The following is a 63,645-nucleotide window of genomic DNA, read 5'->3' as shown; positions in this document are numbered from 1 at the left end:
GCCTCCTCAGTGCGCCTGTGTAAATCACACAGCGGTCCCAGCACTGACACAGTGGGTGGGCGTGGTGGTGGCGGGGCATAGTGTACCTCGCGCCACGCCTATCCGACTGTCTGTTGCTGTGATCAAAAGCATTTTTTGGAGTGATGAAAGCCGGCAGAAATAAGGTAAAAACAATGCTGTACACCCCATCTGCACACAGTACCCAGAGTTCATGACAGTTGTGCTAAGGAATACTGTAGTGGAATATAACTCCAAAGGATAGGGGATAAGTTATAGATCACAGGGGGTCTGACTGCTGGGACCCCACTCGATCCCCTGTACAGGGCTACGGCAGTCTGCTGGAAGGAGGCGTTCCGTCCCTGTATCTCATAGAGATACATGGAGGGTGTCTCTGCCACGGCTTCCTGCTTGGGACAGCACGGCGCTTCCTGCGGCCCCATACAGGAGATCGCGGGGGGGGGGGGGGGGGGGTTGGGGGTCCCGATCTATAACTGAATATCTATACTTCGGATAGGGGATGTTATATTTCACTACAGTACTCCTTTAATAGAACTTACCGTCAACTAATAGGGAAACCAGAGGTGTCATGTCAGCGCGGCCCTCTACAAGATCAGCCGTGGTGAGGCCGATCACATTCAGCCTCATGTCACAGGATTACACCCACAGGACAACAGGTGTAGAAAAAAAACCTGTTCATTTTCTTGAACCATCGGGTTTTTTCAAAAACCTAGACCACCAGGGATGTTTTCATTGACACACTAGCTGACCAGAGATTTGAAAGCCTTCACCCTACATTACCAGTGATGTAACCATTAGCCGATTCACAGTCATACACCATCAGGGATGTTATTATTAAAGCCATCACCGCCTGGATATAACTATTAAAGGGGTACTCCAGAGGGGGGGAAAATTTTCAAATTAACTGGTGCCAGAAAGTTAAACAGATTTGTAAATTACTTCTATTTACAAATCTTAATCCGGTATTCCAGTACTTATCAGCTGCTGTATGCTGCAGGAAGTTGTGTAGTTCTTTTCTGTCTGTCCACAGTGCTCTCTGCTGCTACCTCTGTCTGTGTAAGGAACTGTCCAGAGCAGGAACAAATCCCCAAAACAAACCTCTCCTGCTCTGGACAGTTCCCAACATGGACAGAGGTGGCAACAGAGAGCACAGTGACCAGACTGGAAAGAACTACATAACTTCCTGTGGAGCATACAGCAACTGATAAGTACTGTATATAAGTCATTTAGAAATCTGTATAACTTTCTGGCCCCCTAGGATTTGAAAACCCAGGTCAGACCCCCTTTTGCCTGTAACCATGACAAGGAGGCATACTCTACGTCTAGAGGAAAGAAAGTTTCACCATAATCACTGACAGAGATTCTTTACTGTAAGAGCTGTGAGACTATGGAACTCTCTGCCACATGATGTTGTGATGTCTGACAATAACAAGTTCAAGGTTATGGATACTAAATTTATGGGGATAGAACGTTGACACACAGATTTATTCTGATGGCCATATTGGAAACAGAAAGGAATTTTTCCTCTCTTGGGCCAAGTGGCATCAGCCTCACAGGGTTTTTTTTTGCCTTCCTCTGGATCAACACAGTAGGGTTCTAGGTTGAACTTGATGGCAGTGGCGTTGCGACCCGGGTGCGGGGGGTGCGGCCCGCATCGAGTGACACCAACCTAATGGGGTGACACCAAGATGCTCCGCAGCACCCCCCCCCCTCCCCAGCTACACCGACACCCCCCACCTGCGCTGTGTGCCCGTCCGTCAGCAAACCCCCCCCCGCCCAGGCTTCCTGCACTGTGCGCCCGTCCGTCAGCAACACCCACCCCCCCCCCCCCCCCGGCCTTCACCAGCACTGCGTCCAGTCTCCGCTCCCACGTCTTCGGTTGCGCCGGCCTGACGTCACACCGCATGGCCGCACAGAAGGACGTCAGTGACATCACTCGCAGGGCGCCCGGAGAGAAGGATCGCTGCGCTGGATGGGTGAGTGTGTGTTTCTGTCTCTCTGTCTGTCTCTATCTCTGTCTGTGTGTGACTCTGTGTGTGTGTGTGTGTGTGTGTGTGTTTGTGTGTGTGTGTATGTGACTGTGTGTGTGACTGTGTGACTCTGTGTGTGACTGTGTGTGTTTGTGTGACTATCTGTGTGTGTGTGACTGAGTGTGTGTGTTTGTGTGACTCTGTGTGTGTGTCTCTGTGTGTGTCTGTCTGTGAGTGTGTGTCTCTCTGACTGTGTGTGTGTTTGTGTGTGTGTCTCTCTGTGTTGTATGTGTTTTTTTTTGTGGTGGTGGGGGGGAGGGGGGGGTTGAACCAGCGATCTAATGGGGGGGGAGACTTTGACCCATTTTGGGGAACCTGCAAGGGAACCTGCGGCCTAATGTGGGGAAACTACTGCCAAATGTGCGGAGTCTATGCTACCTAATGTGGGGAGTCTATGCTACCTAATGTGGGGAATCTGCTAACTAATGTGGGGAATCTGTGCTACCAAATGTGGGGAGTCTATGCTACCTAATGTGGGGAATCTATGCTACCTTATGTGGGGAAACTGCTACCTAATGTGGGAAATCTTTGCTACCTAATGGGGGGAGTCTATGCTACCTAATGTGGGGAATCTATGCTACCTAATGTGGGGAAACTGCTACCTAATGTGGGATATCTGTGCTACCTAATGGGGGGAGTCTATGCTACCTAATGTGGGGAATCTGTGCTACCTAATGTGAGGAAATTTCTACCTAATGTGGGGTAACTGGTACCTACCTAATGTGGGGAAAATGGTACCAAATGGGGGGGAATCTATGCTGCCTAATGTGGGGAAAATATGCTACCTAATGTGGGGAAATTGCTACCTACCTAATGTGGGGGAACTTCTGCCTACCTAATGCTCCCCCCCCCCCCTGGCAGTAGCACCCTCATCATCCACCAGCAACCCCCCCCCCCCCAGCAGTAGCACCTCCATCAGCAGATCCTGATGGTGGATGATGGCGGTCCTCCTATCAGGAGGATGATCCTGCCAATGGATGATGGGGGTGATACTGCCAGGGGGGATGGCCAGTAGCACCCTCATCATCCTTCAGCAACACCCCCCCCCAGTAGTAGCACCCCCATCATCCACTAGCAACACCACCAATACCCCCCTCCCGTGGTGATAGCATCAGCTAACGGATGTTGAGGGGTGTTACTGCGGTTGTGTTATTATATTCAGAGGGTGCACTATATGGCAACGTTATATTCAGAGGGCGCAGTTTGTGGTAGTATTATATTCAGAGGGCGCAGTGGGTGGTAGTATTATATTCAGAGAGTGCAGTGTGTGGCGGTATTATATTCAGGGGTACAGTATGTGGCAGATTTATATTCAGAGGGTACAGTATGTGGCAGATTTATATTCAGAGGGTACAGTATGTGTTGGTATTATATTCAGAATGTACAGTGTGTGGTAGTATTATATTCAGTGGGTATGGTGCATGGAAGGATTATAATCAAATAATATAGTGTATAGTAGTATTATATTTAGAGGATACAGTGTCTGGCAGGTTTATAATAATACTTGTTTTCATATAGAGGATGAGAATGCACTGACATAGTGAGGAGTAATCTGGGCGTCACATTCTGCAGAGAGAAGTTTTAGCTGGAACAAGTCCTGGCGGTATGTACCATCTGAATTAGATAAGGGAAGACTATAGAGAAGACGTCACCTGTAGTCACTGATATCATTGTAAATTCTCCTCACTATAGAGAAGACGTCACCTGTAGTCACTGATATCATTGTGTATTCTCATCACTATAGAGAAGACATCACCTGTAGTCACTGATATCATTGTGTATTCTCCTCACTATAGAGAAGACGTCACCTGTAGTCACTGATATCATTGTGTAATCTCCTCACTATAGAGAAGACGTCACCTGTAGTCACTGATATCATTGTAAATTCTCCTCACTATAGAGAAGACGTCACCTGTAGTCACTGATATCATTGTGTATTCTCATCACTATAGAGAAGACATCACCTGTAGTCACTGATATCATTGTGTATTCTCCTCACTATAGAGAAGACGTCACCTGTAGTCACTGATATCATTGTGTAATCTCCTCACTATAGAGAAGACGTCACCTGTAGTCACTGATATCATTGTGTATTCTCATCACTATAGAGAAGACATCACCTGTAGTCACTGATATCATTGTGTATTCTCCTCACTATAGAGAAGACGTCACCTGTAGTCACTGATATCATTGTGTAATCTCCTCACTATAGAGAAGACGTCACCTGTAGTCACTGATATCATTGTAAATTCTCCTCACTATAGAGAAGACGTCACCTGTAGTCACTGATATCATTGTGTATTCTCATCACTATAGAGAAGACATCACCTGTAGTCACTGATATCATTGTGTATTCTCCTCACTATAGAGAAGACGTCACCTGTAGTCACTGATATCATTGTGTAATCTCCTCACTATAGAGAAGACGTCACCTGTAGTCACTGATGTCACTGTACATTCTCCTCTCTATGTCCTATCAGAGCTGTAGTCACTTGTCAGTTCTACAGTTATGATGAGTGAAACTACAACTCCCAGCATAACCTTACCACTGCATAAAGGGGTACTCTACTGGAAAACATTTTTTTAATCAACTGGTGCTACAAAGTTAAACAGATTTAAAAATCTTAATCCTTCCAGTACTTATTAGCTGCTGTATAAGCGATTCACAGGAAGTTCTTTTCTTTTTTAATTTATTTTCTGTCTGACCACAGTGCTCTATGCTGACACCTCTGTCCATGTCAAGAATTGTCCATAGTAGGAGCAAATCCCCATAGCGCACCTATCCTGCTCTGAACAGTTCCTGACATGGACAGAGGTGTCAGCAAATAGCACTGTGGGCAGCCTGGAAATAACTACACAACTTCCTGTGGAGCATTCACCAGCTTATAAGTACTGTAAGAATTAAGATTTTAAATAGAAGTAATTTAAAAATCTGTTGAACTTTCTGGCACCGGTTGATATAAAAGAAAATGTTTTCCAGTGGAGTACCCCTTTAAGTAATTCTGGGAGCTGTATATTTAAATGGGGAAAACTTCTTTAATACTTTCCTATTCTGTGGCAACTGGTATATCTGATTATTATACCGGAATTTCTCACAATGCGCTACAACAGTGGTGTCTGTCACAACAGGCTAAAAACTTACTGGGGGGAGGGGGTAGGTATGGGGGTGACACCATTTTCTACCGCACCGGGTGACACCAACCCTAGCAACGCCACTGCTTGATGGACTCTTTTTTTTTAATTTTATTTCAAACTATGTTACTATGTTACAAGCAGTGATGACACTTAACCCCCCTCTTTCTGCAAATCCAGAGGCATGGTGGGAAATGTAGGCAACCTTAAATGGGTACTCTGCCCCTGGGAATCTTATTCCATATTAAAAGTATAGAAGATAAGATGTCTGATCTTGGGGGTCCAGCCACCCGGACCCCCGCGATCTCTGTGCAGCACCCCGCCGTTTTGAAAATTTTTCTGAACATCCTATGAATAGGGGATAAGATGTCCAGGGGTAGAGTAGCCCTTTAAGAATCCATATCAGTGGGGAAATAGGTATCAAGGTGGCTGCAAACCCATGCATGCCACTTTAGTCGCTCTTGGCTATAATGCAGACTCAAAAATTCAGTGCAGAACCTCTTAGAACCTCCACATTTACTGTGATGGGAAACCACTACTTCAGCATTTGGCTAATAACAAGTAAGGCTGCTTTCACACTATAAAACTGTCCATTTTAAAGATCCGTTATAATGACCCGTCAACAAAACCATTAGAAACGGCAGTTAAACAGCTGTTACAAAAACCCATTATAGTCTGTGGGATTTTTCATTGCCCGTTTTAATCCGTCATAGCCCGTTTTTAATAACGGACGTTATTTTGTGACGGGAGAAAGTAACGGGAGAAATAGCGCATGCGCTATTTCTTCAGTTTTTTCTCCTGTCACAAAATAACATCCGTTATTAATAACGGGCTATGACGGATTAAAACGGGTAATGTAAAAATCCCCCAGACTATAATGGGATTTTGTAACAGCCGGTTTTAAGGGTTTTCATAACGGAACATTATAACGGGTTTTTAATCCCTTAAGGACCCATGACGTACGCGTACGTCATGGGGAATTCCGGTCCCCGCCGGAATTTGCAAATGCCCAGGGGGGTCATCACACTTGCGATTTGCGCGATTGCGGGTCATAGGGGTCTATGGTGAACCGGAGAATAAGGGGAATCTGGGTTGTCCAAGACACCCACGATCCCCCTGAAGGAATAGGAGCGAGGTGGCAGGGGTGCCACCCCTCCTATCCCTGCTAATGGTCGTCAAGAAGCGACGACCAATAGCAGATCTGGGGCGGGGGGGGGGGGTTAACTTTCGGTTTCCCTGTTCTGCCCACCCACAATAGGCAAGGCAGAATGGGGAAACCAGCAGAGGACCGACACCAAAGATCCACTTACCCATCCGACGGCAGCGGGTGACGGGGATAGGCGGGCGGCGATGTAGTGTGGCTGGCTCCCTACGGAAGCTGGTGAGTTGCGTAGCAACATCTGGAGGGCTACAGTTTGAGACCACTATACAGTGGTCTCTAAACTGTAGCCCTCCAGATGTTGCAAAACTACATCTCCCAGCATGCCCTGACAGCTATTTGCTGTCAGGGCTTGATGGGATTTGCAGTTTTGCAACAGCTGGAGGGCCACAGTTTGGAGATCACTGTGCAGTGATCTCTAAACTGTAGCCCTCCAGATGTTGCAAATCCCAGCATGCCCAAACAGCAAACAGCTGTCTCGGCATGCTGGGAGTTGTAGTTGCGTACCTCCAGCTGTTGCTTAACTACATCTCCCAGCATGCACTTCGGCGATCAGTACATGCTGTGAGTTGTAATTTTGAAACAGCTGGAGGTTTGCCCCCCCCCATGTGAATGTACAGGGTACATTCATACAGGCAGGTTTACAGTAAGTTTCCTGCTTGAAGTTTGAGCTGTGGCAAATTGTTCGCCACAGCGCAAACTCCTAGTGGAAACTCACTGTAAACCTCCACAAGTGCAAATGTACCCTAAAAACACTACACTACACTAACACATAATAAAGGGTAAAACACAACATATACACCCCCTTACACTGTCCCCCCCAATAAAAATGAAAACGTATCGTACTGCAGTGTTTCCAAAATTTAGCCTCCAGCTGTTGCAAAACAACAACTCCTAGCATTTCCGGACAGCCACTGACTGTCCAGGCATGTTGGGAGTTTAGCAACAGCTGGAGGCACCCTGTTTGGGAATCACTGGCATAGAATACCCCTATGTCCACCCCTATGCAATTCCTAATTTAGTCCTCAAATGTGCATGGCGCTCTTTCACTTCGGAGCCCTGTCGTATTTTAAGGAAACAGTTTAGGGTCACATATGGGGTATTCCCGTACTCGGGAGAAATTGCACTACAAATTTTGGGGGTCTTTTTCTCCTTTTACCCCTTAAGAAAAGAAAAAGTTGAAGGCTACACCAGCCTGTTAGTGTGAAAAAATAAAAACATTTACACTAACATGCTGGTGTTGCCCCATACTTTTTTATTTTCACAGGCGGAAAAAGGGAAAAAAGACCCCCAAAATTTGTAATGCAATTTCTCCTGAGTACGGAAATACCCCATATGTGGGGCGTAAAATGCTCTACGGGCGCACAACAAGGCTCAGGAGTAAGAGTGTGCCATGTACATTTGAGGCCTAAATTGGTGATTTGCACAGGGGTGGCTGATTTCACAGCAGTTCTGACATAAAGTCAAAAAAAAAAAACTACCCACATGTAACCCCATTTTGGAAACTACACCCCTCAAGGAATGTAACAAGGGGTACAGTGAGCTTTAACACCCCACAGGTGTTTGAAGAATTTTCATTAAAGTTGGATGGGAAAATTAAACACTTGATGCCCACACATGGGGTATTTCCATACTCAGAAGAGATGGGGTTACAGATTTTGGGGGGCATTTTCTCCTATTACCCCTTGTAAAAATGTAAAATTTGGGGAAAAACTAGCATTTTAGTGAAAAAAAAAAAAAATCATTTACACATCCAAGTGTAACGAAAAGTCGTCAAACGCCAGTGGGGTGTTAAGGCTCACTGTACCCCTTGCTACGTTCCTTGAGGGGTATAGTTTCCAAAATAGTATGCCATGTGTTTTTAGTTTTTTTTTTTTGCTGTTCTGGCACCATAGGGGCTTCTTAAATGTGACATACCCCCCAAAAACTTTCAGAAAAACTCACTCTCCAAAATCCCACTGTCGCTCCTTCCCTTCTGAGCCCGTTAGTGCACCCACAGAGCACTTGACATATACATGTGAGGTATTTCCTTACTCGAGAGAAATAGGGTTACACATTTTAGGAAGATTTCTCTACTTTTACCCCTTGTAAAAATTCAAAAACTGGTCTACAAGAACATGCCAGTATGAAAAATGAAGATTTTGAATTTTCTCCTTCAATTTGCTGCTATTTCTGTGAAACACCTAAAGGGTTAACAAACCTATTGAATGTCATTTTGAATACGCTGAGGGGTGTATTTTTTTTATAATGGGGTCATTTATAGGGTATTTCTAATAAGAAGGCCCTTCAAAGCCACTTCAAAACTGAACTGGTCCCTGAAAAATGTCGATTTAGAAAATTTTGTGAAAAAATGTAAAATTGCTGCTGAACTTTGAAGCCCTCTGGTGTCTTGCAAAAGCAAAAACACGTCAATTTTATGATGCAAACATAAAGTAGACATATTGTATATGTGAATCAATATATCATTTATTTGGAATATTCATTTTCCTTATAAGCAGAGAGCTTCAAAGTAAAAAAAAAAAAAAGCAAACTTTTCAATTTTTTCATCATATTTTGGAATTTTTCACCAAGAAATTATGCAAGTATCGACAAAATTTTTACCACTAATATAAATTAGAATATGTCAGGAAAAAACTATCTCAGAATCAGAATGAAAGGTAAAAGCATCCCAGAGTTATTAATGCTTAAAGTGACAGTGGTCAGATGTGCAAAAAATGGCCGGGTCCTACACTGAAAATTGGCTGGGTCCTTAAGGGGTTAAAATGGATGAATTTATAGTGTGAAAGGGACCTAAGGAGAACAGAGCAACAATGAGCAATACGGTCCTGTTATAGTTCAATTATAAGACCTGAAAAGGAGAATAATCTGTTTTTGAAATCCAATAAAGCCGTCTATCCATCCTCTTTTTAGTTTGGAAGTCAAGTAGTCCAGCCTGGTAGTGTATTATAAATCCAGCATCTTCAATTGTATCTCTGTCCAAATGCATCTGGCAGCATTCCACTGCTACAGACCTGGGAGACGGCAGCAGCCAATGGACCATTGAATTGAATCGATAAATCTTTGCTAGAGTTGTGCCTCTGGATGCACACATAGAAATGGGTACAAAATGGGGAAGAGTGAGTGAAAGGGACTTAAATCTTGGCATGAGACTATTGTCTCTTGTGAATAATTTGTCGCCTTAGTATTGTACCACATGGAGTACTAAGGAGTAGTGTTGAGCGGCATAGGCCACATTCGAATTCGCGATATTTTGCGAATATATTGACGAATATTCGTCATATATTCGCTAAATTTGCATATTCCTAATATTCGTGTTTTATTTTCGCATATACGAAATTAGCATAAACGAAAATTTGCATATGCGAAAATTCGTACGCCAGTCTCACACAGTAGTATTAGAGCCTTCTTTACACCACACAAGCTGGAAGCAGAGAGGGATGATGGTACTGTGAAAAAAAAAATATTCGTAATTGCGAATATATAGTGCTATATTCGTGAATATTCGCGAATTCGCGAATATGCGATATTCATGAATAAAATTCGCATTGCGAATATTCGCCAGCAACACTACTAAGGAGTATGGACTGATACATTTAGCACTATATTGTGTTATGTGAACACGACCTTAGCACCTCTTCATAGAGCAGTCGACATTACCCCCAAATATCATTCCTAAATGAATCTACGGACCCACAATATGCCTCTCTAAAGTATACAGCAGTGTTTTTCAAACAGTGGGGAAGAGTTATCAAAACCTGTCCAGAGGAAAAGTTGCTGAGTTGCCCATAGCAACCAATCAGATCACTTCTTTCATTTTCAAAGGCCTTTTTTAAAATGAAAGAAGCGATCTGATTGGTTACTATGGGCAACTCAGCAACTTTTTCTCTGGACAGGTTTTGATAAATCTTCCCCAGTGTGTCTCCCGCTGTTGCAAAACTACAACTCCTAGAATGCCCAGACAGCTGAAGGCTAGGAGTTGTAGTTTTGCAACAACTGGAGATACACTTGTTTGGGAAACACAGATATACAGGTCTTTGATGGCCAAAAATTAGGCTTATTGCCATGTGCATGAGCCTACAGGCTGAACATAAAGCAATATGGGTTACGTTATGCGCTCCGGTTGCACATGCTGGTTGTGAGCGCATGGTCCCGTTACTTGCTGCTGCCGGCAGGGCTGGGACTCGCATTGCGGGACGCGCCCGCATGCGAGCCCCAATCCGTCACTCACCTGGTGCTTCTCCTGCCCCTGCCTCTGCCTATCTGCTCCGGCGGGCATGTCCCCATCCCCTAGGGCGCGCGTGCGCCGGAGCTTTAAGATTTAAAGGGCCAGTGCGCTCATTAGTGTAATTCACCTGTGGCTCATTGATAAATTCCTCCACCCTCCTCACTCCCCTGCCCCGGATCTTTGTTGCCTTGTGCCTGAGAGAAAGCATTCCTGAGTATTGTCTTGCCGTGTATCTGATCCTTTGCTCTGTGACTTGACCTTGCTCCTCTGCCGCCTGCCTACTGACCTCCTGCTACGTCCTGACTATGCTACTGTGCCGCCTGCCTTAACCTTCTGCTATCCTAACTATGAGCTGCCTTACCCCTCCTGAGCTTCGCATCTCCTCAGCCGCCTGTGTGGTCAAGCCGTGCGAGGGGTAGTGACCTGGGTGCCGCTTTGCGGCAGGCACTGGTGAAAACCAGTGGCACCTTAGACCCTGCTCCCTGATATGGTCTAAGTCATCTGCCACACAGGTCCAGCGGATCCACATCCACCGGAGTTCCTGTCTTCTGAAATGTAAGTGTTATAATATTGGCATCAATGAGTCGCCGAAATGCACAACAATTAGACAATTACCCAAAGTGAATAAATACTGCCGCAAAGCTAAACATTTTAAACTTCCATTCATCTCAATATCTCAGTCATACATGTCACTTATTATTTCTCGTTTTTCAAAATATTTACTTTTACTTAGCAGGATTGTTGAAGAACGCTCTGCGTATCTCACCATCTATCTTACCGTTAAGCAGCGTGAAAAGGAATGACTCGTTTGTAGTTTTTTTCCTGTGCTAATACATATTCATTATAGCTATGTGAGGTGTCTTGACATAGTTTATATAACAGCTTGTTAGAGATGACAATGAAATGATCGAGTGTTTGAGATTTACATTGACAGTGACTATTTAATTCCAACAATTAAAGGGAATGTTTCACCAGAAAATGACAAATCATTTTAAAATGTTGGTGTTTTTTTATTATGTTGATTCCCTTTATGTATATAAAAGTTTCTATCATATCCCCTCTGTCGCCTCTTTCTTCTATACATGTCAATGTCCTTTAACATTTCCTGGTAAGTTATTTCTGCAATCCATGTTTTAGTTTAGTAGATCTTCTCTGAACTCTCTCCAATATATCTATATCTGTAATGTCTATTTGTTTTTGTGTTTTTATGTCTTGGGGTCTGTTCAGACATTAGTTTTTGTCTGAGCAGTTTGCCATTCTCCCTGTCTGGGGAATAGTTAATTCTCTGAGCCAATTGCAACTCAGGTGTGGCTATTTAAACCCAAGCTCAGCTTCTGCTATTTAAACCCAAGTTCTGCTTTACTGGTTGCTGGTGATTTGCGCAATGTTTTCCATGTCTGTTTGATCATACATCTTGTATTTATTCTGTGATATTATCTGAGTTTTTAACCATGGTTAATAGGGGTGTTTATTATAGATTTTAGTCTGTTTTACATTTGTCGGGTTTTTAGGATATTGTATGTCCGTTCTGCTTTAGCCTTGTTTCTTAGTCTGTGTTCACACTGTGAGAATCCTGACCTGTGTCCCTTCACGTTGTGGAGTTTGATTTTATGGAGTTTGTTCAAATTCATCCGTTTCTCAGGATAGTGCTCCATGTTTTTATATTTCTGTTTTCTTCTAGGCCAGTATTCTGATCACACGGTGGAGTGTGCCCGCTGGCTAGAAGTCTATCTGGAGTTAGTATTAATGTCCCTCCAAGTTTGGAGTGGGGAGTCTAGTTTGTTCTTTGTATTTGTCCAGAGTTCATTATTGCTGATCTTTAGAGTTTATTGTACATGCACTGATCATAGAGTACATGATCACTGATCTAGTGTTTCCTCTGTGCTTTACCATTGGTCTATAGTGTCCTCTGTGCTTGCTTACTGATTTGTGTCCTCTGAACTGTTACGCCGAGCGCTCCGGGTCCCCGCTCCTCCCCGGAGCGCTCGCAACATCCTCGCAATTGCAGCGCCCCGGTCAGACCTGCTGACCGGGTGCGCTGCGATACCTCTCCCAGCCGGGATGCGATTCGCGATGCGGGAGGCGCCCGCTCGTGATGCGCATCCCGGCTCCCGTACCTGACTCGCTCTCCGTCGGTCTTGTCCCGGCGCGCGCGGCCCCGCTCCTTAGGGCGCGCGCGCGCCGGGTCTCTGCAATTTAAAGGGCCACTGCGCCACTGATTGGCGCAGTTGGCTTAATTAGTGTGTTCACCTGTGCACTCCCTATTTATACCTCACTTCCCCTGCACTCCCTCGCCGGATCTTGTTGCCATTGTGCCAGTGAAAGCGTTTCCTTGTGTGTTCCTAGCCTGTGTTCCAGACCTCCTGCCGTTGCCCCTGACTACGATCCTTGCTGCCTGCCCCGACCTTCTGCTACGTCCGACCTTGCTCTTGTCTACTCCCTTGTACCGCGCCTATCTTCAGCAGTCAGAGAGGTTGAGCCGTTGCTGGTGGATACGACCTGGTTGCTACCGCCGCTGCAAGACCATCCCGCTTTGCGGCGGGCTCTGGTGAATACCAGTAGCACTTAGAACCGGTCCACCAGCACGGTCCACGCCAATCCCTCTCTGGCACAGAGGATCCACCACCTGCCAGCCGAATCGTGACAGTAGATCCGGCCATGGATCCCGCTGAAGTCCCACTGCCAGTTGTCGCCGACCTCACCACGGTGGTCGCCCAGCAGTCGCAACAGATAGCGCAACAAGGCCACCAGCTGTCTCAACTGACCGTGATGCTACAGCAGCTACTACCACAGCTTCAGCAATCATCTCCTCCGCCAGCTCCTGCACCTCCTCCGCAGCGAGTGGCCGCTTCCGGCCTACGATTATCCTTGCCGGATAAATTTGATGGGGACTCTAAGTTTTGCCGTGGCTTTCTTTCGCAATGTTCCCTGCACTTGGAGATGATGTCGGACCAGTTTCCTACTGAAAGGTCTAAGGTGGCTTTCGTAGTCAGCCTTCTGTCTGGGAAAGCTCTGTCATGGGCCACACCGCTCTGGGACCGCAATGACCCCGTCACTGCCTCTGTACACTCCTTCTTCACGGAGATTCGAAGTGTCTTTGAGGAACCTGCCCGAGCCTCTTCTGCTGAGACTGCCCTGCTGAACCTGGTCCAGGGTAATTCTTCTGTTGGCGAGTACGCCATCCAATTCCGTACTCTTGCCTCCAAATTATCCTGGAATAATGAGGCCCTCTGCGCGACCTTTAAAAAAGGCCTATCCAGCAACATTAAAGATGTTCTGGCCGCACGAGAAATTCCTGCTAACCTGCATGAACTTATTCATCTGGCCACCCGCATTGACATGCGTTTTTCCGAAAGGCGTCAGGAGCTCCGCCAGGATATGGACTTTGTTCGCACGAGGCGTTTTTTCTCCCCGTCTCCTCTCTCCTCTGGTCCTCTGCAATCCGTTCCTGTGCCTCCCGCCGTGGAGGCTATGCAAGTTGACCGGTCTCGCTTGACACCTCAAGAGAGGACACAACGCCGCATGGAGAATCTGTGCCTGTACTGTGCCGGTACCGAACACTTCCTGAAGGATTGTCCTATCCGTCCTCCCCGCCTGGAAAGACGTACGCTGACTCCGCACAAAGGTGAGACAGTTCTTGATGTCAACTCTGCTTCTCCACGCCTTACTGTGCCTGTGCGGATATCTTCCTCTACCTTCTCCTTCTCTACTATGGCCTTCTTGGATTCCGGATCTGCAGGAAATTTTATTTTGGCCTCTCTCATCAACAGGTTCAACATCCCGGTGACCAGTCTCGCCAGACCCCTCTACATCAATTGTGTTAACAATGAAAGATTGGACTGTACCGTGCGTTACCGCAAGGAACCTCTCCTAATGTGCATCGGACCACATCACGAAAAAATTGAGTTTTTGGTCCTCTCCAACTGCACTTCCGAAATTCTTCTTGGATTACCGTGGCTTCAACGCCATTCCCCAACCCTTGATTGGTCCACAGGAGAAATCAAGAGCTGGGGTACTTCTTGTTTCAAGGACTGTCTTAAACCGGTTCCCAGTACTCCCTGCCGTGACCCTGTGGTTCCCCCTGTAACCGGTCTTCCTAAGGCTTATATGGACTATGCTGACGTGTTTTGCAAAAAGCAAGCTGAGACTTTACCTCCTCACAGGCCTTATGACTGTCCTATTGACCTCCTCCCGGGTACTACTCCACCCCGGGGCAGAATTTATCCTCTGTCTGCTCCAGAGACTCTTGCTATGTCTGAATACATCCAGGAAAATTTAAAAAAGGGGTTTATCCGCAAATCCTCCTCTCCTGCCGGAGCTGGATTTTTTTTTGTGTCCAAAAAAGATGGCTCCCTACGTCCTTGCATTGATTACCGCGGACTTAATAAAATCACGGTAAAGAACCGCTACCCCCTACCTCTTATCTCAGAACTCTTTGATCGCCTTCAAGGTGCCCACATCTTTACCAAACTGGACTTAAGAGGTGCTTATAATCTCATCCGCATCAGGGAGGGGGACGAATGGAAGACTGCATTTAACACCAGAGATGGACACTTTGAGTATCTGGTCATGCCCTTTGGCCTGTGCAACGCCCCTGCCGTCTTCCAAGACTTTGTTAATGAAATTTTTCGTGATCTCTTATATTCCTGTGTTGTGGTTTATCTGGACGATATTCTGATTTTTTCTGCCAACTTAGAAGAACACCGCCAGCATGTCCGCATGGTTCTTCAGAGACTTCGAGACAATCAACTTTATGCCAAAATGGAGAAATGTCTGTTTGAATGTCAATCTCTTCCTTTCCTAGGATACTTGGTCTCTGGCCAGGGATTACAAATGGACCCAGATAAACTCTCTGCCGTCTTAGATTGGCCACGCCCCTCCGGACTCCGTGCTATCCAACGTTTTTTGGGGTTCGCCAATTATTACAGACAATTTATTCCACACTTTTCCACTATTGTGGCTCCTATCGTGGCTTTAACCAAGAAAAATGCCAATCCCAAGTCCTGGTCTCCCCAAGCGGAAGACGCATTTAAAAGTCTCAAGTCTGTCTTTTCTTCTGCTCCCGTGCTCTCCAGACCTGACCCATCTAAACCCTTCCTATTGGAGGTAGATGCCTCCTCAGTGGGAGCTGGAGCTGTCCTTCTACAAAAAAATTCTTCCGGGCATGCTGTTACTTGTGGTTTTTTTTCTAGGACCTTCTCTCCGGCGGAGAGAAACTACTCCATCGGGGATCGAGAGTTACTGGCCATTAAATTGGCGCTTGAGGAATGGAGGCATCTGCTGGAGGGATCAAAATTTCCAGTTATCATATACACCGATCACAAGAATCTCTCCTATCTCCAGTCTGCCCAACGGCTGAACCCTCGCCAGGCCAGGTGGTCGTTGTTCTTTGCCCGTTTTAACTTTGAAATCCATTTTCGCCCTGCCGACAAGAACATTAGGGCCGATGCCCTCTCTCGTTCCTCGGATGCCTCGGAAGTAGAGGTCTCTCCGCAACACATCATTCCTCCTGACTGTCTGATCTCCACTTCTCCAGCCTCCATCAGGCAAACTCCTCCAGGGAAGACCTTCGTTTCTCCACGCCAACGTCTCGGGATTCTCAAATGGGGACACTCCTCCCACCTCGCAGGCCATGCGGGCATCAAAAAATCCTTGCAACTCATCTCTCGTTTCTATTGGTGACCGACTCTGGAGACGGATGTTGTTGATTTTGTGCGGGCCTGTACTGTCTGTGCCCGGGATAAGACTCCTCGCCAGAAGCCTGCTGGTCTCCTTCATCCTCTGCCTGTCCCCGAACAGCCTTGGTCACTGATTGGTATGGACTTTATTACAGACTTACCCCCGTCCCGTGGCAACACTGTTGTTTGGGTGGTCGTTGATCGATTTTCCAAGATGGCACATTTTATTCCTCTTCCCGGTCTTCCTTCAGCGCCTCAGTTGGCAAAACAATTTTTTGTACACATTTTTCGTCTTCACGGTTTGCCCACGCAGATCGTCTCGAATAGAGGCGTCCAATTCGTGTCTAAATTCTGGAGGGCCCTCTGTAAACAGCTCAAGATTAAATTAAACTTCTCTTCTTCTTATCATCCCCAATCCAATGGGCAAGTAGAAAGAATTAACCAGGTCCTGGGTGACTATTTACGGCATTTTGTTTCCTCCCGCCAGGATGACTGGGCAGATCTTCTACCATGGGCCGAATTCTCATACAACTTCAGAGTCTCAGAATCTTCTGCTAAGTCCCCATTTTTCGTGGTGTACGGCCGTCACCCTCTTCCCCCCCTCCCTACTCCCTTGCCCTCTGGTTTGCCCGCTGTGGATGAAGTGACTCGTGATCTTTCCACCATATGGAAAGAGACCCAAAATTCTCTTTTACAGGCTTCATCCCGCATGAAAAGGTTTGCCGATAAGAAAAGAAGAACTCCCCACATTTTTGCTCCCGGAGACAAGGTATGGCTCTCCGCTAAATATGTCCGCTTTCGTGTCCCCAGTTACAAACTGGGACCACGCTATCTTGGTCCTTTCAAAGTCTTGTGCCAGATTAATCCTGTCTCTTACAAACTCCTTCTTCCTCCTTCTCTTCGTATTCCCAATGCCTTCCATGTCTCTCTCCTTAAACCACTCATCATTAACCGCTTCTCTCCCAAACTTGTTTCTCCCACTCCTGTTTCCGGTGGATTGGGAAGGCTGTGGTCCAGAAGAGAGATCCTGGGAACCTGAGGACAACATCCTAGACAAAAGTCTTGTCCTCAGGTTCTCAGGCTCCAAGAAGAGGGGGAGACCCAAGGGGGGGGTACTGTTACGCCGAGCGCTCCGGGTCCCCGCTCCTCCCCGGAGCGCTCGCAACATCCTCGCAATTGCAGCGCCCTGGTCAGACCTGCTGACCGGGTGCGCTGCGATACCTCTCCCAGCCGGGATGCGATTCGCGATGCGGGAGGCGCCCGCTCGCGATGCGCATCCCGGCTCCCGTACCTGACTCGCTCTCCGTCGGTCTTGTCCCGGCGCGCGCGGCCCCGCTCCTTAGGGCGCGCGCGCGCCGGGTCTCTGCAATTTAAAGGGCCACTGCGCCACTGATTGGCGCAGTTGACTTAATTAGTGTGTTCACCTGTGCACTCCCTATTTATACCTCACTTCCCCTGCACTCCCTCGCCGGATCTTGTTGCCATTGTGCCAGTGAAAGCGTTTCCTTGTGTGTTCCTAGCCTGTGTTCCAGACCTCCTGCCGTTGCCCCTGACTACGATCCTTGCTGCCTGCCCCGACCTTCTGCTACGTCCGACTTTGCTCTTGTCTACTCCCTTGTACCGCGCCTATCTTCAGCAGTCAGAGAGGTTGAGCCGTTGCTGGTGGATACGACCTGGTTGCTACCGCCGCTGCAAGACCATCCCGCTTTGCGGCGGGCTCTGGTGAATACCAGTAGCAACTTAGAACCGGTCCACCAGCACGGTCCACGCCAATCCCTCTCTGGCACAGAGGATCCACCACCTGCCAGCCGAATCGTGACATGAACTAGTATCCATTTAAGTTAGTATTCCGTGTAATATATTTCTGTTTCCTTCTAGGCTAACATCCTGATCACACAGTGGAGTGTGCCCGCTGGCTAGAAGTCTATTTGGAGTTATTATTGCTGTCTACTCCTTTTGTGGAGTGGGGTGTCCAGTTTGTTTCTTTGTCCCAGTGTAAACAGTGTCCTATGTTCCTGATCAGTTTAGTGTTTAGCATTCAGTTCTTCTGTTCATCCCCTGCATTTCCTGGTTTCTGCTGTTTACTCATTCTATGCTTTGTCTAGTTCATTAATTCATATCTGCCGTTCATCTTGGTTCCGGTTTCTGAACTGTATGTTAGTACACTACATTCTGCCCTGTTTGTGTATTTATATTTAATCTGGTTGTTTGGTAGTTTTCCTGTTTTGTTTCTGGTGTGTGATCGACTATGTATATATTTGTTTTTACGCCCACTGCACTTTAGCCCAGGAAGGGACCGGCACCGTAGTTGTCGATCCGCGTTTAGGGTGTTTGGGCAAATAGGCAGGGACAGAGCTTCTAGGGACAGCTTAGGGCTCCCTCTCCCAGTCCACCCTTGCTCATGACCAAATCCTTTTGGAGATGTGGTCTCCAGTACTGCGCACAATACTCCAAGTGAGGTCTCACCAGTGCTCTGTACAGCGGCACAAGCTCTTCCCTCTCTACTGCTAATACCTCTCCCTATACACCCATGAGCGCTTCCCTTTCTACTGCTAATACCTCTCCCTATACACCAATGAACACTTCCCTCTTTCTACTGCTAATATCTCTCTGTATACACCCATGAGCACTTCCCTCTACTTCCTATATCTCTTTATACACCCATGAGCACTTCCCTCTTTCTACTGCTAATACCTTTCCCTATACAACCATGAACATTTTCCTTTCTACTGCTAAGGCTCCTTTCACACTATGAGCATTCATCATTATTATTATCATTATTAAACGTCCGTTTTATGTGTAAAAATGGATGTATAAGTATGAAAAAACGGGTGCTAACGGCTGAATAGTGCTGCTAATAGAAATACTTTTCATTCATAGCTCTGCAGGGGTATATGTATATAGAAGCGCTGGGGGGGCAGACATATAGCGTTATCTGCCTCCCCCAGTGCATCTATATAAATATGCTGCGCAGTCCCTCAACACTGCAGGAGTCTGCTGATGTCACCTTTTCTGAGCATGCTCAGAAGTAATAACGGATATTATAAACCAGGTGCAAACGGATGACATAAAGGCTCATCCGTTTGCCATAGACTTCAATGTTAAAAATAACGGCCGTTAATTTATCCGTTTCTTGTGACGGAAGAAAAATTAGTGCATGTTCCGTTAGTTCTTCCGTCACAACTAACGTCCGTTAGTCATGACAGACTATAACGGCTCATAATGGATAATCAAAAAATCCCATAGACTTTAACGGGATTTTGTAACGGACGTTTAACATCATTTTTTAAAGCTTTTCTAACGGACGTTTCTAACGGATCTTTTAACGGATGAATTTTATAGTGTGAAAGCAGCCTCTCCTTACACACCCATGACCATTTTCCTCTCTTCTACTAATACCTCTCCCTATATACCCGTGACCACTTTCCTCTCTACTGCTAATACGTCTCCCTATACACCAAAGCATTTTGCTAGCATTTCCTGCTGCTTCTTTGACATTGTCTGCCTACCTTTAAGTCTAAAATAATGACCCCTAAATCCCTTTCCTCAGATGCTGAGGTTAGGACTGTATCACATTTTCTATACTCTGCCCTTGGGTTTTAACACCCCAGGTGCATTATCTTGCACTTATCCACAATAAATGTCAGTGTCAAGAGATTTGACCATTCCTCTAGTTCACCTCAATATTTTTCCTTTTGGCGTATCCCTTCAGGAACATCAACCCTGTTACAAATCTTTGTGTCATCAGCAAAAAAGACCAAACCCTTACCATTGAGATCTACTGCAATATCACTAATGAAGATATTAAACAAATGGGCCCCAGTACAGATCCCTGAGGTCCCCACTGGTAACAAGACCTTGCTCTGAATAATATACCCCGGATTGTATCTATAACAAGGGGGCATCCTCTATGTCTAGAGGAAAGAAGGTTTCTACATCAACACAGATGTTTTTTTTTACTGTAAGGCTAGGTTCAGACTACGGAATTTCCGACAGAAATTCAGTCGTAAAATTTCCGTTAGAAATTCTGCTTGCTAAAATGTCTAGTGTAGTGAATGGGTTTCCGCTCACAAATTCACACTTCGGAATTTGTGAAGCGGAAAATCCGCTTTGAAAATCCGCTTAGAAATTTCTGCCTGAAGAAAGGCCTCGAAATATTGTTACTTTTCCACAAGAACTCACAGAGATTTTGCGCAGAATTCCGCGCGGATATGCAGGTTTCATGCGGAGGAGGAGTATCAAGTATTTCTATTCATAAAATGTTATTTATTTTTTCATGCGGAAATTCCACGCGAATTCCGCACAAATTCAACGGCAATTCCGCGCCAATTCCGCATGGAAATGCTTCTGACTGAAAAAAAAAATAACATTGATCTCTATGGGAGAACGACGCTGATTCCGCCGGAGGGGCAGAAATTCTGTACAACTCTATGGGGATTTCACTGCAGAATGATTTGTAGAGGAAAAAGCGAGCAGATTACACGTGGAAATTCCTCTCCAATTCCTCAGTGTGAACATAACCTAAGAGTTTAATAATATTACAGGTTGTGGATATTAGGTTTATAGGGACAGAACATTGATCCAAGGATTTATTCTGATGCCATTTTGGAAGTTGGGAAATAATTTTCCCCTCTCTGGTATGGGGCAATTTGCATCAGCCTCATAAGGGTTTTTCTATTTTTTTTGCCTCCCTCTGGACACAGTAGGGACACAATAAAGATATATGTTGAACTTGATGGAATCTTTTAACCTTATGAACTATGAAAGATAGAAGCTTTGGAAGTTCCGTTGTCAAGATAGCAAAGGCATAGGGCATAAGTGTCCAAGGTAGATAAACCCTTTTATGCTAGAAGCCTCGAACTTTTCCTTCCATACTCCAGTGTCTCGTATTTTCCCTTAGTCTATGGCTGAAATGTGGGAGTGTTTAGCAAATTTATGCTGTCCTGGTCATGGCATAGCATTTAAGAGTTAATCATAGTTGTCAACAATGAGGGAGCCTGGTGAGATTTGATGTTGCCCATAGTTCGGGCAGCATACAGTCATGGCTGTAAATGTTGGCACCCCTGAAATCTTTCTAGAAAATGAAGTATTTCTCACATAAAAGGACTGCAGTAACACGTGTTTTGCTATACACATGTTTATTCCCTTTGTGTGTATTGGAACTAAACCAAAAAAGGGAGGGAAAAATAGCAAATTGGATATAATGTCACATCAACCTCCAAAAATGGGCTGGACAAAATTATTGGCACCCTTTCAAAATTGTGGAAAAATAAGATTGTTTCAAGCATGTGATGCACCTTTAAATTCCCCTGGGGCAAGTAACAGTTGTGGGCAATATAAAAATCACACTTGAAAGCAGATAAAAAGGAGAGAAGTTCACTTAGTCTTTGCATTGTGTGTCTGTATGCCACACTAAGCATGGACAACAGAAAGAGGAGAAGAGAACTGTCTGAGAACTTGAGAACCAAAATTGTGGAAAAATATCAACAATCTCAAGGTTACAAGTCCATCTCCAGAGATCTAGATTTGCCTTTGCCCACAGTGCACAACATTATCAAGAAGTTTGCAACCCATGGCACTGTAGCTGGTGTGGACAGAAGAGAAAAATTGATGAAAGGTGTCAACGCAGGATAGTCCGGATGGTGGATAAGCAGCCCCAAACAAGTTCCAAAGATATTCAAGCTGCCCTGCAGGCTCAGGGAGCATCAGTGTCAGCACCAAATATCTGTCAACATTTAAATGAAATGAAAACGCTATGGCAGGAGACCCAGGAGGACCCCACTGCTGACACAGAGACGTAAAAAAGCATTTTGCCAAAATGAACTTGAGGAAGCCAAAATCCTTCTGGGAAAACGTCTTGTGGACAGATGAGACCAAGATAGAGCTTTTTGGTAAAGCACATCATTCTACTGTTTACCGAAAACGGAATGAGGCCTACAAAGAAAAGAACACAGTATCTACAGTGAAATATGGTGGCGGTTCAATGATGTTTTGGGGTTGTTTTGCTGCCTCTGGCACTGGGTGCCTTGAATGTGTGCAAGGCATCATGAAATCTGAGGATTACCAACGGATTTTGGGTCGCACTGTACAGCCCAGTGTCAGAAAGCTGGGTTTGCGTCCGAGATCTTGGGTCTTCCAGCAGGACAATGACCCCAAACATACGTCAAAGAGCACCAAGAAATGGATGGCAACAAAGCGCTGGAGAGTTCTGAAGTGGCCAGCAAGGAGTCCAGATCTAAATCCCATTGAACACCTGTGGAGAGATCTTAACCCCTTAAGGACCCTTGACGTACGTCATGACACCCTGGTACTTAAAGACCCATGACGTACGCGTACGTCATGGAAAATTCCGGTCCCCGCCGGGCGGGGATCGGACCGGGATGCCTGCTGAAATCATTCAGCAGGCATCCCATGCAAACGCCCAGGGGGGTCATTAGACCCCCCCCCCCCCATGTCGGCGATCGTGGCAAATCGCAAGTGAATTCACACTTGCGATTTGCGCGATTCCGGGTCATTACGGGTCTATGGTGACCCGGTGCCCCGAATATAAGGAGGATCGCGGTTGTCTAAGACACCCACGATCCCCCTGAAGGGATAGGAGTGACGCAACCACCAATAGCAGATCGGGGGCAGGGGGGTTAACTTTCGTTTTCCCCGTCCTGTCCACCCACAATAGGCGGGGCAGAACGGGGAAACGACGGGGACTGGCGCGAAGATCCACTTTCCGATCCGGGCGGGCGTCGGAGGCAGCGGGCGACGGAGATCGGCGGTTGGATCCGACGGAAGCCGGTAAGTTGCCTAGCAAATTCTGAAAGGTACAGTTTGAGACCATTATACAGTGGTCTCTAACTGTAGCCCTTCAGATGTTGCAAAACTACAACTCCCAGCATGCCCAGACAGCTGTTTGGGCATGCTGGAATATGTAGTTTTGCAACAGCTGGAGGGCTACAGTTAGAGACCACTATACAGTGATCTCTAAACTGTATTCCTCCAGATCTTGCAAAACTACAACTCCTAGCATGCCCAGATGTTTGCTGTCTGGGCATGCTGGGATTTGTAGTTTTGCAACAGCTGGAGGACCACAGTTTGGAGATCACTTTGCAGTGTTCTCTAAAACTGTAGCCCTCCAGATGTTGCAAAACTGCAAATCCCAACATGCCCAAACAGCATGCTGGGAATCGGCATGCTGGGAGTTGTAGTTGTGTACCTCCAGCTATTGCATAACTACATCTCCCAGCATGCCCTTCGGCGATCAGTACATGCTGGGAGTTGTAGTTTTGCAACAGCTGGTGCACACTGGTTGGAAAATACTGAGTTAGGTAACAGAACCTAACTGAAGGATTTCCAACCAGTGTGCCTCCAGCTGTTGCAAAAGTACAACTCCCAGCATGCACGGTCTGTCAGTACATGCTGGGAGTTGTAGTTTTGAAACAGCTGGAGATTTGCTCCCCCATGTGAACATACAGGGTACATTCACACGGGCAGGTTTACAGTAAGTTTCCTGCTTGAAATTTGGGCTGCGGCAAATCTTTCGCCGCAGCGCAAACTCCTAGCGGGAAACTCACCATAACACACCAGTGCGAATGTACCCGAAAAACACTACATAAAGGGTAAAACACAACATATACACCCCCGTACACTGCCCCCCCCCCCCCCCAATAAAAATTAAAAACGTATTGTATGGCAGTGTTTCCAAAACGGAGCCTCCAGCTGTTGAAAAACAGCTCAGCATTTCCGGACAGCCACTGAGTGTCCAGGCATGCTGGGAATTTAGCAACAGCTGGAGGCACTCTGTTTGGGAATCACTGGCATAGAATACCCCTATGTCCACCCCTATGCAATCCCTAATTTAGTCCTCAAATGCGCAAGGCGCTCTCTCACAGTTTAGGGCCACATATGGGGTATTTCCGTACTCGGGAGAAATTGCACTACAAACTTTGGGGGCTTTTTCTCCTTTTACCCCTTATGAAAAGGAAAAGTTGGGAGCTACACCAGCCGTTTAGTGTAAAAAAAAATTAAACATTTACAATAACATGCTGGTGTTGCCCCATACTTTTTATTTTCACAATCGGTAAAAGGAAAAAAAAGACCCCCAAAATTTGTAACGCTATTTCTCCTGAGTACGGAAATACCCCATATGTGGGCGTAAAATGCTCTGCGGGCGCACAACAAGGCTCAGGAATGAGAGCGCACCATGTACAATTTGAGGCCTAAATTGGTGATTTGCACAAGGGTGGCTGATTTTACAGCGGTTCTGACATAAACGCAAAAAAAGAAATACCCACATGTGACCCCATTTTGGAAACTACACCCCTCACGTAATGTAATAAGGGGTACAGTGAGCATTTACGCCCCACAGGTGTCTGACAGATTTTTGGAACAGTGGTCCGTGAAAATGAAAAATTAAATTTTTCATTTGCACAGCCCACTGTTCCAAAGATCTGTCAAACGCCAGTGGGGTGTAAATACTCACTGCACCCCTTATTAAATTCTGTGAGGGGTGTAGTTTCCAAAATGGTGTCACATGTGGGGAGGGGGGGTCCACTGTTCTGGCACCACGGGGGGCTTTGTAAACGTACATGGCCCCTGACTTCCATTCCAAACAATTTTTTTTCCCAAAAGCTCAATGGCGCTCCTTCTGTTCTGAGCATTGTAGTGCGCCAGCAGAGCACTTGACGTCCACACATGGGGTATTTCCATACTCAGAAGAGATGGTGTTACAAATTTTGGGGGGCATTTTGTCCTATTACCCCTTGTAAAAACTTTACATTTGAGGGAAAACTAGCATTTTAGTGAAATTTTTTTTAATTTATACATCCAACTTAAACGAAAAGTCGTCAAACATCTGTGGGGTTTTAAGGCTCACTGGACCCCTTGTTATGTGCCTTGAGGGGTGTAGTTTCCAAAATAGTATGCCATGTGTTTGTTTTTGTTTTTTTTGCTGTCCTGGCACCATAGTGGCTTCCTAAATGGGACATACCCCCAAAAAACCATTTCAGCTAAATTTGCTTTTCAAAAGCTAAATGTGACTCCTTCTCTTCTGAGCATTGTAGTTCGCCCGCAAAGCATTTTACGTCCTAACATTGGGTATTACCATACTCATAAGAGATGGGGTTACAAATTTTGGGGGGCATTTTGTCCTATTATCCCTTGCAAAAAAAATTTATTTGAGGGAAAACTAGCATTTTAGTGAAAAATAAAATAAAATCATTTACACATCCAACTTTAACGAAAAGTCGTCAAACACCTGTGGGGTTTTAAGGCTCACTGGACCCCTTGTTACGTGCCTTGAGGGGTGTAGTTTCCAAAATAGTATGCCATGTGTTTTTTTTTGCTGTTCTGGCACCATAAGGGCTTCCTAAATGTGACATGCCCCCCAAAAACCATTTCAGAAAAACTCACTCCCCAAAATCCTACTGTCACTCCTTCCCTTCTGAGCCCTCTACTGCGCCCGCCGAACCCTTGACATACACATATGAGGTATTTTCTTACTCGAGAGAAATTGGGTTACACATTTTAGGAAGATTTCTCTCCTTTTACCCCTTGTAAAAATTCAATAGCTGGGTCTACAAGAACATGCGAGTGTAAAAAAATGAAGATTTTGAATTTTCTCCTTCAATTTGCTGCTATTCCTGTGAAACACCTAAAGGGTTAACAAACCTTTTGAATGTCATTTTGAATACTTTGAGGGGTGCAGTTTTTATAATGGGGTCATTTGTGGGGTATTTCTAACATGAAGGCCCTTCAAATCCACTTCAAAACAGAACTGGCCCCTGAAAATTTTCGATTTTGAAAATTTTGTGAAAAATTTGAAAATTGCTGCTATACTTTGAAGCCCTCTGGTGTCTTCCAAAAGTAAAAAAAACATGTCAACTTTATGATGCCAACATAAAGTAGACATATTGTATATGTGAATCAATATATAATTCATTTGGAATATAAAATTTTCCTTATAAGCAGAAAGCTTCAAAGTTAAAAAAAAATTCAAAATTTTAAATTTTTTCATCAAATTTTGGAATTTTTCACCAAGAAATGATGCAAGTATCGACAAAATTTTACCACTAACATAAAGTAGAATATGTCACGAAAAAACAGTCTCGGAATCAGAATGAAAGGTAAAAGCATCCCAGAGTTATTAATGCTTAAAGTGACAGTGGTTAGATGTGCGAAAAATGGCCGGGTCCTACAGTGAAAATATGCTGGGTCCTTAAGGGGTTAAAATTGCTGTTGGGAAAAGGCGCCCTCCAATAAGAGAGACCTGGAGCAGTTTGCAAAGGAAGAGTGGTCCAACATTCCGGCTGAGAGGTGTAAGAAGCTTATTGATGGTTATAGGAAGCGACTGATTTCAGTTCTTTTTTCCAGAGGGTGGGCAACCAAATATTAAGTTAAGGGTGCCAATAATTTTGTCCAGCCCATTTTTTTAGTTTTGTGGTGACATTATGACCAATTTGCTTTTTTTCCTCCCTTTTTTGGTTTAGTTCCAATACACGCAAAGAGAATAATCACGTGTATAGCAAAACATGTGTTACTGCAATCCTTTTCAGTGAGAAATACTTCATTTTCTTGAAAAATTTCAGGGGTGTCAACATTTACGGCCATGACTGGATATTTACTAACAGTTTCCTTTTAAAGGGGTATCCCAATTATCAAAAAATGTATTCCCTATCCTCAGAATAGGGAATAAGAATCCCAGAGGCTGGACTCCCTGCAATCTCTAGAATGAGGCCTGTCTCACCCTGCTAAGCATTTCGGCCCCCACCTTCCCAGACAAACTGGTCTCAGCAGCAGAGGTGGCTCTCTAATTAGGTGATTTAGGCGGCCGCCTAAGGCCTCGCGCTAAAAGGGGCCTTGCGGCCGCCTAAATCGTGTGGTTAGGGCAGTGATTTTGGCGAGATTTTTTTTTCTTCAAATGTCCCGCCCCAGCCTTCGTGCGGGGGGGGGGAAGGGAAGCCTGTGCACACAGCGTCCTCCTGCGTCCCCCTGCGTCCAAACCCCACACTCCCCCTTGCGGCGCAGTGAGCCGAAAATGGTGCCCGACGTCGGAGCAAGCTGCATTTGCGCCGGACTGCCGTGGAACTGCAAGCTGCGCGGGCCGGCTTGCTTAAGGTATCGTACCTTTTCCACCCCTCCGTTACCCTTCTCAACCGTGTCCAAACTGCCCCACTGTCACCCAGGTCCAGCCTCTGCCCCCCCCCTGTCACACATGTCCACCCCCCCGCCTGTCATCCATGTCCACCTTGTCTACCTCCCTGTCCATCCCTGTCACCCGTATCCTACCCCCCCCCCCCCTGTCACCCATGTCTACCCCCCCCCCCCCCCCAGTCACCCATGGACATTCATTTTGTGGTGTTGGGAAACCCCTTGGAGCCCTGCTGGCTCATCGAGGATCAGGGCCCTTTAGGTGGTGTTACTCTGGTAGCTCTGGATGTAAATATAGCAATATACTCAATGATATAAGTATCCAGTCCAGTGTTTCCCAACCAGGATGCCTCCAGCTGTTGCAAAACTACAACTCCCAGCATGCCCGGACAGCCTAAGTCTGTCCAGGCATGCTGGGAGTTGTAGTTTTGCAACAGCTGGAGGCACCTTGGTAGGGAAACACCGATCCAGTCCATACTCATCCCACACCATGGCCAGTTAGGATGTCAGGTGTGTACACTGTCCGTAATAATGTTATAATAACATGTCCACCCCCCTGTCACCCATGTCCAGCCCCCCTGTCACCCATGTCCACCCCCCTGTCACCCATGTCCACCCCCCTGTCACCCATGTCCTCCCCCCCTGTCACCCATGTCCATCCCCCCTCTCACCCATGTCCACCCTCCTATCATCCCGTCACTCATGTCCACCCTCCTGTGATCCATGTCTGCCTTGTCCACTCCCCTGTCCATCCCTGTCACCCATGTCCACCCTCCTGTTCACCCATCTGTCCCTTTGTTACCCCCAGTCCACCCCTCTCTGTCACTCCTGTCCCTCTTTTACCCCCTTGTCACCCTTGTCCACCCCTCTGACCCCGTCTCCCATGTCCACCCTCCTGTCATCCATGTCCACCCCCCCCCATCCAACCCTCTGTCACCCCTGTCCATCCCTGTCACCCATGTTCACCCTGCATTGTCCACCCCCCTGACCACATCCTTGTCACCCATGTCCACCCCCTATTCACCCCTCTGTCACTCCTGTCCACCCCTCTGTTACCACCTTGTCACTCCTGTCCACCCCTCTGTCACCCCTATGCCCCCGTCACCCATGTTCACTCTTCTCCACCCATTTGTCACCCTTGTACACCTCCCTACACCCCTCTGTACACTCCTCTACACCCCTCTGCCACCCATGTACACTCCTCTACACCCATCTGTTACCCATGTACACTCTTCTACACCCCTCTGTCACCCATGTACACTCCTCTACACCCCTCTGTTACCCATGTACACTCCTCTACACCCCTCTGCCACCCATGTACACTCCTCTACACCCATCTGTTACCCATGTACACTCTTCTACACCCCTCTGTCACCCATGTACACTCCTCTACACCCCTCTGTCACCCATGCACACTCCTCTACACCCCTCTTTACACTCCTCTACACTCCTCTACACCCCTCTTTACACTCCTCTACACCCCTCTGTCACCCATGTACACTCCTCTACACCCCTCTTTCATCCATGTACACTCCTCTACACCAAAGAGGAGAAGATCGTAGGAGGCCCCAGCAGTCACACCCCCACAATCTGATAATTAATTTTCTTTATATACAAATTATAATAAAATGCAATAAAAAAAGACACATAAAAAATAATTTTTATACATGTAGTTCAGGTTAATAAGGATAGCAAAGTAAGGAATAGCATTGGGTTATGGTGCCTGGTTTATTAGGCTTATTAGGGCTCAGATTTTAGAACTAGATTTAAAATAAATGATAATCAACAAATAAAACCGGCTGCTTACAGCAGAGGAGGCTTACACCATAGCAACATAAAAGACCACATGGTCCATTTAGCCTGTCCTTTTTATTTTTGTCCTAGAATATCTCTGACACGCTGCTAGCGAAAGTGAATCGCAGTATGTGCTTTCCTTTTCATCCTTGGAGTGTGAACCACCCTGACAGTCTGGAGTTAGAGGCCCTGCTCTGCCCCACTCATGTTGATGTGGATAGGAGCGGACAATTACACCTAGGGCTGGGCGGTATGACCAAATGTGTGTATCACTGTATTTTTTTCAACTTTTGGCGGTTCCACGGTATAGAACGGTATTTCCTAGCCCCCCCACATATTAATTATCAGCCCACATCCCTATCGGGGTAAATACTCCCATATCACCCGCATGCACTGCCCTCCTCGTCCTGTTCGTTGCGTCCGCCAGCGCTGGCACTCTATACTGTGCGGTATCTCTAGGCCCGGGCTGCAAAAGGTAATCAAAATAAACTTTAACGCGCCTACGTCGGCCTTACGCTGGGGACGGGAACGTCGGAGAACTGTCAGCCTATCACAGGCCGCAGCGATGTTCCGCCTCGGCCGGTGATAGGCTGAGCGCACTAAGAAGCCGGCTTCTTACATGACAGTGGGCTCAGCCTATCACCGGCCGAGGCGGAACATCGCTGCGGCTGGTGATAGGCCGACGGCTGTCCGACGTTCCCGTCCCCAGGAAACAAGTGAGGCCGAGGTGAGTTAAAATTTATTTTGTTTATTTTTTGCAGCCCGGGCATAGGGATACCGCACAGTATAGAGCAGTGGTCTCCAACCTGCGGACCTCCAGATGTTGCAAAACTACAACTCCCAGCATGCCCGGACAGCCAACGGCTGTCCGGGCATGCTGGGAGTTGTAGTTTTGCAACATCTGGATGTTCACAGGTTGGAGACCACTGGTATAGAGTGTCAGCGCCGGCGGCCGCAACAATCAGGACGAGGAGGGCAGCGCATGTATGTGACATGTGAGTAGTACCCTGATGGGGATAGTGCTGGGCTAATAATTAATTGGGGGGGGGGGGACAGAACAGCACTCGCAGGTCACATAGGATTAGTTCCCACCTCATTCTGTGCCAGAGACCTACATTGGACCCCCCAAAATCAGTGGAATGACATCAATTCTGAGGACTATTTTTGAATATGGGCCTCGCAAAATAGCCAAGTATTAGGAAATAATACTCCTCTGTTGGGGTTCGATGCGTGACTTATTGATTATATAAAATGCACATAATGATGCCCTGATATGACTGTGCTCACTATGTGGGTAAAAGGATTGCAGCCTGAACCCAGCCCTCTACTTCTAAACTTCATGATGATCAGAATACTGGCAGAGCTGGGTGCTAAATGGTGCCCACTCTCCTATAATTCCTACAAGCCAATCAGCACTCAGTTGTGCCAGGATCTCAATCATATGGTTGAACAAGGATTCCACCGGGAGGCAGGACCAAGGAGGCAACTAATACAAGGCCGCAACAACCCCAGGTGAGAGTATCCCCTTTGGGGTATATGCAGTGGTGTATTAAAGGCTTCACTAGCGGGGGAGGTGGGGGATGTGATAGGCCATTTCAGGAAAGGGGATAGTTCACCTTAACCCCTTAAGGACGGAGCCCATTTTCACCTCTAGGACGAAGCCCTTTTTTGCAAATCTGACCACTGTCACTTTAAACATTAATAACTCTGGAATGCTTTTAGTTATCATTCTGATTCTGAGATTGTTTTTTCATGACATATTCTACTTTAACTTAGTGGTAAATTTTTGTGGTAACTTGCATCCTTTCTTGGTGAAAAATCCCCAAATTTAATGAAAAATGTTTAAATTTTGCATTTTTCTAACTTTGAAGCTCTCTGCTTGTAAGGAAAATGGATATTCCAAATAATTTTTTTTTGGTTCACATATACAATATGTCTACTTTATGTTTGCATCATAAAATTGACGAGTTTTTACTTTTGGAAGACACCAGAGGGCTTCAAAGTTCAACAGCAATTTTCAAATTTTTCACAAAATTTTCAAACTCACAATTTGTCAGGGACCAGTTCAGGTTTGAAGTGGATTTGAAGGGTCTTCATATTAGAAATACCCCATAAATGACCCCATTATAAAAACTGCACCCCCCAAAGTATTCAAAATGACATTCAGTAAATGTTTTAACCCTTTAGGTGTTTCACAGGAAAAGCAGCAAAGTGAAGGAGAAAATTCAAAATCTTCATTTTTTACACTCGCATGTTCTTGTAGACCCAATTTTTGAATTTTTACAAGTGGTAAAAGGAGAAAATGTATACTTGTATGTGTAACCCAATTTCTCTCAAGTAAGCACATACCTCATATGTCTATGTAAAGTGTTCGGCGGGCGCAGTAGAGGGCTCAGAAGCGAAGGAGCGACAAGGGGATTTTGGAGAGTACGTTTTTCTGAAATGGTTTTTGGGGGCATGTCGCATTTAGGAAGCCCCTATGGTGCCAGAACAGCAAAAAAAAAAAAAACACATGGCATACCATTTTGGAAACTAGACCCCTTGAGGAACGTAACAAGGGATAAGGTGAGCCTTAATACCCCACAGGTGTTTCACGACTTTTGCATATGTAAAAAACATTTTTTTTTTCACTAAAATGTGGGTTTCCTCCCAAATTTCACATTTTTGCAACGGGTTAATAGCAGAAAAGACCCCCCCAAATTTGTAACCCCATCTCTTCTGAGTATGGAGGTACCCCATAAGTGGACCTGAAGTGCACTGCGGGCGAACTACAATGCTCAGAAGAAAAGGCGTCATATTTGGCTTTTTGAGAGCAAATTTTGCTCGGGGGGCATGTCGCATTTAGGAAGCCCCTATGGTGCCAGGACAGCAAAAAAAAAAAAACACATGGCATACCATTTTGGAAACTAGACCCCTCACAGAATGTAATGAGGGGTACAGTGAGCATTTACCCCCCACTGGTGTCTGACAAATCTTTGGAACAGTGGGCTGTGCAAAATTTTTCATTTTCACGGACCACTGTTCCAAAGATCCGTAAGACACCTGTGGGGTGTAAATTCTCACTGCACCCCTTATTACATTCCGTGAGGGGTGTAGTTTCCAAAATGGGGTCACATGTGGGTGTGTTTTTTTTTGCGTTTGTCAGAACCGCTGTAACAATCAGCGACCCCTGTGCAAATCACTTCAAATGTACATGGCGCACTCTCCCTTCTGGGCCTTGTTGTGCGCCCCCAGAGCACTTTGCGCCCACTTATGGGGTATCTCCGTACTCGGGAGAAATTGCGTTACAAATTTTGGGGGGCATTTTTCCCTTTTACCTCTTATGAAAATGAAAAGTATAGGGCAACACCAGCATGTTAGTGTACATTTTTTTATTTTTTTACACTACATGCTGGTGTAGACCCCAACTGTTCCTTTTCATAAGGGGTAAAAGGAGAAAAAGCCCCCCAAAATTTGTTAGGCAATTTCTCCCGAGTACGGCGATACCCCATATGTGACCCTATTCTGTTGTCTTGAAATACGACAGGGCTCCAAAGTGAGAGAGCGCCATGCGCATTTGAGGCCTGAATTAGGGACTTGCATAGGGGTGGACATAGGGGTATTCTACGCCAGTGATTCCCAAACAGGGTGCCTTCAGCTGTTGCAAAACTCCCAGCATGCTTGGACAGTCAATTGCTGTCCAGAAATGCTGGGAGTTTTTGTTTTGCAACAGCTGGAGGCTCCATTTTAGAAACACTGCCGTACAATAGGTTTTTCATTTTTATTGGGGAGGGGGGTGGTGGGGGGGGGGCAGTGTACATGTGTATATGTAGTGTTTTACTCTTTATTTTATGTTAGTGTACTGTAGTGTAGTGTTTTTAGGCTACATTCACACTGGAGGCAGATTACCGCTAGGAGTTTGAGCTGCGGTGGAAAATTTGCCGCAGCTCAAACTTGAAGCGGGGAACTCACTGTAATCTGCCGCCAGTGTGAATGTAGCCTGTACATTCACATGGGAGGGGGGTCAAAACTACAACTCCCAGCATGCACTGACAGACCATGCATGCTGGGAGTTGTAGTTTTGTAACAGCTGGAGGCACACTGGTTGGAAAACCTTGAGTTAGGTTCTATGACCTAACTCAGTATTTTCCAACCAGTGTGCCTCCAGCTGTTGCAAAACTACAACTCCCAGCATGTACTGATTGCGGAAGGGCTTGCTGGGAGATGTAGTTATGCAATGGCTGGAGGCACGCAAGTACAACTCCCAGCATGCCAAGACAGCCTTATGCTGTTCCTGAATGCTGGGAGTTGTAGTTTTGCAAGATTTAGAGGGGTTCAGGTTGTAAATCACTGTCCAGTGGTCTCAAAACTGTGGCCCTCCAGATGTTGCAAAACTACAACTCGCAGCATGCCCAGACAGCAAACTGCTGTCTGGGCATGCTGAGAGTTATAGTTTTGCAACATCTGGAGGGCTACAGTTTGAGACCACTTAGTGATCTACAACCTGAACCCCTCTAAATATTGCAAAACTACAAGTCCCAGCATGCCCACACAGCAAACAGCTGTCTGGGCATGCTGGAAGTTATAGTTTTGCAACATCTGGAGGGCCACGGTTTAGAGACCACTGTAAACTGTGGCCCTCCGGATGTTGCTAGGCAACAACTCCCCTAGCAGGACCCGGACGTGGGGGAGGATCGCGCTCGGGGATCCAGGTAAGGGACCTTCAGCGCCGACCTTCCCTGGACAGTTCCCCCGTTTTTCCCGGACACCGATAGGTGGGCAAAGCGGGGGAACCGAACTTTAACCCCCCCCTCCCCCGGTCTGCTATCGGTCGGTCGCTCGGTCGACCAATAGCGGGGATAGGAGGGGTGGCACCCCTGCCACCAAACTCCTATCCCCTCAGGGGGATCGAGGGTGTCTCGGACACCCCCGATCCCTCTTATTTTCCGGGTCACCGGGTCACCAGTGACCCGTATGACCCGGAATTGCGCAGATCGCAGGTCTGAATAGACCTGCGATTTGCGTCCATCGCGGTCATGGGGGGGTCTTAGGACCCCCCTCGGCGATGTGCCGGGATGCCTGCTGTTAGATAACAGCAGTCATCCCGGCCCGATCACCGCTACCGGTGGCGCGGCGCTCCCGGAACCCAGCGACGTACATGTACGTCGCTGCGCGCCAAGTAACACTTCGCGGCGCCGTACATGTACGTCGCTTGTCGTGAAGGGGTTAAAGGGGTACTCCGGTGAAAACCTTTTTTCTTTTAAATCAACTGGTGCCAGAAAGTTAAACATATTTGTAAATTACTTCTATTAAAAAATCTTAATCCTTCCAGTACTTATTAGCTGCTGAATGCTACAAAGGAAATTCCTTTCTTTTTGGAACACTGATGACATCACGAGCACAGTGCTCTCTGCTGACATCTCTGTCCATTTTACCAACCATGCATAGCAGATGTATGCTAAGGGCAGCATGGTGGCTCAGTGGTTAGCACTGCTGCCTTGCAGTGCTGTGAACTTGGGTTCAAATCCCACTAAGGACAACAATAAATAAAGCGTTATTATTATTATAATAACGTCAGCAGAGAGAACTGTACTCGTGATGTCATCAGAGAGCATTCAAAAAAGAAAAGAATTTCCTCTGTAGTATTCAGCAGCTAATAAGTACAGGAAGGATTAAGATTTTTTAATAGAAGCAATTTACAAATATGTTTAACTTTCAGTTGATTTAAAAGAAAAAAGGTTTTCACTGGAGTACCCCTTTAACCACAGATGATTTCAAGCATACCTGTGATACCTCAGAAAAGATAATGCTTTACATATATTGTTTTTTGTTTAGCTTCTGTATTTGGCTCACAAATCCCTCTGTTCTGCTGCTCACTCATTCTGAAATCCAATGCGCAGATAGGGGTGTGTCCAAGGCAAGCACTGAGCCCGCCCTCTCTCACCATGCATTTACTTCCTCCCTGTGCTGTGCTGAGTCTCTTCATCTAATCACTGCAGGCTGCTCTGTAACCTCCTCCTCTCTGTTTTCGTGCTGCAGTCTGATAGGACAGGAGTGAGCACAGAGGAGTTCTAGTCCCGATCTCGCTTACTACACTTTGTCCCAGCCTGTTCTTCAGCTAGGACAAATGCGGCATCTGAACAGGATGGTATGGGGACCCCTAGTGGTCTTTTTTTATAAGCCATGATTTCTATAAAAATGTGATCATTTTTTTTTAGGAAGTATATTAGAAAGGTTAATGTTTTTCAAGATGTACAACACATAATATGTTTTTCAATCTGACAGTTCCCATTTCAGGCTGTTGTCTCATCCGCCAGCTTCTTCCACCACAGCCTCCGGCAGCGCAGGCTTTTTCAGGCATCGGTGGGGGCTGGTGAGATAGGGGGGCAGTCTCCTAGAGACAGGCACAGTAGCACAATGATATAGAGCGATGTGGAGAGTCAGCTGAGGAGACAGCCAAGAGTCAGTTTACAGTTATTGGGCGCCCTCTGCCCACTCCGATCCTTCCTCTCCCTCTGAGCAATAGTGCAGGCATTGGTGTATTGGGGTGGCATTTCCTCCGCCCGCCTTAAACTGCCGCCCTAGGCCTTGTCCTTATGTTAAAAAAAAGACTGGGTCTTGCCAACACTTTCTTTTGTGTCCTTTTGTGTTACTTCTTCTAGTACTTTTGCTTTCCTAAACTTTGTGGCTGACATACATTAGCATAAGATGGCGTAAAAAGGTAGTTGCCTCTTAAAAGAAGTATACGCTGCATTTTTCTATATTAAAGGGGTAAACATTTTATCCCATATCCAAAGCGGGACCCCCGCGATCTCCGGCGTGGCACCTCAGTTATCCGAGCATGGAGCAAACTCCGCTCCATGCCAGATGACTGGCGACTACAGCAGCCACGAACGCGGAAGCTCCAAGCTTCTGTGTTCTGGATGCCGCCGCAGGCCCGGAGATCGCAGGGGTCCCCCCGATTCCCGTGATCAGACATCTTATAGGGGATAACATGTTTTTCGGCAGAGTACCCCTTTAAAGCTCAAGAAAAACAAGAATATAATTTCCTTTCTTGATTTGAAATTTGTGTTGAGTGTTCCTTTAGGAGACTGGTCTCCAGCCGTTGCAAAACTACAACTCCCAGCATGCCCGGACAGCCGTTGGCTGTCCGGGCATGCTGGGAGTTGTAGTTTTGCAACATCTGGAGGTCCATAATTAGGAGACCACTGCTTTAGGAGGTTAAAGTAAAGTCTAGCCTCCAAAAAAAAAAAAAAAAAGCAATACATAAATAAACAAATAAATAAAATGTTCTGTTAAAAAGGCTATGAAACATGTAAGCTCCAGTTTACTATGGGAATTTATTTTTCTATTTTTTTTATTTTATATTTTTTATACAATTTTGTGTCCATTTGAAGATGTGGTCATTCCCTGTTCTCGATTTTTTTTTTAATGTTTCAGTAAACAAAAATAAGTTTAAATCGCTGGGATATTTTCCCCTTTTCCCCTTTCTTTCACATTATATAAGATATATATATATGCTACTATAGCTATTATAAGCTACTTTTTTTCCCTTTGAGATATATATATATATATAGGAGCTGAGTACCCGGCATTGCCCGATTTTTCCTTCCTCATCCTTGTTGGGGAGGAAAATCAACAAAGGAGGAAGCTTTTGACTTCACATCCCGTCCTCATATATTGTTGTCATATCCCAACCCCATATCCCGTCCTCATATCCCAACCCCACATCCCGACCTCCTATCCCGTCCTCCTATCTTGACCTCCTATCTTGACCTCCTATCCCGTCCTATCCTATACTCCTATCTCGACCTCCTATCTTGACCTCCTATCCCGACCTCCTATCCCTTCCTCCTATCTCGACCTCCTATCTTGACCTCCTATCCCGTCCTCCTATCCCGACCTCCTATCCCGTCCTCCTATCTCAAACCCTCTATCCCGTCCTCCTATCTCGACCTCTTATCCCGTCCTCCTATCTCGACCTCCTATGCCGTCCTCCTATCCCATCCTCCTATCCCATCCTCCTATCTTGACCTCCTATCTCGACCTCCTATCTCGACCTCCTATCTCGACCTCCTATCCCGTCCTCCTATCCTGTCCTCCTATCCCGTCCTCCTATCCTGTCCTCCCATCTCAACCTCCTATCCCATCCTCCTATCTCCACCTCTTATCCCGACCTCCAATCTCGACCTCCTATCCCGTCCTCCTATCTCGACCTCTTATCCCATCCTCCTAGTCCGTCCTCCTATCTCCACCTCATATCCCGTCCTCATATCCCGACCTCCTAACTCGACCTCCTATCCCGACCATCCCGTCCTCCTATCTTGACCTTCTATCCCGACCTCCTATCCCGTCCTCATATCCCGACTCGTAATATGTGTACCAGGTATTGAAATATCTCCAGCCGTACTGAAGTTATGTGGGAACATACATTTCCCATTGATTTGCATGGAACTTTAAACAAAACCCCCGACCCTCACAAATGGGGGTAGTTAAGGGTTAAATTAACTATCCTATATTTTAAGTGGATATATAAGTAACATGTGACCAAGTATTATCGAAATATCTCCAGCCGTTTGGAAGTTATGCAGTAACATATATTTCCCATAGACTTGTATAGGACTTTAAACATAAGCCCCGCCCCTGGCAAATGGGGGTGAGTAAGGGTTAAATCACCTATCCTATGTTTGTTGTTGACATATAAGTAACATGTGTGCCAAGTTTCATGTTAATATCTTTAGCTGTTTGGAAGTTTTTGTGGAACATACACACATACATACATTTATACATACATACATACACACAGACACGCGTTGAGTTTTATATATATATATATATATATATATATATATATATATATATATATATATATATAGACTAGCTGAGTACCCGGCATTGCCCTTTTTTTCCTTCCTAATCCTTGTTGGGGAGGAAAATAAACAAAGGGGGAAGCTTTTGACTTCACATCCCGTCCTTCATATTGTTGTCATATCCCAACCCCATATCCCGACCTCCTATCCCGACCTCCTATCCCGTCATCCTATCTTGACCTCATATGCCATCCTCACATCTTGTCCTCATATCCCGTCCTCTTATCCCATCCTCATAGCCCGTCCTCCTATCCCGACCTCCTATCCCGACCTCCTATCCCGACCTCCTATCCCGACCTCCTATCCCGACCTCCCATCTTGACCTCCCATCTTGACCTCCCATCTTGACCTCCCATCTTGACCTCCTATCTCAACCTCCTATCTCGACCTCCTATCCCGACCTCCTATCCCAACCTCCTATCCCTTCCTCCTATCCCATCCTCCTATCATATCACGACCTCCTATCCTGTCCTCGTATCCCGACCTTGTATCCCGACCTCCTATCCCGACCCGTAATGTGTGTACCAGGTAGAGATGAGCGAACTTATAGTAAATTCGCCAAAACCAAAAAAGAAATCCAAATTGACACCTAAAATAATAAATGGCCATATTTAGCTACATGGTGTCTATAATGATCCTTCATTGAAAGGGGAAAACTCATATCACAATATAACAACAGAAGAAAAGAAAAGAAAAAAGAAGAGTTTACACAATACCACTTGAATAAAATGTAACTTTTATTATAATTGTATTAAATATAAACCAACTGGATACTAAAAATTGGAGGACCTCAGAGCATAGGCCGAGCAATTATAGAGGGAGCATAACACACCACAGATATTCGGGAGCACTGACAATCTTAAAATGAACTAAGTAAAATGTCACTCCTGTGCATGGAGAATACCTTACCTACCCCTCCTCAACATAAAGTGCAAACTGCTACCTAACATGGAGGCATATTGCATTCTATAATAAGAAAGTGCCTGGCTAGACATACATAATAGCAATAAAGTGCATAGTATTGTCAACAATCTCTATATAAAGGATTTGAAGTGCTAATATCTCACCCATTTGTGTGCTGCTCCACCGTCCCCAACGCCGTTTCGTAACCTTTCTCAAGGGGGCCGTTGCTGTCTAGTATCTTCTTAAGCCGCCTTATATGTATCTATGACCGGATATTGATGTGTCAGCGTGCGCGGTCTGACACATCAATATCCGGTCATAGATAGATATAAGGCGGCTTAAGAAGATACTAGACAGCAACGGCCCCCTTGTGAAAGGTTACGAAACGGCGTTGGGGACGGTGGAGCAGCACACAAATGGGCGAGACATTAGCACTTCAAATCCTTTATATAGAGATTGTTGACAATACTATGCACTTTATTGCTATTATGTATGTCTAGCCAGGCACTTTCTTATTATAGAATGCAATATGCCTCCATGTTAGGTAGCAGTTTGCACTTTATGTTGAGGAGGGGTAGGTAAGGTATTCTCCATGCACAGGAGTGACATTTTACTTAGTTCATTTTAAGATTGTCAGTGCTCCCGAATATCTGTGGTGTGTTATGCTCCCTCTATAATTGCTCGGCCTATGCTCTGAGGTCCTCCAATTTTTAGTATCCAGTTGGTTTATATTTAATACAATTATAATAAAAGTTACATTTTATTCAAGTGGCATTGTGTAAACTCTTCTTTTTTTTTTTTTTTTTTTCTTCTGTTGTTTTATGGTAAATTCGATTCGTCTCGAACTTCTCGGCTCGGCAGTTGCTGACTTATCCTGCATAAATTAGTTCAGCCTTCAGGTGCTCTGGTGGGCTGGAAAAGGTGGATACATTCCTAGGAAAGAGTCTCCTAGGACTGTATCCACCTTTTCCAGCCCATGGGAGCACCTGAAATCTGAACTAATTTATGCAGACTAAAGTAATCAACTGCCGAGCCGAGAAGTTCGTGACAAATCGAATTTACTGTAAGTTCGTTCATCTCTAGTACCAGGTATTGAAATATCTCCAGCCGTACTGAAGTTATGTCGGAACATACATTTCCCATTGATTTGCATGAGACTTTAAACAAAAACCCTGACCCTCACAAATGGGGGTAGTTAAGGGTTAAATTAACTATCCTATATTTTAAGTGGACATATAAGTAACATGTGACCAAGTATTATCGAAATATCTCCAGCCGTTTGTAAGTTATGCAGTAACATATATTTCCTATTGAATTATATGGGACTTTAAACATAAACCCCGCCCCTGGCAAATGGGGGTGAGTAAGGGTTAAATTACTTATCCTATGTTTGTTGTTGACATATAAGTAACATGTGGCCAAGTTTCATGTTAATATCTTTAGCCGTTTGGACGTGATGCTGGAACATACATACACACGTTGAGCTTTATATATATATATAGATAACTAGCTGAGTACCCGGCGTTGCCCGGTTTTTCCTTCCTAATCCTTGTTGGGGAGGAAAATAAACAAAGGAGGAAGCTTTAGACTTCATATCCCATCCTCATATATTGTTGTCACATCCCGACCTCCTGTCCCGTCATCCTATCCCGTCCTCCTATCCCGTCCTCCTATCCCGTCCTCCTTTCCCGTCCTCCTTTCCCGTCCTCCTATCCCGTCCTCCTATCCCGTCCTCCTTTCCCGTCCTCCTATCCCGACCTCCTATGTCGACCTCCTATCCCGACCTGTAATATGTCGACCTCCTATCCCGTCCTCATATCCCGACCCGTAATATGTGTACCAGGTATTGAAATATCTCCAGCCGTACTGAAGTTATGTGGGAACATACATTTCCCATTGATATGCATGGGACTTCAAGCAAAAACCCCGACCCTCACAAATGGGGGTAGTTAAGGGTTAAATTAACTATCCTATATTTTAAGTGGACATATAAATAACTTGTGACCAAGTCTTATCGAAATATCTCCAGCCGTTTGTAAGTTATGCAGTAACATATATTTCTCATAGACTTGTATGGGACACACATTGGGGGACATGTATCAAAGATTTTACGCCTGTTTTGTGTGTATTTTTTTGCGCAAAATTTAGCGCAAGCCCTTTTTTTTGCACATTTTTTGAATCTGGGTACCTTGTAGTGACATCTATAGTACGCATGGATTTATTAACTGCGTACTTTTCCTTTACACCAAAAATTTTGCCGCAAGAGCAGTTTTTTTTGCGCAAATATAAGCCATCTTGGACTAAACGTAGCAAGATGCTCTAAATCATCGATTCTATTTTCCAAAGAGTGGATTGAGGAGATTACTATATTTACCCGCAATTTATGAAGCTCATTGCGCTTGATTGATACATTTAGCGCTTCTGCACATAATTTAGAATTCGGGAAAAGGGGTAAAATGCTTCTACCATACACAAATAATGATACATGTCCCCCAATGAGTTTTATATATATAGATATCGCAAATGTCTGAAAAACTGCTTGTCAAGGTTTCGATTAATCTGCGAAATACAAGTCTTACTGCAAAAGTCAAGGTGCATCCCTTTGCCTTCGAGATGCAAATGATTTAATGTATATTTTGTCCTCTACGAGGAAATGAATCAGAATGTGATCCAGTATGTGGTAAACTTAGAGCTTAACCCTGTATTATATCTCAGGTTATTAAACATGACTCCTGACTATATCGCTGGTGCACGACTTAGCACTACTCTTGTTTTAGAATAGATCTAAACAGATTAGGCAGCCGGTGGCAAAATGACATTAATTGGCATCGATTTTCTTTCATCTATATGAAATTAAAATGGTCAAAACAGCTACTTAAACATGACTGTTTGGTGAGGACTTATAGAAGATTATTTCATGGGATTTACTTGTCTTCTCTGTGTACTCATAGCTGGTAAAGGACAGAGAATTATTATACAAGGTGGAGGCTAAAACTCTAAGGCCATGTTCACATAACGGAATTTGCACGGACAGTCCGCTGCAGCAGAGTCCTATTGATTTCAATGGGACTCTGCTGCACTGCTTACTTGCTAACGCTGGAGGTTGGCAGAAGCCAGTGCGTACTGCAGTCTGTTGGCTACCTTGGCTGAACTGCACGCACAGATCCTCCTCCTCGCTGTCTGCATTATCTCAAACCACGACTGTCTGATAATGATCATGGAGATGCTAATACAACTATTTGGAGCAGGGACGTGCACACACAGACCCAAAAGGAGGCTTGAGCCCCTGCCCTTTTAAAGGGTTACTGGAAAGCTGGAAAACTTTTTTTTTTTATCAACTGGTGCCAGAAAGTTAAACAGATTTGTAAATTACTTCTATTAAAAAATCTTAATCCTTCCAGTACTTATTAGCTGCTGAATACTACAGAGGAAATTATTTTCTTTTTAGAACACAGAGCTCTCTGCTGACATCACGAGCACAGTGCTCTCTGCTGACACCTCTGTCCATTTTAAGAAAATCCCCATAGAAAACATATTCTGCTCTGGAAAGTTCCTAAAATGGACAGAGATGTCAGCAGAGAGCACTGTGATCATGATTGCAGCAGAGAGCTCTGTGTTCTAAAAAGAAAACAATTTCCTCTGTAGTATTCAGCAGCTAATAAGTACTGGAAGGATTAAGATATTTTTTTTAGAAGTCATTTACAAATCTGTTTAACTCTTCTTTTTGGAACACAGAGCTCTCTGCTGACATCATGACCACAGTGCTCTCTGATGACACCTCTGTCCATTTTAAGAACTGTCCAGAGTAGGAGAAAATCCCCATAGAAAACATATTCTGCTCTGGAAAGTTCCTAAAATGGACAGAGATGCCAGCAGAGAGCACTGTGATCATGATGTCAGCAGAGAGCTCTGTGTTCTAAAAAGAAAATAATTTCCTCTGTAGTATTCAGCAGCTAATAAGTACTGGAAGGATTAAGATTTTTTATTTTTTTTTTAAAGTAATTTACAAATCTGTTTAACTCTCTGGCACCAGTTAATAATAAAATAAAATAAAAATAGTTTTCCACTGGAGTACCCCTTTAATGCTCCTGCCCTGTGATGCCCTAACTGATTGGGACCTCCGTGAAGTGATGTGGTCAGCTGGGATGACTGTCAGAGGTCCCTTATCGCAGCAATTGTGTTGTATTAATATATGGAAGGTTTTTACACACTTATTTTTTTTATAATGATAAGTGCCCTTTTTTCTATTTTAGCCCCTGCCCCCCAAAATGTCTGTGCACGTCCCTGATTTGGAGCACCAAACCCGTCTGCATAGAGATGATGGATTTTTTTAAAGTAAGCAATTTAAGGCCATACCACCAGAATTCCAGCGTGGACTTTCACTCTACACAACCACAGATTTTGGCATAGTTTTGGGCATGAATTCGCCAAAGAGATCATCCAACAGCCTTCATCAGTAATGGCTTTTTTTTGTTTGTTGTGAAAATGCATAACACTATACAGTGGTCCCTCAACATACGATGGTAATCCGTTCCAAATGGACCATCGTTTCTTGAAACCATCGTATGTTGAGGGATCCGTGCAATGTAAAGTATAGGACAGTGGTCTACAACCTGTGGACCTCCAGATGTGGCAAAACTACAACACCCAGCATGCCCGGACAGCACACGGCTGTCCGGGCATGCTGTGAGTTGTAGTTTTGCAACATCTGTAGGTCCGCAGGTTGAAGACCACTGGATTTGGAGGTTATACTGACGTGTCCCCGCTGCTCCGGACCGTCACCGCTCGTCACCGCTGCCCTGGATGTCGCCTTCCATCGCTGTTGCCACGTCCCCAGGGTGTCCCCGACGCTCCGGCAAGGCCTCTGCTTCCCCGGCATCCTCGCTCTCCATCGCCGCCATCACGTCGCTACGCACGCCGCTCCTATTGGATGACGGGACGGCGTGCGCGATGACGGGATGACGACGATGGAGAGCGCCGGCGATGCAGAGGATCTCAAAGAGGACGGTCCGGAGCGCCAGTACAGGTGAGTGACACCCATCGGACCACACGGGGCACCTTAAACGGCTATCCGGTGGCAGCTGAAGTAGTCTGCGCTGCCGGATAGCCAGTCATGCGATGCCCCCGACATACAAAAGCATTGTATGTTGATGCTGCCTTCAACATGCGATGGCCTCTGAGAGGCCATCGTATGTTGAAATGATCGTATGTCGGGGCCATCGTAGGTCGGGGGGGGGGTCACTATAATTGTATTTTAAATAATACTGCACGCCTACACCATTACCTAATTCCACCTATGAAACATGGGGGAGACAACATAAAGGGTTGGGTGCGGCATTGCTTCCTCTGGGCCTGGACGCCTTTTGATTATTGGAGGAACAATCAATTCAAAGGTGCATCAAAACATTGTGCAGAAGAACGTAGCGAAGCAGTCCATGAATTCAGGCAGAAGAGAAGTGTAATGCAACAAGACAATGACCTAAAGAACACATGTAAATTAACTAAAGAATGGATGAAAAAGAAGATCTGTGAAGTGTTTGAGAATTCTTAGGCTGGATTCACACTTCGGCATTTCTGGCTGGACAACATCTGTCTGGAGATTGAGTTGCGACCAGCGCCGACTGAATCAGTCACCGCTAGGACCCCACGGTCATTGCCGTACACATAAACAGCAATATCTGTGGAGTAGATTCCGCCTAAAGAATAGACAAGGCCATTCTTCTGGCAGTGAAACATCTGCTGCTGTTATGCTATAGCGTGCACTGTGCAGCGGAATCCCATTGACAGCAAGTGGATTCTGCTGCACCGGAATTTCCGACCCAAATTCCTAAGAGGAATTCTGGTTGTAAATTTCATAGTGTGAACCCAGCCTTATCCTATCAAGATGCTGTGACATGACCTAAAGAGGGCTGTGCATGTAAGGCATCCTAAAAAGATACGGATGAACTGAAACACATTGTTAAGGCTACATTCACACTACAATTTGCAATACGGCTGCCAGATCCGGCAGGAAATTAAAAAAACGGCCACTGCCGTATCCCCACCATACCCGTGCTGCATCCAATCCATTTGGTCAGCTTATTTTTGAACTGTATCAGTTTTTATTGCTGGACTGAAAACTGTGGTTTGCTACGGATTTTAGTCCGGCAATAAAACTGTGTGGCAAAACCTCTTTTACATGACCTATGCCACATGTGTTATGAGTTTTGGACACCTTTTAGATACTTTTCGGTCAGTTCTGAGAAAAGGTAACATGGCTTCAATAAAAGGGGTTGGCTCTAGTCTAAAAGGGGCATGTCCTACTTGTGCCATAATTTTAGAGCACAATTCTGACTTGTATTAAGCCATCTTAAAGAGTACCTATAACCATCTAAACTCTCACTAATCCCTCTCCCCATCTGTCCCTGACTCTGGCTAAGTCTATTCCTGCATTTATTTTTCTTTAAAACCCCCTAAAAATACCTTTTTCTCTCCTCTTCAGTAGCTCAGTTCAGAGGGAAGGAAGTGGGCGTGACACGACATACAGCACCGGCACATGGTAGGGATGGCAGCTCCTGAGTCTTCTCCTTTCTGTTCGGAGAGCAGAGCCGCTGTGCCCTGCAGGAATAAGGAACATGGTGGGTCAGGAGCGCTCTGCTAGTGTACAAGCTCAGCGCTCGCTACCGCATGTCTGATTGACAGGCAGGGAGCTGCGCTGAGCTCATACGTGTCCTGGCTGCAGAATGATTTTGGACTCATGCCCTGAGTCCAAAATCATTAGAAATGCTTGCGGCCAGGATTGCTAGGGAGACCCCTAGTGGAGGGAAAAAAAACATGAAAGGAGGGAAAAAGTTTAAATTAAAAGCAATTGAAAAGTTGTTCAGTAGGGCTTTATCTTTAATATTTAAAAAGTTTGTTTCATGAGAGGAACACTTTAAAGTTGGTTAAACTTAGACTTGATTGTCCACAGATATGCCAAAGTTTTCCATCATACACTTTCATAAATCTGACATGTCTGAAGACTATGTTCGCACTGTCTAAGAATTTAACAGTTTTAGGAATTCTGGGCCATTGTGTTGTGTGTCACAATTTTTCACAATCTTATGAGCAATTTAGGTTGAAAACTAGATAATTCCAAACTAGATAATTAGTATTTAATTGTATTAGAATTGTGGGGAAGATTTATCCAAACCTTTCCAGAGGAAAAGTTGCTCATAGCAACCAATCAGATTGCTTCTTTCATTTTTGAACTCCAGAAAATGAAAGAAGCGATCTGATTGGTTGCTATGGGCAACTCAGCAACTTTTCCTCTGGACAGGTTTTGATAAATCTCCCCATTATCTTTGTATTGTAGAATAATTTTACCCTTTTCAAACATATTATTTGCTAGAGCAGGAAGTTGGCGGCCCAGGTCCTTGTCTTCGTTTGCTATATACACAAAGGAAATGAATTCTCAATAGCATTTAAATTCTGACTTTATACTTTCTCTTCCCTTTTCATACCTAGGTAATACAAGAGAACCGGTTACACATCAAATTTAATGTGTAAAATCTGGAAACCTTTTTTTTATTTTTTATCAACTGGTGCCAATATTTAAACAGATTTGTAAATAACTTTTTTTCCTTTTGAATTTTCTTTCTGTCTGACCACAGTGCTCTCTGCTGACACCTCTGTTGATTTTAGGAACTGTCCAGAGCAGGATAGGTTTGCTAAGGGGATTTGCTACTACTCTGGACAGTTCCTAAAAGGGACAGAGGTGTCATCAGAGAGCACTGTGGTCAGACAGAAAGGAAATTCAAAAAGAAAAGAACTTCCTGTGTATTATACAGCATCTGATTTACAAATCTGTTTAACTTTCTGGCACCAGTACTAGTAGGTGGGGACACGCGCGCTGGCGGTGTGAGAACACGGAGGAGACAGAAGAAGAAGGAGGAGTGATGGCCCAAGATTCGCATGCGGGCACAACCCGCTATGCAAATCCCGGGCCCGCCAGAGGACAGAGGAAGAGAGCACTCATGGCCAGTCGGACCAGCCAGAGCTCTAGCCATAACACAGAACAGCCCCAATGCCGCCTGAACCAGACTCTGGTCCGCGCCTCCACACAGACACGGCACCACGGCAGTGACCTGGCTAGCGGGCTTGCGCTTCATGATCATTAAGTACATTAACCACCTGTTAGTTTAATACATTTTTTCTCAGAAGCTCTAGATCACTGTGCTTATTGTAGATGAGCAACATGTCTGTTATTTTTTTTTTCTTTATTTGAATTCACATTATGTTTTCTATCCCCCCTCTTCTTTTGTTTTTACTTGGTCAGCACTCTGCCCCTCCCCCTCAGTCCAGGCCTATATAAATTGGTAGGAAGCTGCAAAGAGCCCTATTCTTTCTGGCAGGCTTCCAGTTTTTGAATGGGGGCATGTGATGCTGTGCCGCGTCCATTTCTGCCGCAGCGACATGTCTATGGGGGGGCTGCCCTGCCAGTGGGTCATTCTCCCTGTGGACACTGGTGTTGCAGCGGTCGTGGTCGCCAATTTCGACTTCTTCCTCAGCAGTGTGCATGCACTTATGCACTATGGGAATATATAAGAGCAAAAGACCGACATGGATCCCAATTTGTGCTTCTAGTAAAACCTGTTCTGGCTTTAGATGTCGACAGTCAGTATTGGCAACATAAGAAACGATTTACTATCCCTTTCGGAATGTGACTTTTGCCTTAAACTAGAGGTTCAGGCTGAAAACAAAAAATGTATTTTATTCTAAAACCAGTATAACACATATACTCTAAACCCAAAACAAACACATATACCAAAAAAAAAAACTATATGTGCTGTATATAAATAATGTTCAGATTATAAAAGTCACATTATAAAAAGAATCCAGAAAATAAAAAGAATAATCACTAAGTCCCTTTTTATAACGATCAGGATCCAAAAGGACAAAGAAAGTTACTAACAGAACTATTGGAACTTTCTGACTGGTTCTTGGAGAATGTGTGCAAAGGGATTTAATGCCATTTCCTATTTTTGCTTTCTGTTGTGAGGCGAGGCTGAAATTCCACTGAGGTCTTTTTTGCAAAAACGCAGTAAAAAACACCAATTTTCCCGCACGTCCAGATGTTAGCTGCAAGTCTATAGTAAACTGCAACATGCCCGATTCACTTGGCATTTTTCAGTTTGGCGTTTTTTTACAGCTGTCCTGCCCCCTCCCATAGGCTCGCATTGATCGACAGTAATCAGACCCGGAGCGAACATGCTCTGGGGACTGATTATAAACGGGGTGCGGCGTGCAAGATCATGGGGGTCATCCTTTGGATAGGGGATAAGATGTCTAAAGCGCCGGAGTACCCCTTTAACTACAAGTACTACTACTCCTAACATGGAGCACACTCTGCACAATGCTGGGAGCTGTAGTAATTGCATTATAGACATATCACAGCGGGTGTCAGAAGTTACACTCGCTGCGATCTGTCTATTAATGCAGTTACTACAGCTCCCAGCATTGAGCAGAGTGTGCTCCATGTTAGGAGTAGTAGTACTTGCAGGTAAGAACAGATCACAGCGGGTATCACTACTGACACCCAATGTGATCGTCCTGTCTATAGCAGAGATGGATATACGGCACTCGCATCTTTGCTCTATACTCGGCCACTCACTCACATATTTTTCTCAGAGCTGTGATTGGCTGCAACCATCCGCCCTATCACAGCTCTGGGCGGAAAATATGAATGATGTTCTATTCACATCACTGGCCGGAGTACAGTGCAGAGATGCGAGCGATGTATACAGCCGCATCTCTGCTATATTACGGACGATCGCAACGGGTGTCAGGACTGACACCCGGGGCGATATGTCTATTAGTACAGGTACTACTACTACCATCAAGGAACAGTGTGTTCCATGCTGGGAGTAGTAGTACTACATCAATTTTTTTTACAAAAAATTGAAAAAAAAAGTTAAACACACAGACACTTTATTAAAAAAATTATTAAAATTTTGTTATAAAAAAAAAACATTTAGTTAAATGTATTTTTTACATCCCTACTGCATATTTTGTTTTGTTTTTTCTTTGGTACCCAACTATTTTTGTACAAAAAACGCCAAAGGGTCCAAAAAAGACAAATACCACACAAAGGTAAAAACGCCAGAAAAAATGCCAAAACGCAGGGAAAAACTCTGGCAGTTTTTCTGGCATTTTTTCTGGCATTTTTAAGCCAAAAAAAAAAAAACGCAGAGCAAAAATCTAAGTGGAGTTCTAGCCTAAAGCTATATTTATTTAAGTTCCCATGGTTACACTTTCAAATACAGACTGGAGAAGAATTACAGTCACCTACTATGATACTCCAATAACCAACTTAGAACAAACAAATATGAAATGCATCTGGACTTTACAATATTATATACATGAGCAGAAATAAAGCATAGATCAGGCATCTGAGGAAGAATCAAATATCATTAAACATTAAAGTTGGCCAAACCCACGGATTTTAGAAGGATCAACTGTCCATATAAATGTGCATGAGGGTCTCCCAACTCTTCCCTGAAGGCAATGTTGAAGGAGAGAAGGATCGGGTATGTTGGATTTAGTTGTTTTGCAGATATAGGTTGGTGGCAGGGGTGTTTGGCAATGGCTTTCTCCCTTCTTCCCATTCAAAACATATGCACACTTGGCTGAGCTAAGCATGCATGTGTATGAGGGGATTAGGAGCGGTCGTTGTAAGCCAAAGGTGTGTTCAGCTGTTACTTTTGCTGTTCACATGCTGTTCACTTTGCTAGACCCTCTGTTGCTGGCTAAACCAGGGTATCGACTTTAAAGGGGTACTCCGCTCATAAACATCCCCGCAATCTCTGGTGTGGCACCCTGGTCTTCCAATGCATGGAGTGAACTCCGCTCCGTGCTGCATGATGGGCGACCACAGCCATCACGCCCCCTCCATTTATGTCTACAGAAGGAGGCGTCATGGCTATGTACTAGCAGTCGCGCCACCTCCCATAGACATGAATGGGAGCGGCGTGGTGTGATGTCACAAACATGAAAGCTCCATGTTTCCATGTTCTGAATGCCGCACCCGGAAATCAGGGGGGCCCAAGTGGCCGGATCCCTGCAATCAGACATCTTATCCCCTATCCTTTGGATAGGGGATAAGATGTTTAGGAGCTGAGTACCCCTTTATGGCAATCTTACATTCTTCACCTTATATTTCTTCCCCTGTATATATTTTTTATTTGTATTCTGCTTTATGTCTTCTGAGCAGTGTCCAGGAGGCTGGAAGGCAGTATACAGAATCTCTTGCATCTCTCTACTTTGGGACTGCAACTACCACTGTAAAATGCTCCCCTATAAAGCAAATGTTCCCACCAATAAATCTTCTGTATCGCTCAGTATGAAATTAGGGACACAATAAATGGTTAGAACCAAATGGATTGATGTAGTCAGTCTGAAGGCGATACGATCATCACAGCAGACATAGAGTAGAATCACTGAGCACATCTAGTATACACCAAGATGGCCTCAGGGCACAATCTTTGGACAAAAATATTCTGAGAATTTTCATTGATGTGGTTGGAATTCTTTATGACACATATTTTTGTGTTTAGATCTCATTTTTATCTCCAGCCCCCCAAGGCACTGTACAGAGCACTGCAGATGCTCCACTAAAGGTCACTGTATTTTTGTGTGCAATATAGAGATGATATCCCCTTTAACTGACACAGGTCAAGAAAACAACTGCAATTCAAAGGAAAATGATGTCAACATCAGATTTAACTTTGTGTGTTTAGAGTCACCCGCTCTATCCTTTGCAATGTGACAAAAAACTATAATGTGATGACACAGCAGACAGGTGACATTGAGGGGGTACTCTGCTGCTCAGGGTTTGGAACAAACTGTTCCGAACACTGGAGCCGGCGCCGGGAGCTCGTGATGCCATAGCCCCACCCGCTCATTATGTCACGACCCGACCCACCCCCTCAATGCAAGTCTATGGGAGGGGGCGTGAAAGCCATAACTTTTAAGGGGCACTCCGCTGCTCAGGGTTTGGAACAAACTGTTCCGAACACTGGAGCCAGCGCCGGGAGCTTGTGATGCCATAGCCCCACCCCCTCATTATGTCATGCCCCGCCCCCCTCAATGCAAGTCTATGGAAGGGGGCGTGAAAGCCATCACTTTAAAGGGGCACTCCGCTGCTCAGGGTTTGGAACAAACTGTTCCGAGCACTGGAGTCGGCGCCGGGAGCGTGTGATGCCATAGCTCCACCCCCTCATGATGTCACGACCCGCCCCCTCAATGCAAGTCTATGGGAGGGGGCGTGACAGCCATCACTTTAAAGGGGTACTCCGCTGCCCCAGGGTTCGGAACATTTTGTTCTGAATGCTGGGTGCGGGCCGAGGGGGTCATGATGTCACTAGAGGTGTGGCTGTGACATCACCACGCCCTCACCCAGTGTTTGGAACAAAATGTATCCAACGCTGAGAAGTGGAGCACCCCTCTAACTTTAATGCATTACATCAGAAAGATGTTTTCTGACCCGTGTCTTACATCCCACATATTGCAGGATCCTACAGTTCATATAGGCTGTAATGTGTGGGATATCCTACCACGAGCCTCAAGACACGGATCGGCACATTGTGCAGAAAGCCATGTCGTTTTTCATCTATCAGATTGAAAGGGATGGAACCGGTGACTCTTCCACCCAGGGGTGGAGATTTTCAGCAGAAAGTGTTATCCAGCGAGATGTCTTGGATAATGACTTTATCAAAGTGGACACCAGCAGGTCTGAACAAGAGGCAAGATGTACTATCGCACCATTGATAACTGATCGCAGCACCTGTAGTGTCCTGTGTTAGTTACTATACTGTTTCCATTGGTAATAAGTGTACTATGTGTTATTCCTCATTCTGATCAGTTGGTCCAGGGTTTTGTGGATAAATATATATTTTATTCATGTGATGTGTATATATCCTTAGTCATACTACATTATTCTTGGATTCATTAAAACTTGTGCAGAAAAAAAGTCGACCATTTGCCAATGGCAACCTTGATCGCTTCTTTCGTTTTTTTAAAAGGACTCTGAAAAATAGGTAAAGCAATCTGATTGGTTGCTATAGGCAACTGGTCAACTTTTCCTTCGCACAGGTCTTGATGAATTTCCCCCAATATGTTTTCACTTTCTTCTATGTTACGCGCGGCACAGCCGTTTAGTATGTGAGGAGTAGAGATGAGCGAACTTTTAAAAAGTTTGACTTGCTGGTTTCGCCGAACTTTCTTAAAATTTTCGCTTCCATTCAGCTCAGTTCGATGCGAACGGGCATTTAACCCCTTAAGGACCGAGCATTTTTCAGTTTTTGCACTTTTGTTTTTTCCTCCCTACCTTTTAAAAATCATAACCCTTTCAATTTTGCACCTAAAAATCCATATGAGGGCTTATTTTTTGCGCCACCAATTCTACTTTCTAATGATATCAGTCATTTTACCCAAAAATTTACGGCGAAATGGAAAATAAATTATTGTGCGACAAAATTGAAGAAAAAACACCATTTAGTATGCAGTACATTTTTCTGTAAAAATTACACCTTCTCATTATTCTGTAGGTCCATACGGTTAAAATGATACCCTACTTATATAGGTTTGATTTTGTCGCACTTCTGAAAAAAATCATAACTACATGCAGGAAAATGTATACGTTTAAAATTGTCATCTTCTGACCCCTATAACTTTTTTATTTTTCTGTGTACGGGGCCCATTTTTTGCGCCGTGATCTGAAGTTTTTATCGGTACCATTTTTGTGCTGATCGGACTTTTTGATCGCTTTTTATTCATTTTTTCATGACATAAAAAGTGACCAAAAATACGCTATTTTGGACGCTGGAATTTTTTTGCACGTATGACGTTGACCGTGCAGTTTAATTAACAATATATTTTTATAATTCGGACATTTCTGCATGCGGCGATACCACATATGTTTATATAAATTTACACAGTTTTTTTTTTTTTATGGGAAAAGAGGGGTGATTCAAACTTTTTTTTAGGGAAGGGGTTAAAGGATCTTTATTAACTTTTTTTTTTTTCACTTTTTTCTGCAGTGTTATAGCTCCCATAGGGACCTATAACACTGCACACACTGATCTTTTACATTGATCTTTATTATCCCATAGGATAACATAGATCAATGATTCTGCCGCGTGACTGCTCATGCCTGGATCTCAGGCACTGAGCAGTCATTTGGCGATCAGACACCAGGAGGCAGGTAAGGGGACCCTCCTTGTGTCCTACAGCTGTTCAGGGTGCCGCGATTTTGCCGCAGCAATCCCGAACAGCCCCCTGAGCTAACCGGCAGCAGTTTAGTTTCACTTTAGACGCGGCGATCAACTTTGAATGATGAGTCTAAAGGGTTAATAGCGCACAGCACCACGATCAGTGCCGTGCGCCGTTGCTAGGTGCCGGGCCCAACCCATTATGACGTGGGGCCATGCCGTGGCCCCTGTGTTATAGTAAGGGAGAAGACCGGTACGTCCTTGGTCCTTAAGGCGCAAATCCACACCAAAAATAAAAGGACAGAGAAAATAGCTACAACAATAGAATGTAGAACATTTAAACAGTGCCCGACCATAAAGTGGAAAAAGGACCCTGAACAATAAAAGAAGCAACCTGATTGGTTGCTGGGGGAAAATGCAAGATTTAACTGCCTCACAGTCAGACAGTTCTGCCTGGAATTCTGGGGCAGGAGTCTGTGCCTTTTGTAGAGCTGCATTTGTGCCAAAATTACAAACTTGCCTGCGACATTTTGGCGCAACTACGCTCCATTTGACGCAAAAAAAAAAAAAATTCACACATCGCAACACCATTATTGATACATACCCCCCACTGTCTGTCTGTTTTTTCTTTGTTATTTATCTCTGTCCCTCTCTGTATCTTCCCTCTTTCTGGACACTGCATGTGCGACCTTATGACTGTGTAAAACTTCCCTCCTCCCTTGTTGTCTCCTAGTGGCCCTTTGGGCTGGTTGACATAAAAACCAGAAAATCATATGATAACCTGGGGTTATCATGTGATCTGCTGGTCATCCTGAGATCAGGCCACCATCCCCCACTTTGCCCGCTTCCTCTGGGTGCTAAAACACCATGTTTTTACGTTTATATCGTGCTTTTACGATTCTATTGTGCTTTAACCAGTTCATACAAACCAAACCGGTAAAAGTTTGATGAGCCGGCAAACCACAAAATTCTGGTCGAATCGGGGTTTGCCGGGCTTGGCTCGCTCATATCTAGTGAGGAGTTATTTTGATGGCACAGGTATTTTCACTTGTCCTGTTACATGACTCCTATTTAAGAAATCTACATATTTTTAGTATGACTAGGGGTTACACACCCGCTACGTGTGACTCTATAAAGCACCACTTGTATTGTTGATCATTCACTGCATCCATCCTGCGCTGGATTTCTCTTCAAAATTCTACTTTGGGGTCCGCCCAGCATCATCCATGTCACAATGGAGATTAATTCTGGTTTAGCGGATTACCTATCTGCATGGTTGGGAATAGCATTGCTTCTAGTTGTTAGGGTTCAGCTCCAGTGATTTCGGAGGCCGATATTTTAGAGGAACTTGTCTGTTAAATAAGGCAATATGTCCAGATGGCATCCACCCCAGAGTTCTTAAAGAATTCTGATCTGTGGTTGTGCGGATCCAGCATCACTTGCCTTCTCGCTTCCCCTCCCTCACCTGCTTGGTTGGTATGCAGGGAGGGGAGGGGCAACTAGGAGACATGCAATACTGTGGCACTTCAGCTTGGCCCTGCCTTCTGGACACTTACAGGATATTCTATAAGTCATCATTTCACCAACTAGGGCAGCACTGGTATGTCATTTATATATGTCCCATCATCTGTATCACTATTAGACTTTCCACTTGGGCTATGTTGTTATTTCTTTCTCTAGAGATTAATGGCTGCCAGAAGCCAGTTTAGTGACTTCAATAATTAAAATGTCTTTTTTTTTTTAAATAGTTTTATAGATTGCTCTAATAAACCACTTCTTGTGCAAACCCTGGCATGGATGTAAACTAATATAGCTGTGTGACAATACATTCACATAATTTTGATTATGGTCCACTGCAGCCAATTGGGTCCATGCCAGCACGCTATTGGTGAAAAAAATTTTGCCACTTGGCTCTATATTTTTCAATTGTACCAGAGTATTCCTTAATCACCCTCAAGGCCAGTCTGGGGCTACATGGTGCCCTGTGCAAAATTTATTTTTATTGATCCCATTATATATTTCATTGTAAAGCCGGAAAGGGAAGTTATGAGGCAGGGGGCATAATAAGAAAGGCTGGGCCCTATAGCAAAACTATTGAATATCCCCCACACTGTAGCATGCTGGGCTTGGCACTTGTGAAACAGTAATGTACACTGTTCTCTGCCACCACATATTGTTGTTCCTCTGCCCTGTATTAAAAGGGTATTCTGGATACTAAAAACTATATTGTGCTGGGGCCACCACGAAAAGTAAAATAAAAACACATACTTACCTATCTCCCTTTATCAGGATCCCCATGTAAACTCTTCCGGTCCACTGCTGAAAGTTTCTGCCGCTACTTCCAAGACAGACTCGTCTCAGCAGTGACAGCCAATCACCGAGCAGTGGCCCACCTCAGTCAGTGATTGGCTAAATGGGCTGTCACTGCCGGGACAAGTCTGTCTCAGAAGTAGCGGCCTAAAAATTCAGGGGAGACTGGAAGAGTTCACAGGGGGATCCAGATGGAGGGAGGTAAGTAAGTATGTGTTGTTGTTTTTTTCCTGGTGGGGTGGCCCCAGCACAAAAGATGATAGTTTTTAGTACTCACAATACCCCTTTAACACAGGGGAGTCCTGAGTTCCGATTTCAAAATGCTGATACAGACAGGCACAATGACATCCCTTTGGTCATCTGTATTAATATTAAAGAGACAGGTCACAAGACTGGAAGTTAGGCCTCCTCTTCCACAGTAAATCTGTAGTCAGCAGTGGGAGCAAGACAGAAGGCAGTGCACATACTAAGCTGCACCCAAACTGCGGTGGCACCGTTTTAACCATGATCACCTGATGTCCTTATATGCTGTTTGAAACTTAAACATGTCTTATGCTGAACTGTCTCTGTGCAGCTGCATTCTTCATTCTTCTTTGTGTTAAGTTGTGGTGAGGGTGAGATGAGGGCAGATGGAATTACCCTAGGGTTTATCCTCTACGCCCGAAGGAATACTGCTGGATCCTGGGCTAGGCACGGGGGCAAATAATGACTCCGACGCCAAGCTACGGAACAATGGCAGCTTTACTGAGTCAGACAAATGTAACAGTCTATACAGCTTGGCTATGCCCACAGAGGTGACCAGTGACTTCAGAGACCACAGGGCTTTCTGGGACTTATGGTGGACTGGGACAATTTTAATGCAGGCCACGCTGACTTGAGACAGGTTGACTTTCACTGACTTGACTGAGACTGACTATACTCTGTTTGTAGCTTACCAAGTTTTGACTTGGACTCGGGAGGTGGTGGACTTGTGGATCCATGGCTGCATGGTAGACTTTAGGCCTCTTCTGGACTCCAAACACACTCTGACAGGACTTGACCTTACTGCAACTCCGCTTAGCAGGAAGAGCGTAAGAGGCTGAGCTAGCTCCACCCAGGCTTATATGGGGGAGACTAGGAGGGGTCCCATAGGTCACCTTGTAGGTCACATGGTCACTGGTATAACATAGGCATAGAAGCAGATATACCAAGGAACAGTTGCAGGGGGGCCCAGGGGTCACTGTATAGAGGCTGCCTGACAGGGCAGCAAGGGTACAGGGGTACAATTCCTGTACTGGGTCACCACAATATTATCATCCAGGCAGTGAAACTATAGAACTCTCTGCTACAGGATGTTGTGATGATTCATTTAATAAGTTCAAGGTGGGACTAGATGTTTTTCTGGAAAAATGTCATATTACAAGCTATGGATATTAGATTTATGTAGATTGACTCAGGGATTAATTCTGATTGCCATAGTGGAGTCGGGAAGGAATTTTTCCTTATGGGGAGGGGGAAGTGGCCTTCATCTGGATCAACACAGTAGGGTTATAAGTTGAACTTGAGGAATTCTTGTCTTTTTTCAAATTTATGAACTATGTAACTATCTAAATTATCAAGTTAACTGGTTTGAATGCTATTTTATCCTCCCAGGCATGAAACTTTATAAATGTTTTTTTTTTTTTTTTTTTTTTTATGGACATAAAACCCAAATACTTAAAGTGTACCTGTCAGATCACCCAAAAAAAATAAAAACTGTTATATGTTGCTCAGTATCTCATCCTGATAATGTACATATAATCTTAATGTGTCTATGGCCAATATTTCTCTTAGAATTCACTTTTATTTACTTGGAGTGATTGCAAAGGGAAAGTACTTTTCATTTATAGCAGAGGGCAGGGTACTTACTGTGATGATCTACCCCCCCCCCCCCCTCCCCCCCTCTCTGGGAGCAGTAACCCTTTCCTTTCTGGTTTTATGCTACACACACACACACACACACACACACACACACACACTGTGTGTGCCTACAGCTTTTGCAAAACTACAGCTCCCAGCACGTCCACACATCCTATGGGTTGTAGTTTTGCAACAGCTGGAGGCATATGATTGGTAAAACAGATTTTCAGCAGTGTTGCTGCAGGCTGTGTTCCTCCACTTGTTGCAAAACCACAACTCCCAGCATGCCCCACATCATTTGGCTGTGCAGGCATGCTGGGAGTTGTAGTTTTGCAACAGCTGGAAGCATATGATTGTAGTCCCCTGTAACATAAACATTCACTTCATATATTCACAGATATATACAAATACATATATATCCACACACACACACACACACACACACACACACACATACATATATATATATATATATATATATATATATATATATATATATGCAGGGACACTTACTTTTTAGATAAAGAAATCCTCAATTCAGTCTTGTCTCCTGCTAAGTTACGGCAGCAGTGTGCTTCTGCCCCCCCCCCCCCCCCTTCTCTTCACACAGCAGACAGTGAGGGAGCCTGTGCTTCTGCCCCACCCTTCTCTTCACACAGCAGACAGTGAGGGAGCCTGTGCTTCTGACTCTCCCCCCTTTCCTTCTCTCCACAGGAGCAGCAAGCAGCAGCTTTAGACCTGCAGACCTGTCAATCACGAAGTGGGTCCATGACGTAGGTGATGACAAGTGGACACAGCAGGTCTTAAAGGGGTACTCCGTATAAGGGATAAGTTGTCTGATTGCAGGGGTCTAGCCGCCCCCTCGTGACGTCACTCCATGCCCCCTCCATTCATATCTACGGGAGGGGGCATGACGGCATCAAGACCACAGCCACCCAAACCCAGCGTTCTGAATGTAATGTTCAGAATACCGGGTACCTGCACGGAGATTGCGCTGGGTCCCAGCGGCCGGACCCCGTGATCAGACATCGTATCCCCTATCCTTTGCATAGGGGATAAGATGTCTAGCAACGGAGTACCCCTTTAACATGTCTATCAATAGAATGTTATTTTAGAATCTTTATGAGGGAGATTGATCAAAACCTGTCCAGAGGAAAAATTGCTGGGTTGCCCATAGCAACCAATCAGATCACTTCTTTCATTTTTCAGAGGCCTTTCCTAAAGAAAAAAGAAGCAATCTGATTGGTTGCTATGGGCAACTCAGCAACTTTTCCTCTGGACGGGTTTTGATACATCTCCCCCTATGTTCTAGTAGAAAAAAAATCAATGGCGTTCTTACATGCTAATGTTTCAAGACTTTTGGGTAAAAAAATTCTGAACCAATTTGCTTAATATCCACAGAGATTACTCTTCTGCACTCTACATCTAATAAACTATATGTGCGTCCTGGCATATTGCATCGGCCATCACCAGCTAAACACACCGTTTATACTCTAAAGTATTTGAGCGTTTTCCAATTGTTCATGTTTCCACTTTCAATTAATCGTTGGATGGAGTTATTGATTTTGGTGATGGTAGTAGGTTGCTGGCGCAATATAGAGGATTCCAGCAAGGTGAAAAACTGTTTTACTTTAATGTATATACTGCCACTCACTAATATTGCTGAATTGCTGCAGATAAAATATTATTCCAGTCTGGCTTTCAACCAAGTTGATAATGATTTCATGTACACTCATCGTACACAAATGGGAAACTTTCCATTTTCTGCTTTACAAGTCTCTTCATTGGCATCCTACACTGTCCTTTCGACCTACAGCACACCTGTAATAAAGCTTGTCAAACCGAGATTTAAAGGGGTACTCCGGACGAAAACTATTTTTATAAAAATCAACTGGTGCAAGAAAGTTAAACAGATTTTGAAATTATTCACAACAAAGGAGAAATAAGTGTACACTCACCGCAGGGAACGTCAGGCAGTACCGGAGTCCGGGTCACAAACAGCAGGTTACCGAGGAAGCATAACGGGGAGCGCTCAGAGGCGATGCCGGCCTTTTGCACGATAGAGCATGCTTCTTCCGGCCTCTAGAGACCACCAATTCACCACCACCAATTCTACTTTGTAATGACGTCAGTCATTTTACCCAAAAATCTACGGCGAAATGGAAAAAAAATCAATGTGAGACAAAATTGAAAAAAAAAAAACGCCATTTTGTAATTTTGGGGGCTTCCGTTTCTGCACAGTACATTTTTCGGTAAAAATTATACCTTCTTTTTATTCTATAGGTTCATATGGTTAAAATGATACCCTACTTATATAGGTTTGATTTTGTCGCACTTCTGGAAAAAATCAAAACTACATGCAGGAAAATTTATACGTTTAAAATTGTCATCTTCTTATCCCTATAACTTTTTTATTTTTCCGTGTATGGGGCGGTATGAGGGCTCATTTTTTGCGCCGTGATCTGAAGTTTTTAGTGGTTTTTGCATTGATAGGACTTATTGATCGTTTTATTCATTTTTTCATGATATAAAAAGTTACCAAAAATGCACTATTTTGGACTTTGGAATTTTTTTGCGTGTACACCATTGACCGTGCGGTTTAATTAACTATATATTTTTATAATTCGGACATTTCCACACGCGGCAATACCACATATGTTTATTTTTATTTACACTGGTTTTTTTTTATGGGAAAAGGGGGTGATTCAAACTTTTAATAGGGGAGGGGTTAAATGATCTTTATTCACTTTTTTTTTCTCACTTTTTTTTGCAGTGTTATAGGTCCCATAGGGACCTATAACACTGCACACACTGATCTTTTACATTGATCACTGGTTTCTCATAGGAAACCAGTGATCGATGATTCTGCCGCTTGACTGCTCATGCATGGATCTCAGGCACTGGGCAGTCATTCAGCGATCGGACAGCGAGGAGGCAGGTAGGGACCCTCCAGCTGTCCTGTAAGCTGTTCGGGATGCCGCGATTTCACCGCGGCTATTCCGAACAGCTCCCTGAGCTAACCGGCATGGTTTCACTTTCATTTTAGATGCGGCGTTCAACTTTGAACTCTGCGTCTAAAGGGTTAATAGCACACGGCAGCGCGATCAATGCTGCGCACTATTAGCCACGGGTCCCGGCCGTGGCCCTGCGTTATAGATCGGGAGCGGACTCAGGGCGTACAGGTACGCCCTGGGTCCTTAACAGGTTAAAACACAACAAAACCTACTTAACCGGCCAGCCCAACCTAACTGTAATGCCGAGCGCTCTGGGTCCCCCTGCTTCCCCAGAGCGCTCGTTGTGTTACTCTGCTTGCAGCGCTCCGGTCGGCGCTGCTGACCGTGAGCGCTGCTACCCTGTCACCGGGGGGGATGCGATCCGCGGGACGGGACGTGCCCGCTCACGGATCGCATCCCATGTCTCTTCTCACCTGCTCCGTCCTTCCTCTGTCCCAGCCCGGCGCGCGCGGCCCCGTTCTCTAGTGGTACGGCCCACGCCATCACCTCTCTGGTACAGAGGATCCACTTCCAGTGTCCTCACCCTCCGCCAACCCGGATCCTGACAGTAGATCCGGCCATGGATTCCGCTGAGGTGCCGCTACCTAGCCTTGGAGACCTTACCTCCGTTGTGGCTCAACAGGAACTCCAACAAGGACATCAGTTGTCACAACTGACTTCAATGGTTCAGCAACTTCTGCCTCTACAGCCATCTTCTCCGCCAGTTCCTCAACTGCAAGCTGCCGCTTCCAGCACCAGAGTCCGTCTTTCTCTTCCGGATAACTTTGATGGGGACTCTAAGTTGTGGCGTGGCTTCCTGACCCAATATTCTCTGCACTTGGAGCTGTTGATTGACCAATTTCCCACAGAACGGTCAAAGGTGGCATTCGTGGTCAGTTTATTCTCTGGAAAGGCGTTGTCTTGGGCCACTCCGCTTTGGGACCTCAACGATCCTCCCACCGCTTCAGTCCAGATCTTCTTCTCGGAAATACGCTCTGTCTTTGAGGAACCAGCCGGGGTTTCTTCAGCCGAGACGGCCTTGTTGAATCATGTTCAAGAAAATCTAAAAAAAGGATTTATCAGAAAATCTTCATCTCCTGCTGGAGCAGGGTTCCTCTTTGTTGCTAAGAAAGATGGAACCCTACGCCCATGCATCGAGTATCGCGGTTTAAATAAAATTACCGTTAAGAACCGTTATCCACTCCCCCTTATCTCTGAACTGTTTGACCGTCTGCGGGGAGCAAAATTTTTTACCAGGCTCGATCTAAGAGGGGCTTATAATCTTATCCGTATACGTGAAGGTGACGAGTGGAAAACTGCATTCAACACCCGTGACGGACATTTTGAGTATCTTGTCATGCCTTTAGGCCTTTGCAACGCCCCAGTAGTTTTCCAGGACTTTGTCAATGAAATTTTTCGTGACATGCTTTATACCTGTGTAGTAGTCTACCTGGATGACATTCTTATTTTTTCTTCTAACCCTGAGGAACATCGTCTCCATGTCCGTCAGGTGTTACAGCGCCTACGCAAAAATCCCCTGTATGCTAAGATTGAAAAGTGTGTCTTTGAACGCAGTAGTCTACCTTTCTTGGGTTACATTGTGTCCAGCCAAAGCCTTCAAATGGATCCTGACAAACTCTCTGCGGTTCTGGATTGGCCCAGCCCCTCTGGATTGCGAGCTATCCAACGTTTCCTCGGGTTCGCTAACTACTATCGTCAATTTATTCCCCACTTTTCCACCATCGTTGCACCTATTGTAGCATTGACCAAAAAAGACACGAACACAAGGTCCTGGCCATTGTTGGAGGAGGAGGCCTTTAATCTGCTCAAGGCTGCCTTCGCTTCTGCACCTGTTCTGTCCAGGCCTGACCCCTCGAAGCCTTTTATCCTCAAAGTAGATGCTTCTTCTGTTGGTGCCGGTGCCGTTTTAACTCAAAAGACCACTACTGAGAAAAATCGCACGTGTGGCTTTTTCTCCAAGACCTTCTCTTCTGCAGAAAAAAATTATTCGATTGGAGATCATGAGCTTTTAGCTATTAAATTGGCACTCGAGGAGTGGAGACATCTGTTAGAGGGGTCCCTGCATCCCATCATCATTTACACGGACCATAAAAATGTATCGTATCTCCAGACTGCCCAGCGATTAAATCCCCGCCAAGCTAGATGGACATTGTTTTTTGCCCGCTTCAATTTTGAAATTCATTTTCGTCCAGCCGACAAGAATGTTAGAGCTGACGCATTATCACGTTCCACCGATGTTTCCGAATCTGAAGCCCCTCCACAGCACATCATACCTCCTGAGTGTCTCATCTCCTCCGCTCCTTCCACTCTTGTGCAAGTTCCTCCGGGGAAGACTTTTGTACCTCCACGCCTTCGCCTCAAGATTCTTAAATGGGGTCATTCTTCTCTTTTGGCCGGACATGCTGGTGTCAAGAAGTCGGAGCAGTTGATTTCCAGACACTATTGGTGGCCCTCCTTGCAGAAGGATGTGACTTATTTTGTTCGGGCTTGTACCACCTGTGTCCATGACAAGACTCCTCGCCAGAAGCCGGCAGGTCTCCTCCTTCCTTTACCTGTACCTGAACAGCCTTGGTCCCATATTGCTATGGACTTCATCACCGATCTTCCACCATCCCGCAATAATACAGTCATCTGGGTGGTCGTTGATCTTTTCTAAAATGGCTCATTTTGTTCCTCTGCCGGGTCTTCCTTCTGCGCCTCAATTGGCGAAACAATTTTTTCTTCATATTTTTCGCTTCCACGGGCTTCCCACACACATCGTCTCAGACAGAGGCGTCCAGTTTGTTTCAAAATTTTGGAGGGCACTCTGCACTCAATTAAAAATCAAACAAAATTTTTCTTCTGCTTACCACCCTCAATCCAATGGTCAAGTGGAAAGAGTAAATCAGATACTTGGCGACTACCTGCGTCATTTTGTCTCATCTCGCCAAGACGATTGGGTGGACCTCTTGCCCTGGGCTGAATTTTTGCACAATTTTAAAAACTCTGAGTCTTCTTCCAAATCCCCATTTTTTGTGGTGTACGGCCGTCACCCGCTTCCCCCCCTCCACATCCCCACTTCCTCTGGGGTTCCTGCTGTTAATGAATTGACGCAAGATTTTTCTTCCATTTGGCGTGAGACTCAAAAGTCGCTTCTACTGGCCTCATCTCGAATGAAGGCGCATGCTGATAAAAAGAGAAGGGTTCCTCTGGTATTTTCCCCTGGTGACAAGGTATGGCTTTCTGCTAAGTATATTCGATTCCGTGTACCCAGTTGGGCCCCCGATTGTTAGGGCCTTTCAAAGTCAA

General features: G+C 45.1%; 1 long non-coding RNA gene across 1 annotated transcript; it reads right to left on the bottom strand.

Annotated features, from left to right (window-relative positions):
* Positions 1 to 9,077: 9,077 nt before the first annotated feature.
* On the bottom strand, positions 9,078 to 59,479 carry LOC130275667 (uncharacterized). Its single transcript, XR_008844863.1, has 3 exons — positions 59,302 to 59,479; positions 45,390 to 45,524; positions 9,078 to 9,414 (listed from the first exon to the last, which is right to left on the bottom strand). It is a non-coding gene; the product is annotated as an uncharacterized LOC130275667 (long non-coding RNA).
* Between the last annotated feature and the right edge of the window lie 4,166 nt (positions 59,480 to 63,645).

This window comes from Hyla sarda, chromosome 6, assembly GCF_029499605.1.
Source record: "Hyla sarda isolate aHylSar1 chromosome 6, aHylSar1.hap1, whole genome shotgun sequence".
Classification (NCBI taxonomy): domain Eukaryota; kingdom Metazoa; phylum Chordata; class Amphibia; order Anura; family Hylidae; genus Hyla; species Hyla sarda.
This window is presented reverse-complemented; position numbering and strand designations above follow the sequence as displayed.